Below are 72,089 nucleotides of genomic sequence, written 5' to 3'. Positions count from 1 at the left end.
GGCCCCTGACCCCTGCAAACAATCTCTACAACTTTGACCGAAGTGCTTTTCAAAATGCGCTCTTTTTATTGCTGAGTTAAAATCACTGCCGCAGCCCAGGCTGCAGATTTGGCCTTAGCGCTGTGAAAAGTGCTTTATTTGGAGCCCTAAAATCACTGCCGCAGCCAGCGCTTGTAAACGAGCTGTTGTGCTTTCCAAAAGCGCGCTGCATTTATTTGGAGCCCCAAGGATCACCGCTGCAGCCCCGGGAAAGCTGTTGGTTAAGGCGCGAGTGTTACGCGCTTACTATTGCCCCCAGGGCACGAAGAGAACCTTCCTGCTTTCATCCAGAGCAAGCGTGCTCCTATCGGCACCCCCGGGGTGAGGACCGCTCCATGGAGCACCCCCAGGGCACTGGCAGGCCCTGCCTTGGACCAGGACGTCATCGGGAGTCCGAGGGAGAGGAGGACGCCTCTCCCTTGCCTGTGGGAGTCCCGGAGGACTCTCCTGTGATTGCGGGCCAGGCGGTAGCCTCACCAGAGGCTCGCCCGGACCGCCGGCTCCCTGGCTGGCCCCCTCGTGGGCCAGTGGCATTTTCTTAGCATTTTCTCAGGAGTTTGCGGGTCCCTGGAGGGTCCCGTTTTGAAACCGGAGGGGGTGCGTGGCGCCCCCCTCCTTCCTCAGAGGATTTCCCCGACTCAGGCCCCCCTCATGAGGGCCGGTGGAGGCCTAGGGAGGCCCACAGTAATCTCCGTCCCCAGAGGGGCCCGTTAGCAGGATAGAGGAGGTGCGTGCCCCCCTCTTCTCCTCACCAGGAAATCCAAGGCCCCCGTTTTGCGCATAGGAGCACCGGGGGCCCCATTGTTTGCCTTCTAGGCACTGGAGGTGCCTTCATCCAACCAGGTACTGTTTAAAGGACCAATAATAGTTGCAATCCAAAGTTCTTTCTACCAACTTTTATTGATTCAAATATTACCTATCTGCTTTTGATGTTTTTACATATGTGCTAATGTTTCTTTTATGAGCATGACAAGCGGATATGTATTTATATGACCTGTGAGATATTCTCTAATGTTCCTTTTATGGGTATTTAGGAATTGTTCATGACAAGTGAATATAACTCTTATTGTAATTCCTGACTACTGCTTCTGTTGCAGAATCCTGAGTACTTACGTGTTCTAATGTGATGACTGCATATTCTTACAGAGTATTAGTAACTTGTGTAACATTCTGACAACTGCTAAGGTAGCAGGGTATTACTTACGTGTAATGTTGGTCTAACTATGTTTTGTGCAATGGAGATTATTTTTACATAGCTCAGTGTTTTGTTTATTCTGTGGTGTACATTTTGCGTCACGTGTGTTGTGTGTGTTGTGCAAATGCTTTACACATTGCCTCTGGGATAGGCCTGACTGCACGTGGCAAGCTATGAGGGGGGTGAGCAGGGGTTATCTTGGACTTGTAACTCCCTTGCCCTGACTAGAGTGGGTAGGTTCTGACTGGCTGAGGTGCATACCCTAGCCAACCAGAAACCCCATTTCTAAGACATAGGATATAATGGAAATTATAATACAGCGGGCGGGATGTCTTCCACGTTTGTGATGGAGAATCCCATCCGCCAAGATCGGGCCCTTAGGCCCATATTTATACTTTTTCATGAAACTTCACTAACCCAGTTTTTCGTGAAAAAGTTTACCGCCGGCTTGCGCCATTCCAAGAAGTCACCAGCCGGCGTCTTATTCATGGAATGGCACAATCTACTGCAAAGGGTGGGCTAACATCATAGAAAATGAGGCTAGCCAGGTGGGAGAAGGGGTTTTGCACCAAAAAATGATGTTAGGCTGGTCAGAGTAAAAAAAGATGACACTAACCAGCCTAGCATCATTTCTTGATGCTAAACCTACCATACCACATGTCTCCTGTCTTGTAAAGGACAGGAGTCATGGCCACCACCCTAATGGCCTGCACAAGGGACAAGGGTCCCCTGGGCATGGCCATTGCACCCATTGCCATGTAGGGGGGCGCATTAGCACTTTAAAAAAGATAATAAAATACTCACGTCCACTTACCTATACTTACCTGAGATGGGGTCCCCCATCCTCTGCTGTCTCTCTGGTGTTGTTGGGGCTGTCCCTGGGGCTGGGGAGGGCACCTCTGGACTTATTCCATGGTGTTCCACCATAGAAATAGGCCCACAGGTCCCCTAACGCCTGCCCTGACCCAGGCGTTAACTAATGGTGCTAAGCAAGATTAGCGCCAATATTTAGGCCCGCCTCCCTCCCGTACACCATTTTTGCACAGGAGGATAATTAAGGTGCCCGGGAACACCTACCTTGCATCTCATTGATTCAAGGTAGTTTTCTGCTAGCAAAAAATGACTTTAACTCCAAAACCTTGGCGCTAGATGGGTCTAGCGCCAAAGTATAAAATTGGAGTTAGGTTTGCACTGAAATAGCGTTAAAAAAAATGGCGCTAATTCAGCGCAAAAAAAGTGTAAATCTGGGGAATAGTGAAATCATAATGCCTACAAAGGGTGATGTCTTTATATACCTTTTCACCTACCACTATCATTCATACACCTTAATGGCATTCTAAAACTGTAATATGCATTCTATTATTTAATAAGCATAGATAAACTTTAGGTAAATATGTTTAGTGAATGTGATGCATAGTAATGGTAATTTCATATACTGTTCTATGTACTTATGTTTTTTTTACAGTACACATGACTGTTGTTCTCCCCCACAGTTTAATGATGAGTATCTAGACACACTTTATTTATAGTGTAAAAGTGTAGAAGCTGAGGACCATGAAGGAAGATAATATGAGATCATTAAATAATATGTATAATTGCTATATAATTATATACATTTCTTGTTTTATTACCACCAGTAGCTTTTTTTACTACAAATTATGTACCTTTAATACAGAAATTTATAATATGAATCTTTAAATACTGTTTATATTTTCTCTCTTTCTATACATGTTAAAGGAAGTCTTTTTGTGCAGTATTGTTGGTAACTAATGACATATTTCTCATCCATATACCAGATATAGATATACTTTATACACATAGATATTTAGAGTAAAACAACAGTACACATTAACTTAAACACACCCTGTCATACACATATTCATACACTAACACACCAGAGACGGGCATGCATACACTAGCACACCCCTACACATAATTATGCATACATTAACACACCCAGATACATACTAATGCATAGAATAACACACCCATGCATACACTCATTCACACACTGAGACTGAGACACCCAAGCACACACTGATACATAGACTGACACACCCAACCACACACTTATGTATACACTAACAAGCCCAGGTACACACTAATGCATACACAGAGACACCCAGGGGCACACTGATGCATACAGTGACACACCCAGGCACACACTGTTGCATGCACTGAAACACCAAGAAACACACTGATGCATACACTGACACACCCAGGCACACACTGGTGGATACACTGACACTCCCAGGCACACACTGATGCATACAATGACACACCCAGACACACGGATGCACACATAGACACATCCAGGCAGACTCTGGTGTACACACAGGCACATCCAGGCACACACTGATGCATACACTGACACACGCAGGCACACAGTGATCCCTGCATTGACACCCCAGGCACACACTGATGTACACATTGGCACACCCAAGCACACACTGACGTGCACATTGACATACCCAGACACTGATGCATACACTGACACATCCAGTTGCACATAGATATGCACAACAGCACACCCAGGCAGACACTGGTGCATACTCTGACACACCTAAAGGCACATTGATGCCAACACTAGTATACCCAGGCACACACTGATGCCACACTGACACACCCAGACAAACCCTGATGCATACACAGACACACCCAGGCCTATCTGATGCATACACTGACACAGCCAGGAAAAAAACACTGAATCACACACTGCCACAACCAAACACACACTGATGCACACACAGACACACTAAGAGACACCCTGATGCATATACTGACACACCCAGGTACACACTGATGCATAGACTGGCACGCCCAGGCACACACTGATGCATAAACAGACACATTCAAGCACATACTGATGCATACACTGACACACAGAGGAACACACTAATGCATACACAGAGACACCCAGGCAGACACTGATGCATACACATAAACACCCAGTCACACACTCATGCACTCATTGGCACACCCAGTCAATCACCAAAGCATACACTGACACACCTGGGCACAAAATGATGCCTGCACTGACACACCCAGGCACACACTGATGTACACAGTGACACACCCAAGCACACACTGATGCGCACAATGACACACCCAGGAAGACACTGATGCATACACTGACACACCCAGACACACACTGATGCATACAATGACACACCCAGGCACACACTGGTAGATACACTGACACTCCCAGGCACACACTGATGCATACACTGACACACCCAGACACACATTGATATACACATTGGCACATCCAGGCACACATTAGTGCATACACAGGAACATCCAGGCACACACTTATGCATACACTGACACACCCAGGCACACACTGATGCCTGCACTGACACTCCCAGGCACACACTGATGTACACACTGACACGCCCAAGCACACACTGATGTGCACATTGACATACCCAGTCAGACACTGATGCATACACTGACACATCCAGGTGCACACAGATATGCATACTGACATACCCAGGCAGACACTGATCCACATACTGACAAATCCAAGCATACACTGATGCATACACTGACACAGCCAGGAAAAAACACAGAATCACACACTGACACACCCAAGCACACACAGATGCATACACAGACACATTCAAGCACACACTGATGCATATACTGACACACCCAGGTACACACTAATGCATACACAGAGACACCCAGGCAGACACTGATGCATACAAAACAACACCCAGACACACAATGATATATACACTGATACACCAAGGCACTCACTGATGCATGCACTAGCACACCCTGCCACACACTGATGAATACAGTGACACACTCAGGCACACACTGATGCATTCACAAAGACTCACACTGACACACCCAGGGAAACACTGATGCATACACTGACACACCCAGACACACACTGATGCATACACTGGCACATCCAGGCACATACTGGTGGATACACCGACACTCTAAGGCACACACTGATGCATACACTGACACACCCAGACACACACTGATGCACAAATTGGCACACCCAGGCAGACACTGGTGTATACATAGGCACATCCAGGCACACACTGATGCATACACTGACACAGTCAGACACACAATGATACCTGCAATGACACACCCAGACACACTCTGATGTACACACTGACACACCCAAGCACACACTGATGTGCACACTGACATATCCAGTCAGACACTGATGCATACACTGACACATCCAGGAGCATATGGATGTGCACACCAACACACCAAGGCAGACACTGATCCATACACTGACACACACAAAGGCTCATTGATTCATACACTGGCTTACACAAGCACACGCCGAAGCATACATTGACACACCCAGGCTCACACTGAGGCCACACTGACCCACCCAGACAGACACTGATGCATACACAGACACACCCAGGCACACACTGATGCATACCCTGACATGCCCATGCACACACTGATGCATACACTGACACAGCCAGGAAAAAGTAGAATCACACACTGACACACCCAAGCACACACTGATGCATACACAGACACACTCAGGGATAGGGAGACTACCCCGGAAATCCTGGCAGTGTGATGGGTCGTAATATGGTCGGCGGAAACATGGTCCCTGGCGACCTAGAGATGTCTTCTGACAGCCGCGGTGGTCCACCCACACTGGCGTTACTGGCAGTGTTTTGGCTGTGTTCTGTTAGGAACACCACCATTGTCATAATATGACCATCTTCACCGCCAGTCCTGCGCCGGTGTAACCACCATTGCCACCATGGCGGTCCTCGGACCGCCAAAGTCGTAATGAGGGCCTAAATTCTGTTTCCAAAACTCGAGATTAGAACAGTGTTTACATGTTTGTAAGAACTGTTGGGTGATTTTGTGGTGTCATTTAAATGTTGATGAAGGATAAGTTAATGGAACCATGTAAAAAATGATAGATTTCATTTTGTATCCAAACAGAAATGAGGCTGAATACCTAGCAATTATGTTTGATGAACTTAAGGTTCTTGCTTGTAAAAGACTTGTGTGTTTGCAGAAAGCAGTTTCCAGTATCTAGCTAATTCTGTAATAATATATAAGTCTCAAGGTTTAAGTGTAGATACAGCATTTATTAACATTGGCAGCACCATATTCAAGGAATGTATGCCATATGTAGCATTGTCATGGGCTACAAATTTGTCCGGTTTATATCTGACAGAGTTTGATAACAGTAAAGTAAATTCTGATTCAAGTTGTGTGATAGAGTATAACTGTTAGAGAAGGCTGTATTCTCCTCATTTAGGACAGTACTCACTTTACAAAAAAACAAGAATCTTACAGAAATTTAAGATTTTAAAGGATCATTGTGACGTTCCTGAGAAGAAGAAGAAAAAAAAAGAGTAGAAAGAAATATTGGAGAAAACAAATATTACAAAATACTGGTGAGGTTGTTGGTTACCAGTTCCCAAACCTCTGCTATGCTAATGTAGTCCTCAATGCACTATTCTCTTTACCTCCTCTGGTTCATGCAGTTCAACAGAAAAAGTATAAAACATTGTGCTCTGCACTCTTTAGCTTGTTAGAAAGCTTGTGCACTGTTAGAACTAAAGCATATTCAGCTTCTTGTATTAGAGATCTTGCAGGATGTACACTCAATCTATACACTTCACTATAAATACTAAAAGATACACAAGAAGTTTTGATGGTCTTATTTGGAATCTTAGAAAAAGAGATGGTACGTATTAAAGAGCTATTTGGACTAAGGGGGTCATTATGACCTTGGCGGGCGGCATCAGCCGCCCGCCAAGATCTGACCGCCATGCGGCCGCCAATGCTTCCGCACCCCCGCCGCGGCAATTTAGAGATCCCCGCTGGGCCGGCGGGCGGAAACCTGGTTTCCGCCCGCCGGCCCAGCGGGGATCACGTCCGCAACATAGGAGCCGGCTCCAAATGGAGCTGGTGGTGTTGCGGCCGTTCGATGGGTGCAGTTGCACCCGTCGCACTTTTCACTGTCTGCACAGCAGACAGTGAAAAGCCGCATGGGCCCCCAGGGGCCCCACGACTCCCCGTACCGTCAGCCTTTTCCTGCAAGCAGCGCTGCCCTGGCGGATTACATCCGCCGGGGCCATTGTGGCGGTAAACCGCCGGCCCCGGCGGTGCGACTGCGGCGCAACCGCCGTGGTCATAATACGCCGGGAGGCACCGCCAGCCTGTTGGCTGTGCTCCCGTCGTTTTGGCCCTGCGGTTGTAATACCGCCAGGGTCATAATGACCACCTAAGTTACTCATGGCAGCATGATTGTGAAACTTGTTTGTTTTCTTCAAAAACAGAAATAGATTCAGAACGATTTATCTACCTTATCAGACTGTAAAACTGTCAGTTGTGAGCAATTGTTTAAAGATGCATCACAGAATAATACCTGCACAAAATGTAAGAATATTCTTCAGTCAACTTTGAACATAAGAAGGACTGGCAAGTATATAATCTTAATGCTGCAGTGATGCAATGAAGATGGAACTAAATTGGAAACTCAAATTACAAATTTTAAAGCTGAACACATCTATATTTCCAGTGAAAACAAATAGCTGTATAGCCATTATTTTTCATGAAGGAGCAAATGTTACATCTGGACACTACACTAGCTATTTACAAAATACAACTGGATGGACAGATGTAATGATAGCAACCTTTCATTCAAACAGGGATTACCCAAAAAACTACCAATTTCTTATCTACTCTTTCTTGAACCAAAATTCTAAGGAAGATCATTACTGAAAAATGGAATAGTACACTTCTGGGAATTCTAAAACAACAAGTTAAAACATCATACAGACTATCAAGGATTATGGCCCTCATTACAACCTTGGCGTTCGGTGGTAAAGCAGCGGTAAGACCGCCAACAGGCCGGCGGAAACAATGGAATCACGACCATGGCAGAAACCGCCAACATAGACAGACACTTTAACACTCCGACCCCCACGGCGGTACAAACAAACAGCATGGCGGTCAATGCCAACAGACAGGTGAAAGACAATGTACCACCCACGCCATTATGAGAGGCCAATCCGCCACCTTTTCCGGGGCGGATTCAACGCAAACAAAAACAGGGCGGAAACAGGACTTGGAAGGGAAAACGCTCACCTCTACACATCCCACGAGGAACCAGGACGCCATGGAGCCGAAACTCCAAATTCTACCAGCCATTCTGTTCCTGCTCCTCTACCAGGAGCATGACCGACGGAGCGACCACCACGGTGAGTACTGCACCTACAACACAGGGGAGGGGGGAGGGAAAAGAGAGTGACACACACACGCAACACCCCCACCCCCACCCTCATCCACAACAACATACACACAAGTACATGTTGAAACATTACATTTATACCCCCCTACTCCCCCTGGAAGAATGCAAGGACAAAAGGAAATGATTTGAACGATTGTAATTAGGAAAAATCCATTAGTCAAAAATATATATACACTATTAACAAATATGTACACCAAGATTTCAAGTCCATGTACTGCACCTACATAGTCCGTGGACCACTGGGTCCAAAATGCATGGGCGAGGCCCACAGTCAACACCCGATCCAAACGTAGAGAACACTGCAGGGGCATCAGATCGAAATTAAACAGGCACCTTGGGGGGGGCACTTCAGCCGGATGAGTGCATGATGCCAGCTCCACAAGGGGGCTCCATGCCCATTGATGTATCCTGGGACGTGCAAAGCCACAGTCTCTCAAGTCTCTCCAGTGGGTGGTTTGCCCACTGCTTTATCATGGGGAGTGCAAAGCCCCAGTCTCTCAAGTCTCTCAAGTGGGTGGTTTGCCCACTGCTTTATCCTGGGGAGTGCAAAGCCACAGTCTCTCAAGTTGATAACAGTCTCCACTGGTTCAGGAGGGGGCTCTGTGCCCAGAGTGCTTCATTCTGCCAATGACTGAGGTAGTGGATGCCTTTCTCCACTGGTTCTGGAGGGGGCTTTGTGCCCAGAGTGCTTCATCCTGACAAGGACTGAGGTAGTGGATGTATCTCTCCACTGGTTCTGGAGGGGGCTTTCTGCCCAGAGTGCTTCATCCTGCCAAGGACTGAGGTAGTGGATGCCTTTCTCCACTGGTTCTGGAGGGGGCTTTGTGCCCAGAGTGCTTCATCCTGCCAAGGACTGAGGTAGTGGATGTATCTCTCCACTGGTTCTGGAGGGGGCTTTGTGCCCAGAGTGCTTCATCCTGCAAAGGACTGAGGTAGTGGATGCCTTTCTCCACTGGTTCTGGAGGGGGCTTTGTGCCCAGAGTGCTTCTTCCTGCCAAGGACTGAGGTAGTGGATGTGATACTCCACTGACAGTGGGCCAAAATGGAAGCTGTCCAGGCCCCTGGAACTGACCACCAGCCACATACGACTGAACACTGGGGATGGCAGCCATGTCTGCGGTGTTGCCACTGGTACAGGATGTGGCGTGGCTGCTGGCGGTGCTGGCGGCAGCCTCAGTAGCAGCGGTGCTTGCGGCGCTCATTGGGCAGCGGTGCTGGTGGGTGGCTCAGTGAGCGTGCTGCTTGTGGCGGTGTCCTGGGCAGTGGTGCTGGTGGGTGGCTCAGTAAGCGTGCTGCTGGCGGTGGTATCCTGGGCAGCGGTGCCCGTAGCGGCGGTGCATGTGGCGTTGGCGGTCTTGTCAGCCGTGCAGGTTGGCGGCGACTTCCCTTTCTTTTTCTGGCCCTTCCCCACCTTGGATGGTGGTGCAGCTGTCTTGCCACTCACAACTGTAGTCCTGGGAGAGCCCTTGGTGGCAGGTGTTTTGGCCTTCTCACTCCGGGATGAGGCCAACTTCTTGAGTTTTTGAGGTGGGGGAATGTCCTTTGCCTGGCTCCTTGGCCCACTGGCTGCCCTGCTGCTTGGCGCACTCCAGAAGCCGGTTACTGCTGGCACCACTGTTCCCGGTGATGTGGTGGCTGAGGTGCTGAGTTGGGACCTGGAAAGGCAGGCCCTAGGGGACGGAAGGGGTGGGGGAGGTGTAGGGAAGAGGTCAAGGTTTGACAGGAATAGTTTTTTAGACACACTGGGATGGATAGATGGAGGGGGTTTGGAAGAGGAGGAAGAGGTAGTGGTTGTAGGAGGTGTTCGTTTGCTGACTTTGGGTGAAGGGGCATGGGCTGGAGGCTGTCGTGAGGTGGATGGCTGTTGGGTGGGTGTGTGACTGCGTTTGTGTAGTTTGGGAGGAGGGCTCACAGACACACTGGAAGAGGACACAGGGGATGTGTGAATGGTAGTGGAGGGGGTGAGTGCACGTGAGCGGTGTGTGTGCGATGGGCGTGCTGGTGATGGAAGTAGTGGCTGAAGATGTAATGCATGGAGGTGTGAGTGGAGACGTGACAGGGAGGGAGGAGGGAGACGTGGAGGAGGGGGACACAGTGGAGGCAGTGGCTGTTGGTATGTCTGCATGGGAATGATGCTTGTGTGATTGCCTGTGGGATGTGTGGTGCTTATGTTTGCCAGAGCTACCCTTGTGTGTTGTGGTGTGTGCATGCTGGTCTGATGGTGTGCTTGGGATAGGCTGAGGTACTGGGGATTGGGTCTGGGTGGAGGAAGTTGGAGGGGGAAGGCTGGGCACAGGGACAAAGGCTGCCATCAGTGCTGAAGCCAGAGTCTGAAAAGCTTTCTGTTTGGCTGCCTGACCAGAATGAATGCCCTCCAGGTATGCATTTGTCTGTTGCAACTGCCTCTCTACACCCTCGATGGCATTCAGAATGGTACACTGCCCAACAGTGAGGGATCTGAGGAGGCCAATGGCCTCCTCACTGAGGGCAGCAGGGGTGACAGGTGCAGGGGCTGAGGTGCCTGGGGCGAAGGAGATGCCCACCCTCCTGGATGAGCGGCCACAGGACACACGCTGAGGGGCTGCTGGTAGGGCGGTGCTGGTAGGGGGTGGCGGCTGTACCTGTAGATGCGGTGGGCACAGAGGGGCCCGCCACCGCAAGGGAGCTCCCATCAGAGGAGGAGTCGGTGTCGCTGGCCTCAGCTCCTGTCCCTGCCGTGGAGCTCCCCTCGCCCTCCATCCCACTGGTGAATTCGGAGTCCGTAGTCTCGCCCTCCAGGGCCATGTGGGATGCAGCTGCCTCCTGCTCCAGTGGCACTGCTCCTCCGCGTGATGATGCTAATGCACACAAGAACATGGAGACCACAAAAAGGGGGGGGAAAGAAAGTAGAAAGACATGTTCAGTGCATGCAATACCGCTACTGTTGGCGGACACTTCACACACCGCAGCCCTCTGCTCTACGCAATGCACTTAGAGTTCCCTAATTAATCACAGGGACGTGGGGTACAAGGCCTATGCCCGATTGGTGCACACATGGAAGTCACAGGAGCCTGACTAGGCTGTTAACACTGGTGGGGTGGGATGCCACATAGCCTGCCTCATGAAGGGACCTTGCCTGCAAAACTAGCCCTGGCCTAGGGTAACCCACTGCCCACCTCCCCCACCCAGACACCTCCCACGTGCGCTGAATCAGCTGAATGAGAGTGTACTCACCCCCTTGTGGCGGCTGTGATGCCCTCAAGCGCCCATCCAACTCTGGATACGTCACTGCCAGGATCCGGAACATCAGGGGGGTCATGGGGCGATAGGCACACCTCCCACGTTGGGAGGCCATCCCCAGCTGGGCCTTTGCCGTCTTCTTGCTCCAGCGGCAAATGTCCTCCCATCTTTTACGGCAGTGGGTGCTCCGTCTGTGGTGGACCCCCATGATCTGGACTTCCTTGGCGATGGCACGCCAAATATTCTTCTTCTGGTGGGTGCTGACCTACAGGAATAGTACAGGGGAAAATCAGAAAATATAACCGTCTGGACCCTCACAGTCATTGGCCCACATTCCTACCCTTGCCATGACGCACATACATTCACCGTCGTTTCATGCACGCCTCATTCCCCCTCCATCCACACCACTCCAAACAGGCATTGCCCATACAGCATGCTCACAGTGTACTCACCTGTTTGTCTGGAGGACCGTAGAGTAGCGTGTACTGGGGAGGACCCCATCCACTAGTTTGTCCAACTCCTCTGATGTGAAGGCAGGGACCCTTTCCCCAGACACTGTAGCCATTGACTTCCAGACTGAGGTCACAGCAGCACTTGCAGTGTAGTTGCTCTCCTGTCGGAGATGTGGTATCAAGAGAGTGAACAGACAGAAAATGGCGTTCACGTCCGTGGCGGTGCGTACTGTCACCGCCCGCGTACATCGTCATTGGCTCCTGGTACCCATAGGGTCCAATGTTAACCAATGCAGGATTGCGCCACGGTCTTCGACCGCCTACCGCGACGGTGTACAACGCCAGGGCACTTACCTCATATCCCACTGTCCCACCTTACAGGTCAGGCAGCCGCCATTTCAGGGGGCCACATGGCATTAATTTTAAATGCGTCACACATAGCTAGGCCTTGCATACACACTAAGACAGGCAGATAGCGGATTGACAAAAGCGTGCAATAAAGTTGTGTTTTTGTACCTCGGTGTTGGCTGACCCTCTGCTCGCTGTTCTCATCCATAGAACACGTCTGCTGGGGCCGGTGAGGAGATGGCGGCATCCTCCGGTGTAAAGACCACTGGTAGACCTGTCGACAATGGAAGAGCGACATGTAATAGTGACCTACAGAGTTGATTGTGCAACAATCCAGGAACAGTGTGCCCAGTTGGAGCCAGACCTGATGTCAGCTATCTGCCATCCCACAGGTATCTCCCCTCTAGTGCAGGTCCTGTCAGTACTCCATTTCCTGGCAAGTGGGTCTTTTCAAACTACAGTGGCCATAGCATCAGGGATGTCCCAGCCAGTGTTCTCAAACGTGTCGTCCATGGTCCCCCTACGCAGGAGTGAACAGGTGTACAGAAACCGGAAGAGTTACCATTCTATGATTGTGCAGATGGTGTGTTTGGCCGATCAGCACATCTCCCATGTGAATGCCAAGTTTCCTAGATCAGTGCATGACGCTTACATTCTGAGGAATAGCAGCATCCTTATGTGATGGGGCAACTCCAGAGGCACCGTTTGTGGCTATTAGGTGAGGACATGGACCCTATACAGTGTGAATAGTTGTCTGGGTCTAGGGTTGTCCCTAAGGGTTAGTGTATGTCTAACAGTTTTCCCTTGACATTTGCAGGTGACTCTGGCTACCCCAACCTGTCATGGCTACTGACCCCAGTGAGGAATCCCAGGACAGGGGCAGAGGAACGCTACAATGAGGCACATGGGCAAAGTAGGAGGGTTATAGAGAGGACCTTTGGCCTCCTGAAGGCCAGGTTCAGGGGCCTCCATATGACAGGTGGTTCCCTATACTACTCACCAAAGAAGGTGTGCCAGATCATCGTGGCCTGCTGTAGGCTGCCCAGCTTGGCTTTGCGACTACAGGTGCCTTTTCTGCAGGAGGATGGTCCTGAAGGAGGGGTTGTGGCAGCTGTGGAGCCTGTGGACAGTGAAGAAGAGGAGGCAGAAGAAAAGGACATAAACAACAGAAACACCGTGATCCATCAACAATTCCAGTGAGACACAGGTTCTAAGACATCACTGCCTCCTACATCTGAAACACTTGTTATACCTCTCATCTGTCTGTCACTTTCACCCAGTGTATGGACCCTGATTGTCACTTTCCCTTTCGATTTCACAGATGTGGGTCCCACTGTGTGACCTCTGCTATGTTTCCTCATGGACTAGAGCTGTGTGACATAGGTATGTTGACAATAGAAGGGACATTGCTATTTCCCTCAGTAATTGCAAATACACATTGGTGAAAGCACAGACTGACTCCAGATTGTTTTGTGATTTAAGGGTGTTTACTTAAGTGCTAAATAGTGGAAAGTGTTGTAAAATGGTCAGGGTTGATGGTGGAGGAATGTCCATGGCAGAGTCCAGTCTATTTGTCTCATAGGTGCATTGTCCAAAGGGGCATAGGAAGTGGAGCTGGGGCAGTTTAAGGATGGACAGGGTGACAAACTGGGACAGAAGGATGACAATCAGGGTGATCTCATCTCTTGGCGGGGGTCTTGGCATTGTTCTTTGTCTTTGTCCTGGATCTCAGGGACCGCTTGTGGGGTGGTTCTCCATCTGCAGGGGGTGGGGTGCTGATGTTGTGGTCTTGTGGTGGTGCCTCCTGTCCACTAGTGCCGGCAGAGGTGGTGGGCAGTTCATCGTCCAGGCTAGTGTCAGGGGCCCCTTGTTGTGCCACAGTGTCCCTCCTGGTGTTCACCAGTTCCTTCAGCACCACTACAATGGTGCCCAGGGTGGTATTGATGGATTTGAGTTCCTCCCTGAACCCCAAATACTGTTCCTCCTGCAGCCGCTGGGTCTCCTGAAACTTGGCCAGTACCGTTGACATCGTCTCCTGGGAATGATGGTTAGCTCCCATGATGTTGGAGAGGGCCTCGTGGAGAGTGGGTTCCCTGGTCCTGTCCTCCCCCTGTCGCACAGCAGCCCTCCCAGTTCCCCTGTTTTTCTGAGCCTCTGTCCCCTGAACCGTGTGCCCACTACCACTGCCCCCAGGTCCCTGCTGTTCTAGGGGTGGTGGGTTAGCCTGGGTTCCCTGTAGTGGTGGACCCAATGCTGCTTGACGTGTCCTGGGGACAGAGGTATGGGCCCGCTGGGTGGGTGCTGTGCTGGTGTTTCCTGAGGTTTCAGGGAAACCGACTGTCCCGAGGTCCCAGATGGGCCGGGCTGGTTATCTAGATCCAGTTGGACAGAGCTGCTGTCATCACTGTAGGCCTCTTCTGTGGGTGGAGTGGACATGTCTGGAACCTCCTGTCCGGTGTCGTTGGGTAGGGGTCCTGCAGGGGTATAAAGGCATGATTATTACATCTGTGTGTGCCATGGTGTTCAATGGGTGGTTGACCCTGTACCCCAGTGCTTCCATTCATGTGCAGGACCTAATTGTTTAGGGGTCTGTGTGGGTATGTGTAGTGGCCATGCTTTGGTGATGGGTGTCCATGCTTTGTTCTTGCATGCAGGGCCTGGTGTTGGGATGTGTGCTTTGTGATAGTGGAACATCTGTGAGGAGTTGGAGTGATGGGGGTGTGGGCGAGGGTGGGGGTATGTGATAGCATGCAGGTAGGGTGGGAGATGTAATAGTTAAGCTTTGAATTACCGGAGTCCATTCCTCCTGCTACTCCTGCAAGGCCCTCAGGATGCAGTATAGCCAAGAACTGCTCCTCCCATGTTGTTAGTTGTGGGGGAGGAGGTGGGGGTCCGCCACCAGTCCTCTGAACTGCGATGTGGTGTCTTGAGACCACAGAACGCACCTTCTCCCGTAGGTCGTTCCACCTCTTCCTGATGTCATCTCGTATTCTTGGATGCTCTCCCACTGCGTTGACCCTGTCCACGATTCTGTGCCATAGCTCCATCTTCCTAGCTATGGTGGTGTGCTGCACCTTTGATCCGAATAGCTGTGGCTCAACCCGGATGATTTCCTCCACCATGACCCTGAGCTCCTCCTCAGAAAACCTGGGGTGTCTTTGTGGTGCCATGGGGTGGTGTCGGTGATGTGTGAGGTGGTGTGTGTTGTGATGTGTGGGGTGATGTTTAGGGGTGTGTGGTGTTTTGTGCGTGGATGTGTATGTGTGATGGTGTTGTGTGCCTCTGTATGCTGGTGTTGTCTTTGCTGTGCTGTCTCTCTGGCCTTCGTCAAAATATTTGGTAGTAAGGGTTTGTGGTTAATGTGGGTGGGTATTTTATATTGTATTGGGTGTGTATGAGTGGTGTGTGTATGTGTATCAGGTGTGTGTATTTGGAATTGTCCACTGTGGTAGTGTTTTGTAGATGTGTGTGTATTTTGAGCGCGGCGGTGTGTACCACCAATTGAATACCGCGGTTGAAAGACCCCCACGTGGATTCGTGTGTCGTGATAGTGTGGGCTTATTCTTGTTGGCGTGACGGTGTCAGTTTTGTTATCGCCAGTTTATCACTGACCTTTGGTGTGGCAGACTTGTGTGCGTGTCTAGATTTTGGCAGATTCCGAGCTGTGGGTCGTAATACCTGTGGCGGAATTCCGCGGCTGTGGCGGTCTGTTGGCGGTCTTCTGCACGGCAGTAAGCGGCATTTACCGCCAATGTTGTAATGAGGGCCTATGTCTTCATAATGGATTCTAAATCTTGAAATGTACTTACTCTTGCAAGAAAACAACAGAGATAGCACTAAATTGGAAACACAGATCACAAACTACAAACCAGGACAAAGATCTACTGAAGAGAAAAATTTATATTGCTAAACTTATGTTTGAAGGCCAGCTGATAAAATATTAAAAGAATTACACCACTGATATACACTATTCCTATTTAATCGATTACCAGATTTAGGGCCTGATTACGACATTGGTGGATGGATACATCCATCACAAATGTGACGGTTATCCCGCCCACCATTTTACAAGTTCCATAGTGTTGGACCTAGTCCTGGCCCTTTTACAGCGTCATTCCAGAGACCTTTTGCTTTTTGTCTCCTTATTTTTCTGACCTTTGTAGGCTGATGTTTTGCCTCTGAGCACTTTTTCACTGCTAACCAGTGCTAAAGTGCATGTGCTTTCCCTTACAAAATTTGTATGATTGGATTATACCTAATTGGCATATTTAATTTACCTATAAGTCCCTTGTAAAGTGGTATCCCTATACCCAGGGCCTGTAAATTAAATGCTACTAGTGAGCCTGCAGCGCTGCTTGTGCCACCCACTGAAGTAGCCTGTCAAACCTATCTAAGGCCTGCTAGCGCAGAGCCTGTGTGCGCAGTTTTCTGCCACAGGGACCTGGCATCTAAATTTACTTGTCAGGCCCAGAACTACCCTCGTACCACATGTAAGTCACCCCTAAGGTACACCCTAGCTAGCCCTTTGGGCAGGGTGCCCTGTATGTAGAAGGAAGGACATGTGCCATGTTGCGTGGCCTGTCCTGGTAGTGACGAGCAGCCTAACTTGGTGTCTCACTGCTGTGAGCGCAGACTCCTCGCAGGATTGCATTGGAAACGCCCTGATGTAAGGGGTATTGTCTGATTTATGAGGGGTAGCGTAGGCATGTTTGGTATGGTTGTGATAGTGGTGAGAAATGCTGCTTACTGGTGTAGTTGTATTTTTTATTGCTATCACAGAAATGCCACTTCTAGAAAGTGCGCATTTATCTGTACTTATGACTTTTGGGGTTTTGCAGCTTGTCTCCAATCCACGTCTGGGGAGACTGACAGTTGGGGCTTTGTGCACACATCTCGGACAGCCTGAACACAGGTAGGGCGGAGGTGTCACAGAGGTGCATCTACATACTGTAAAGCCTTCATGGGCTGAGAGAAGGGAGAGAAGAGGCACACCTGCATTTGTAAAGGCTTTGCCCTGGCCTCACACAATAGGGTTGTTAACCCCCCACAGATGTTGGGAGCCTGTGCTGAAAGGAGAGATGGGGCACTCCCAGAACCAGTTGTAACTGCCTGGAACCTCCTCTCCTTACCATTGTGAAACACACTATAAACCCAGTATAAGTACAGGGGAATGTTCCCCACAATTGAACATTCTTGAAACTTGAAACTGGACACAGAACGCTGATGAATGGACTCAACAGGAAACCACCTTGGACTGCTGCTGCTGTGCTGACCTGTGACCTGCCTGGTCACTAGGAGGAACTGCCACCATCTGCACCCCTTGTGCTGGCCTGTAGCTGGGCCCACCAGCCCTGTGCTCCTTCTTGTCTGGCTTGCTCCCAGGGGCAGGGTGCTGTGGCCCCTGACCCCTGCAAACAATCTCTACAACTTTGACCGAAGTGCTTTTCAAAATGCGCTCTTTTTATTGCTGAGTTAAAATCACCGCCGCAGCCCAGGCTGCAGATGTGGCCTTAGCGCTGTGAATAGCGCTTTATTTGGAGCCCTAAAATCACCGCCGCAGCCAGCGCTTGTAAACGAGCTGTTGTGCTTTCCAAAAGCGCGCTGCCTTTATTTGGAGCCCCAAGGATCACCGCTGCAGCCCCGGGAAAGCTGTTGGTTAAGGCGCGAGTGTTACGCGCTTACTATTGCCCCCAGGGCATGAAGAGAACCTTCCTGCTTTCATCCAGAGCAAGCGTGCTCCTATCTGCACCCCCGGGGTGAGGACCGCTCCATGGAGCACCCCCAGGGCACCGGCAGGCCCTGCCTTGGGCCAGGACGTCATCGGGAATCCGAGGGAGAGAAGGACGCCTCTCCCTCGCCTGTGGGAGTCCCGGAGGACTCTCCTGTGATTGCGGGCCAGGCGGTAGCCTCACCAGAGGCTCGCCGGACCGCCGGCTCCCTGTTTGGCCCCCTCGTGGGCCAGTGGCATTTTCTTAGCATTTTCTCAGGAGTTCGTGGGTCCCTGGAGGGTCCCGTTTTGAAACCGCAGGGGGTGCGTGGTGCCCCCCTCCTTCCTCAGAGGATTTCCCCGACTCGGGCCCCCTTCATGAGGGCCGGTGGAGGCCTAGGGAGGCCCACAGTAATCTCCGTCCCCAGAGGGGCCCGTTAACAGGATAGAGGAGGTGCGTGCCCCCCTCTTCTCCTCACCAGGAAATCCAAGACCCCCGTTTTGCGCATAGGAGCACCGGGGGCCCCATTGTTTGCCTTCTAGGCACTGGAGGTGCCTTCATCCAACCAGGTACTGTTTAAAGGACCAATAATTGTTGCAATCCAAAGTTCTTTCTACCAACTTTTATTGATTCAAATATTACCTATCTGCGTTTGATGTTTTTACATATGTGCTAATGTTTCTTTTATGAGCATGACAAGCGGATATGTATTTATATGACTTGTGAGATATTCTCTAATGTTCCTTTTATGGGTATTTAGGAATTGTTCATGACAAGTGAATATAACTCTTATTGTAATTCCTGACTACTGCTTCTGTTGCAGAATCCTGAGTACTTACGTGTTCTAATGTGATGACTGCATATTCTTACAGAGTATTAGTAACTTGTGTAACATTCTGACAACTGCTAAGGTAGCAGGGTATTACTTACGTGTAATGTTGGTCTAACTATGTTTTGTGCAATGGAGATTATTTTTACATAGCTCAGTGTTGAGTTTATTCTGTGATGTACATTTTGCGTCACGTGTGTTGTGTGTGTTGTGCAAATGCTTTACACATTGCCTCTGGGATAGGCCTGACTGCACGTGCCAAGGTATGAGGGGGGTGAGCAGGGGTTATCTTGGACTTGTAACTCCCTTGCCCTGACTAGAGTGGGTAGGTTCTGACTGGCTGAGGTGCATACCCTAGCCAACCAGAAACCCCATTTCTAAGACATAGGATATAATGGAAATTATAATACAGCGGGCGGGATGTCTTCCACGTTTGTGATGGAGAATCCCATCCGCCAAGATCGTGCCTTTAGGCCCATATTTATACTTTTTCATGAAACTTCACTAACCCAGTTTTTCGTGAAAAAGTTTACCGCCGGCTTGCGCCATTCCAAGAAATCGCCAGCCGGCATCTTATTCATGGAATGGCACAATCTGCTGCAAAGGGTGGGCTAACATCATAGAAAATGAGGCTAGCCAGGTGGGGGTGGCGGTATGGGAGAAGGGGTTTTGCACCAAAAAATGATGTTAGGCTGGTCAGAGTTAAAAAAGATGACACTAACCAGCCTAGCATCATTTCTTGACGCTAAACCTACCATACCACATGTCTCCTGTCTTGTAAAGGACAGGAGTCATGGCCACCACCCTAATGGCCTGTACAGGGGACAAGGGTCCCCTGGGCATGGCCATTGCACCCATTGCCATGTAGGGGGGCCCATTAGCACTTTAAAAAAGATAATAAAATACTTACGTCCACTTACCTATACTTTCCTGAGATGGGGTCCCCCATCCTCTGCTGTCTCTCTGGTGTTGTTGGGGCTGTCCCTGGGGCTGGGGAGGGCACCTCTGGACTTATTCCATGGTGTTCCACCATAGAAATAGGCCCACAGGTCCCCTAACGCCTGCCCTGACCCAGGCGTTAACTAATGGTGCTAAGCAAGATTAGCGCCAATATTTAGGCCCGCCTCCCTCCCGTACACCATTTTTGCACAGGAGGATAATTAAGGTGCCCGGAAACACCTACCTTGCATCTCATTGATTCAAGGTAGTTTTCTGCTAGCAAAAAATTACTTTAACTCCAAAACTTTGGCGCTAGATGGGTCTAGCGCCAAAGTATAAAATTGGAGTTAGGTTTGCACTGAAATAGCGTTAAAAAAAAGGCGCTAATTCAGCGCAAAAAAAGTGTAAATCTGGGGCTTAGGGAAATCATAATGCCTCCAAAGGGTGATGTCTTTATATACCTTTTCACCTACCACTATCATTCATACACCTTAATGGCATTCTAAAACTGTACTATACATTCTATTATTTAACAAGCATAGGTAAAACTTTAGGTAAATATATTTAGTGAATGTGATGCATAGTAATGGTAATTTCAAATACTGTTCTATGTACTTATGTTTTTTTTACAGTACACATGACTGTTGTTCTCCCCCACAGTTCAATGATGAGTATCTAGACACACTTTATTTATAGTGTAAAAGTGTAGAAAGTGAGGACAGTGAAGGAAGATAATATGAGATCATTAAATAATATGTATAATTGCTATATAATTATATACATTTCTTGTTTTATTACCACCAGTAGCTTTTTTTTACTACAAATTATGTACCTTTAATACAGAAATTATAAAATGAATCTTTAAATACTGTTTATATTTTCTCTCTTTCTATACATGTTAAAGGAAGTCTTTTTGTGCAGTATTGTGGGTAACTAATGACATATTTCTCATCCATATTCCAGCCATATATATACTTTATACACATAGATATTTAGAGTAAAAAAACAGTACACATTAACTTAAACACACCCTGGCATACACATATTCATACACTAACACACCAGAGACGGGCATGCATACACTAGCACACCCCTACACACACTTATGCATACATTAACACACCCAGATACATACTAATGCATAGAATAACACACCCATGCATACACTCATTCACACACTGAGACTGAGACACCCAAGCACACACTGATACATAGACTGACACACCCAACCACACACTTATGTATACACTAACAAGCCCAGGTACACACTAATGCATACACAGAGACACCCAGGGGCACACTGATGCATACAGTGACACACCCAGGCACACACTGTTGCATGCACTGAAACACCAAGAAACACACTGATGCATACACTGACACACCCAGGCACACACTGGTGGATACACTGACACTCCCAGGCACACACTGATGCATACAATGACACACCCAAACACACGGATGCACACATAGGCACATCCAGGCAGACTCTGGTGTATACACAGGCACACTCAGGCACACAATGATGCATACACTGACACTCGCAGGCACACAGTGATGCCTACATTGACACCCCAGGCACACACTGATGTACACACTGGCACACCCAAGCACACACTGACGTGCACATTGACATACCCAGACACTGATGCATACACTGACACTTCCAGTTGCACATAGATATGCACAACAGCACACCCAGGCAGACACTGGTGCATACTCTGACACACCTAAAGGCACATTGATGCATACACTAGTATACCCAGGCACACACTGATGCATTCACTGACACACCCAGGCTCACACTGATGCCACACTGACACACCCAGACAAACCCTGATGCATACACAGACACACCCAGGCCTATCTGATGCATACACTGACACAGCCAGGAAAAAAACACTGAATCACACACTGACATAACCAAACACACACTGATGCACACACAGACACACTAAGGGACACCCTGATGCATATACTGACACACCCAGGTACACACTGATGCATAAACAGACACATTCAAGCACATACTGATGCATACACTGACACACAGAGGAACACACTAATGCATACACGGAGACACCCAGGCAGACACTGATGCATACACATAAACACCCAGTCACACACTCATGCACTCATTGGCACACCCAGTCAATCACCAAAGCATACACTGACACACCTGGGCACAAAATGATGCCTGCACTGACACACCCAGGCACACACTGATGTACACAGTGACACACCCAAGCACACACTGATGCGCACACTGACACACCCAGGAAGACACTGATGCATACACTGACACACCCAGACACACACTGATGTATACAATGACACACCCAGGCACACACTGGTAGATACACTGACACTCCCAGGCACACACTGATGCATACACTGACACACCCAGACACACATTGATATACACATTGGCACATCCAGGCACACACTAGTGTATACACAGGCACATCCAGGCACACACTTATGCATACACAGAGATACCCAGGCACACACTGATGCCTGCACTGACACTCCCAGGCACACACTGATGTACACACTAACACACCCAAGTACACACTGATGCGCACACTGACATACCCAGTCAGACACTGATGCATACACTGACACACCCAGACATGCACTGATGCACACATTGGCACACCCAGGCAGACACTGGTTCATACACAGGAACATCCAGGCACACACTGATGCATACACTGACACACCCAGGCACACACTGATGCCTGCACTGACACTCCCAGGCACACACTGATGTACACACTGACACGCCCAAGCACACACTGATGTGCACACAGACATACCCAGTCAGACACTGATGCATACACTGACACATCCAGGTGCACACAGATATGCATACTGACATACCCAGGCAGACACTGATCCACGTATTGACACACCCAAAGGCACACTGATTCATACACCGGCATACCCAGGCACACACTGATACATACACTGCCGCCATCCAAGCATACACTGATGCATACACTGACAAAGCCAGGAAAAAACACTGAATCACATACTGACACACCCAAGCACACACAGCTGCATACACAGACACATTCAAGCACACACTGATGCATACACTGACACACCCAGGTACACACTAATGCATACACATAGACACCCAGGCAGACACTGATGCATGCACATAAACACCCAGTCACACACTCATGCACTCACTTGCACACCCAGTCATTCACCAAAGCATACACTGCACTCCCGGGTGCACACCGATGTGCACACTGACACACCCAGGCCGACACTGATCCATAAATTGACATACCCAGGTACTCACTGATGCATACAAAACAACACCCAGACACACACTGATGTATACACTGATACACAGAGGCACTCACTGATGCATACACTAGCACACCCTGCCACACACTGATGCATACAGTGACACACTCAGGCACACACTGATGCATTCACAAAGACACACACTGACACACCCAGGGAAACACTGATGCATACACTGACACACCCAGACACACACTGATGCATACACTGGCACATCCAGGCACATACTGGTGGATACACTGACACTCTCAGGCACACACTGATGCATACACTGACACACCCAGACACACACTGATCCACAAATTGGCACACCCAGGCAGACACTGGTGTATACATAGGCACATCCAGGCACACCCTGATGCATACACTGACACAGGCAGACACACACTGATGCATACACTGACACAGGCAGGCACACACTGATGCATGCACTGAAACATCCAGGTGCACATGGATGTGCACACCAACACACCCAGGCAGACACTGATCCATACACTGACACACCCAAAGACACATCGATTCATACACTGGCTTACACAAGCACACACTGATGCATACATTGACACACCCAGGCTCACACTGAGGCCACACTGACCCACCCAGACAGACACTGATGCATACACAGACACACCCAGGCACACACTGATGCATGCCCTGACATGCCCAGGCACACACTGATGCATACACTGACACAACCAGGTACACCCTGATGCATAGACTGGCACACCAAGGCACACACTAATGCATACACAGACACATTCAAGCACACACTGATGAATACACTGACACACCCAGGTATATACTAATGCATACACAGAGACACCCAGGCAGACACTGATACATACGCATAAACAACCAGTCACACACTCATGTACTCACTGATACACCCAGTCAATCACTGAAGCATACACTGACACACCTGGTTGCACACCGATGTGCACACTGACACACCCATGCAGACACTGATCCATACACTAATACGCCCCGGTACTCACTGATGCATACAAAAAGACACCCAGACACACATGAATGCATACACTGATACACCCAGGCACTCACTGATGCATACACTAGCACACCGTGGCACACACTGATGTATACACTGACAAACCGAGGGAGACACTGGTGCATACAATGACACACCTAGGTACACACTGATACATACACAGAGACACTCAGGTGCACACTGCTGCATACAGTGGTACACCCAGGCACACACTGATGCATACACTCACAAGCACAGGCATACAGTGATGCACAAACTGACAAACCCAGGCACCCAGTGATACATATGCATACACTAACATACGCAGACACACACTAATGCCTACAGTAACACACTCAAACACACTGTAGTACACTCTGTCATATATGGTAACAAAAGGAAACAGACAAAGCTCTTCTTTGAGTGAATGGAATGGTTCTAAGAAGAACCCTTTGTGTCCTGAATGTTTTCTGAACAATTTTTTTTTAATATATATTTTTTTTTACAAAACACTGGCTCTAAAACAATTGAGGTGAACAAGAAACTAAAAAGCAACATTTTTCACTATGTAACAACAATTAACATTGTTTAAAAATTGTAAAAAAGAAAAAGCTAGCAACAGAGGTTGAGAATAGCAGCAAAAAACTCTGTAATTCAGGACAGATTCACAGGAAGGAGGACATGACCATATTTACAGTAAGTTACTGTGCCTTCCAATTCCTGACATACATTTGGTATGCTAATAGTGGATTGTGACTGTCCTTCAGGAGCACAGAATGTTTAAGGACTTTCTCCGGCTGCCCTGTATCTCATCTTTTAAAAAAAAATTGTGGGATCTACGGATCTGGATCTGCTGACCCATCCCGGTCACGTGATTGGAACAACATCCATCCAGTATGGCAGTCTACATTTGCGGCACAGCAGAGGATCCACAGATCCTGAAAATTGTGAAAAAAATAAATAATGCAGAACATATATTTCAGTTTCATAATCAATTTTTTCCTATTGTTTTATCAACCTTTCTTTCCTTTCCTTTTTAAATTTTTGCCTTCATTCCGACGGCTTCCTTGCTAGTTTTTCTCTCTACATTCTATATTATCTTTTTGATTTTCCCTCATTTTTATTGGTCTGCGCATTTGTTTGCCATATCTTAAGTTCCTCCACATTGCTTTCCATACTCTTTATTACTTGCTCCTTTTTGCCACAATTTACAACTATCCATTCGCTTCTTTTTATCATTTAATATGAAATTCAAATAAAGTAGGAGAGTAGCCACAGAGCCTTGCCACAGATCAGGCCCTGTAGACAGCCTACCTCTTCATTTAAAAAAAACATAGAAATTCACTGAAGAAAACAAAGGTTACATGGGCATTATGGTTAGGAAATAGAGTTAAAAAAGCCTTAGAATTTCACTGAAAAAAACAAAGGTTACCTGGGTGTTATAGTTGGGTACTGAATTTACTTGCACAAAAGCAGCCCTAACTATAACTTACACCCCGCAATGCACTGCTAATGACCTCATAAATTACATCCCTCATGACATGGACAGTGACATCACTGATGACATCACTGACGACATCATAAGTGATATATATAGCATAAACACTTGGAGGCGTCATGAGATGTTTCTAAGGAAACTCCTATGCCATCTATAAACTCACCAGCAGAGGGAGAGGACCAAGGAGATACTCAGAAGGCTCCAGATTAAAGTGTGATAGAAACCTTACAAACAACATTAGAGCTCTAGTGCCTGGCCATGGCCAGGTAAAAGTAGTGTCTGTCATATTAGAAGAAGATGTTGCACATGATATGGCTTGGGTGGGTGAGCATGGACAGGTCCAGAAGAGGACATGAGATCAATTGGAGAACACATGCGGTGCCAGGAGTGCTCCCCCCAATTTTGCAGCAGGTAAGGAGATAAAGGAAGAGACACCCAAGGAACAGTCTCTCAAAGGAAGAGGGAGGGGACATAGTGGCAACATGTGACCCAGGCTGCTCAACCCAATGGGGTGTGGAGTATGAACAGCACCACGTCATAGAAGACAAGGTGATTTTGAGGTAGTAGAGATGATGCTGGGCCAGCAGCAAAGTGTGCACCTAAAGTAGTCTGTGGAGGTGACTGGTGTTATCTCAAATGGCTCTGCTGGGGGGAGAGCCAAAAGAGAGAAGAACATAGTAGATCGAGCAGCAGGAGGCCAATAAGTAACTAGACAATGGTGATGACAATAGCCCAAATGAGGAAGGAAGGGGTCAAGAGGTGCACACCCAGGCACACACCGTTGCATACACTGAAACACCAAGACACACACTGATGCATTCACTGACACACCCAGGCACACACAGATGTATACACTGACATGCCCAGGAATACACTGATGCATACACTGACACAGCCAGGAAAAAAACACTTAATCACACACTGACAAAACCAAACACACTCTGATGCACACACAGACACACTGAGAGACACCCTGATGCATATACTGACACACCCAGGTACACACTGATGAATAGACTGGCACGCCCAGGCACACACTGATGCATACACAGACACATTCAAGCACATACTGATGCATACACTGACACACAGAGGAACACACTAATGCATACACGGAGACACCCAGGCAGACACTGATGCATACACATAAACACCCAGTCACACACTCATGCACTCATTGGCACACCCAGTCAATCACCGAAGCATACACTGACACACCTGGGCACACACTGATGTACATACTGACACACACAAGCACACACTGATGCGCAGACTGACACACCCAGGAAGACACTGATGCATACACTGACACACCCAGACACACACTGATGCATACAATGACACACCCAGGCACACACTGGTAGATACACTGACACTCCCAGGCACACACTGATGCATACACTGACACACCCAGACTCACATTGATACACACATTAGCACACCCAGGCACACACTAGTGTATACTGTACACAGGCACATCCAGGCACACACTTATGCATATACAGAGATACCCAGGCACACACTGATGCCTGCACTGACACTCCCAGGCACACACTGATGTACACAGTGACACACCCAAGCACACACTGATGCGCACACTGACATACCCAGTCAGACACTGATGCATTCACTGACACACCCAGACATGCATTGATGCAAACATTGGCACACCCAGGCAGACACTGGTGTATACACAGGAACATCCAGGCACACACTGATACATACACTGACACACCCAGGCAAACACTGATGCCTGCACTGACACTCCCAGGCACACACTGATGTACACACTGACACACCCAAGTGTTATAATTTAGCAGTGATTAGATTAAGCATTAGCAGAAGACATCTTGTATTTAGTAACTATTATTTACATTTTGTGGAATCCATTTTGTATTCATGGCAGCCATTTTCTTTGCTACATGCTGCCATGTGCTCACCATGTGCTCTGTCCTACCTTTCTGTTAACTGCTCTTGAAAACTGCCTAGTGACGAGTTATGTTTAGCGTCTCTTACTTTCGCACATGCTCAGTAAGGTCTGCAGCTGTTAGTCCTTGGAAACTGTTAGCTCCTCCTATCTGTCGACTGTGCATTTTCTACATGACCTTACATATATACAAGTCTTGTTTCCATAATTGTACCATCTCCTTTTGGCCCCTGCGTGGGTATAAAAGGACCATGTTCTCTCAGTTCAGTGTGCTACTTCAGATATTACCAAAGGGAGCTGTCTGAACTGTAGTACCACCTCATGAGGTTAATAAACTTATGTCTTTTATTCCAGTTTCCGTGCCAACTTCTTCCTACATGGTCTGAGGACTTTGTGCAGAGAAAGGTGAACCCCTTGCACTAGTAGGCCTTGCTGAGGCTTACTTCAACACAAGCACACACTGATGTGCACACTGACATACCCAGTCAGACACTGATGCATACACTGACACACCCAGACACGCACTGATGCACACATTGGCACACACAGGAACATCCAGGCACACACTGATGCATACACTGACACACCCAGGCACACACTGATGCCTGCACTGACACTCCCAGGCACACACTGATGTACACAGTGACATGCCCAAGCACACACTGATGTGCACACTGACATACCCAGTCATACACTGATGCATACACTGACACATCCAGGTGCACATAGATATGCATTCCAACATACCCAGGCAGAGACTGATCCACATACTGACACATCCAAAAGCACACTGATTCATACACCGGCATACCCAGGCACACACTGATACATACACTGCCACATCCAGACATACACTGATGCATACACTGACACAGCCAGGAAAAAACACTGAATCACACACTGACACACCGAAGCACACACAGATGCATACACAGACACATGCAACCACACACTGATGCATTCACTAACACACCCAGGTACACACTACTGCATACACAGAGACACCCAGGGAGACACTGATTCATACACATAAACACCCAGTCACACACTCATGCACTCACTGGCACACCCAGTCAATCACCAAAGCATACACTGCACTCCCGGGTGCACACCGATGTCCACAATGACACACCCAGGCCAACACTGATCCATACATTGACACCCAGGTACTCACTGATGCATACAAAACAACACCCTGACACACACGGATGTATACACTGATACACCCAGGCACTCACTGATGCATACACTAGCACACCCTGCCAAACACTTATGCATACAATGACACACTCAGGCACACACTGATGCATACACAAAGACACACACTCACACACCCAGGGAGACACTGATGCATACACTGACACACCCAGACACACACTGATGCATACACTGGCACATCCAGGCACACACTGGTGGATACACTGACACTCTCAGACACACACTGATGCATACACTGACACACCCAGACACACACTGATGCATACACTGGCACATCCAGGCACACACTGATGCATAGACTGGCACACCCAGGCACACACTGATGCATACACAGACACATTCAAGCACATACTGATGCATACACTGACACACAGAGGAACACACTAATGCATACACGGAGACACCCAGGCAGACACTGATGCATACACATAAACACCCAGTTACACACTCATGCACTCATTGGCACACCCAGTCAATCACCGAAGCATACACTGACACACCTGGGCACAAACTGATGCCTGCACTGACACACCCAGGCACACACTGATGTACACACTGACACACCCAAGCACACACTGATGCGCTCACTGACACACCCAGGAAGACACTGATGCATACACTGACACCCAGACACGCACTGATGCATACAATGACACACCCAGGCACACACTGGTAGATACACTGACACTCCCAGGCACACACTGATGCACACACTGACACACCCAAGCACACACTGATGTGCACACTGACATGTCAATTCAGACACTGATGCATACACTGACACATCCAGGAGCACATGGATGTGCACACCAACACACCAAGGCAGGCACTGATCCATACACTGATACACACAAAGGCACATTGATTCATACACTGGCTTACACAAGCACACACTGAAGCATACATTGACACATCCAGGCTCACACTGAGGCCACACTGACCCACCCAGACAGACACTGATGCATACACAGACACACCCAGGCACACACTGATGCATACCCTGACATGCCCATGCACACACTGATGCATACACTGACACAGCCAGGAAAAAGCACTGAATCACACACTGACACACCCAAGCACACACTGATGCATACACAGACACACTCAGGGACACACTGATGCATATACTGACACACCCAGGTACACACTGATGCATAGACTGGCACGCAAAAAAACACACACTAATACATACACAGACACATTCAAGCACACACTGATGAATACACTGACAAACCCAGGTATATACTAATGCATACACAGAGACACCCAGGCAGACACTGATACATACACATAAACAACCAGTCACACACTCATGCACTCACTGATACACCCAGTCAATCACTGAAGCATACACTGATACACCCGGTGGCACACCGATGTGCACACTGACACACCCATGCAGACACTGCTCCATACACTAACACGCCCAGGTACTCACTGATGCATACAAAAAGACACCCAGACACACATGGATGCATACACTGATACACCCAGGCACTCACTGATGCATATACTAGCACACCCTGGCACACACTGGTGTATACACTGACACACCCAGGGAGACACTGATGCATACAATGACACACCTAGGTAAACACTGATGCATACACAGAGACACCCAGGTGCACACTGCTGCATACAGTGGCACACCCAGGCACACACTGATGCATACACTCACAAGCACAGGCATACAGTGATGCACACACTGACAAACCTAGGCACCCAGTGATACATATACATACACTAACATACGCAGACACACACTAATGCCTACAGTAACACACTCAAACACACTGTAGCACACTCTGTCACATATGGTAACAAAAGGAAACAGACAAAGCTCTTCTTTAAGTGAATGGAATGGTTCTCACAAGAACCCTTTGTGTCCTGAATGTTTTCTGAACATTTTTTTTTTAATATTGTTTTTTTTTTTGCAAAACACTGGCTCTAAAACAATTGAGGTGAACAAGAAACAAAAAAAGCAAAATTTTTCACAATGTAACAACAATAAACATTGTTTAAAAATTGTAAAAAAGAAAAAGCTAGCACAGAGGTTGCGAATGGCAGCAAAAAAATATGTAATTGAGGACAGATTCACAGAAAGGAGGACATGACAATTTTTACAGTAAGTTACTGTGCCTTCCAATTCCTGGCATACATTTGGTATGCTAATAGTGGATTGTGACTGTCCTTCAGGAGCACTGGATGTTTAAGGACTTTCTCCGGCTGCCCTGTCTCTCATCATTTCAAAAAAGAATTGTGGGATCTACGGATCTGGATCTGCTGACCCATCCCGGTCACGTGATTGGAACAAAATCCATCCAGTATGGCAGTCTACATTTGCGGCACAGCAGTGGATCCACAGATCCTGAAAATTGTGAAAAATATAAATAATGCAGAACATATATTTCAGTTTACATAATCAATATTTTCCTATTGTTTCATCAACCTTTTTTTCCTTTCCTTTTTTAATTTTTGCCTTCATTCCGACGGCTTCCTTGCTAGTTTTTCTCTCTACATTCTATATTATCTTTTTGATTTTCCCTCATTTTTATTGGTCTGCGCATTTTTTTGCCATATCTTAAGTTCCTCCACATTGCTTTCCCTACTCTTTATTACTTGCTCCTTTTTTGCCACAATTTACAACTATCTATTCCCTTCTTTTTAACATTTAATATGAAATTCAAATAAAGTAGGAGAGTGGCCACAGAGCCTTGCCGCAGATCAGGCCCTGTGGACAGCCTACCTCTTCATTTTAAAAAAACATAGAAATTCACTGAAAAAAACAAAGGTGACATGGGCATTATGGTTAGGAAATAGAGTTAAAAAAGCCTTAGAATTTCACTGAAAAAAACAAAGGTTATCTGGGCGTTATAGTTAGGTACTGAATTTACTTGCACAAAAGCAGCCCCAACTATAACTTACACCCTGCAATGCAATGCTAATTACCTCATATATTACATCCCTCATGACATGCAGAGTGACATCACTGATGGCATCACTGACGACATCTGAAGTGATATATATATAGCATAAACACTTGGAGTCATCATGAGATGTTTCTATGGAAACTCCTATGCCATCTATAAACTCACCAGCAGAGGGAGAAGACCAAGGAGATGCCCAGAAGGCTCCAGATTCAAGTGTAATAGAAACCTTACAAACAACATTAGAGCTCTAGTGCCTGGCCATGTCCAGGTAAAAGTAGTGTCGGTCATATTAGAAGAAGATGTTGCACATGATATGGCTCGGGTGGGTGAGCATGGACAGGTGCAGAAGAAGACATGAGATCAATTGGAGAACACATGGGGTGCCAGGAGTGCTCCCCCCCAATTTTGCAGCACGTAAGGAGATAAAGGAAGAGACACCAAAGGAACAGTCTCTCAAAGGAAGAGGGAGGGGACATAGTGGCAACATGTGACCCAGGCTGCTCAACCCAATGGGGTGTGGAGTATGAACAGCACCACGTCATAGAAGACAACTTGATTTTGAGGTAGTAGAGATGATGCTGGGCCAGCAGCAAAGTGTTCACTTAAAGTAGTCTGTGGAGGTGACTGGTGTTATCTCAAATGGCTCTGCTGGGGGGAGAGCCATAAGAAAGAACATAGTAGATCGAGCAGCAGGAGGCCAACCAGTAACTAGACAATGGTGTGCACCGATGACAATAGCCCAAATGAGGAAGGAAGGGGTTAAGAGGTGCACACCCAGGCACACACCGTTGCATAGACTGAAACACCAAGACACACACTGATGCATTCACTGACACACCCAGGCTCACACTGATGCCACACTGACACACCCAGACAAACACTGATGCATACACAGACACACCCAGGCACACACTGATGTATACACTGACATGCCCAGGCATACACTGATGCATACACTGACACAGCCAGGACAAAAACACTTAATCACACACTGACACAACCAAATACACACTGATGCACACACTGACACACCAAGGGACACCCTGATGCATATACTGACACACCCAGGTACACACTGATGAATAGACTGGCACACCCAGGCACACACTGATGCATACACAGACACATTCAAGCACATACTGATGCATACACTGATACACAGAGGAACACACTAATGCATACACGGAGACACCCAGGCAGACACCGATGCATACTCATAAACACCCAGTCACACACTCATGCACTCATTGGCACATCCAGTCAATCACCGAAGCATACACTGACACACCTGGGCACAAAATGATGTCTGCACTGACACACCCAGGCACACACTGATGTGCACACTGACACACCCAAGCACACAATGATGCGCACACTGACACACCCAGGAAGACACTGATGCATACACTGACACACCCAGACACACACTGATGCATACAATGACACACCGAGGCACACACTGGTAGATACACTGACACTCCCAGGCACACACTGATGAATACACTGACACACCCAGACACACATTGATATACACATTGGCACATCCAGGTACACACTAGAGTATACACAGGCACATCCAGGCACACACTTATGCATAGACAGAGATACCCAGGCACACACTGATGCCTGCACTGACACTCCCAGGCACACACTGATGTACACACTGACACACCCAAGCACACACTGATGTGCACACTGACATACCCAGTCAGACACTGATGCATACACTGACACACCCAGACATGCACTGATGCACACATTGGCACACCCAGGCAGACAATGGTGCATACACAGGTACATCCAGGCACACACTGATGCATACACTGACACACCCAGGCACACACTGATGCCTGCACTGACACTCCCAGGCACACACTGATGTACACACTGACACGCCCAAGCACACACTGATGTGCACAATGACATACCCAGTCAGACACTGATGCATACACTGACACATCCAGGTGCACACAGATATGCATACTGACATACCCAGGCAGACACTGATCCACATATTGACACACCCAAAGGCACACTGATTAATACACCGGCATACCCAGGCACACACTGATACATACACTGACACATCCAAGCATACACTGATGCATACACTGACACAGCCATGAAAAAACAATGAATCACACACTGACACATCGAAGCACACACAGATGCATACACAGACACATGCAACCACACACTGATGCTTTCACTAACACACCCCGGTACACTCTAATGCATACACAGAGACACCCAGGGAGACACTGATTCATACACATAAACACCCAGTCACACACTCATGCACTCACTGGCACACCCAGTCAATCACCAAAGCATACACTGCACTCCCGGGTGCACACCGATGTGCACAATGACACACCCAGGCCAACACTGATCCATACATTGACACACCCAGGTACTCACTGATGCATAAAAAACAACACCCAGACACACACGCATGTATACACTGATACACCCAGGCACTCACTGATGCATACACTAGCACACCCTGCCAAACACTTATGCATACAATGACACACTCAGGCACACACTGATGCACACACAAAGACACACACTCACACACCCAGGGAGACACTGATGCATACACTGACACACCCAGACACACACTGATGCATAGACTGGCACACCCAGGCACACACTGATGCATACACAGACACATTCAAGCACATACTGATGCATACACTGACACACAGAGGAACACACTAATGCATACACGGAGACACCCAGGCAGACACTGATGCATACACATAAACACCCAGTTACACACTCATGCACTCATTGGCACACCCAGTCAATCACCGAAGCATACAATGACACACCGAGGCACACACTGGTAGATACACTGACACTCCCAGGCACACACTGATGAATACACTGACACACCCAGACACACATTGATATACACATTGGCACATCCAGGTACACACTAGAGTATACACAGGCACATCCAGGCACACACTTATGCATAGACAGAGATACCCAGGCACACACTGATGCCTGCACTGACACTCCCAGGCACACACTGATGTACACACTGACACACCCAAGCACACACTGATGTGCACACTGACATACCCAGTCAGACACTGATGCATACACTGACACACCCAGACATGCACTGATGCACACATTGGCACACCCAGGCAGACAATGGTGCATACACAGGTACATCCAGGCACACACTGATGCATACACTGACACACCCAGGCACACACTGATGCCTGCACTGACACTCCCAGGCACACACTGATGTACACACTGACACGCCCAAGCACACACTGATGTGCACAATGACATACCCAGTCAGACACTGATGCATACACTGACACATCCAGGTGCACACAGATATGCATACTGACATACCCAGGCAGACACTGATCCACATATTGACACACCCAAAGGCACACTGATTAATACACCGGCATACCCAGGCACGCACTAATACATACACTGACACATCCAAGCATACACTGATGCATACACTGACACAGCCATGAAAAAACACTGAATCACACACTGACACATCGAAGCACACACAGATGCATACACAGACACATGCAACCACACACTGATGCTTTCACTAACACACCCTGGTACACTCTAATGCATACACAGAGACACCCAGGGAGACACTGATTCATACACATAAACACCCAGTCACACACTCATGCACTCACTGGCACACCCAGTCAATCACCAAAGCATACACTGCACTCCCGGGTGCACACCGATGTGCACAATGACACACCCAGGCCAACACTGATCCATACATTGACACACCCAGGTACTCACTGATGCATAAAAAACAACACCCAGACACACACGCATGTATACACTGATACACCCAGGCACTCACTGATGCATACACTAGCACACCCTGCCAAACACTTATGCATACAATGACACACTCAGGCACACACTGATGCATACACAAAGACACACACTCACACACCCAGGGAGACACTGATGCATACACTAACACACCCAGACACACACTGATGCATAGACTGGCACACCCAGGCACACACTGATGCATACACAGACACATTCAAGCACATACTGATGCATACACTGACACACAGAGGAACACACTAATGCATACACGGAGACACCCAGGCAGACACTGATGCATACACATAAACACCCAGTTACACACTCATGCACTCATTGGCACACCCAGTCAATCACCGAAGCATACACTGACACACCTGGGCACAAACTGATGCCTGCACTGACACACCCAGGCACACACTGATGTACACACTGACACACCCAAGCACAAACTGATGCGCACACTGACACACCCAGGAAGACACTGATGCATACACTGACACACCCAGACACACACTGATGCATACAATGACACACCCAGGCACACACTGGTAGATACACTGACACTCCCAGGCACACACTGATGCACACACTGACACACCCAAGCACACACTGATGTGCACACTGACATATCAATTCAGACACTGATGCATACACTGACACATCCAGGAGCACATGGATGTGCACACCAACACACCAAGGCAGACACTGATCCATACACTGATACACACAAAGGCACATTGATTCATACACTGGCTTACACAAGCACACACTGAAGCATACATTGACACATCCAGGCTCACACTGAGGCCACACTGACCCACCCAGACAGACACTGATGCATACACAGACACACCCAGGCACACACTGATGCATACCCTGACATGCCCAGGCACACACTGATGCATACACTGACACAGCCAGGAAAAAGCACTGAATCACACACTGACACACCCAAGCACACACTGATGCATACACAGACACACTCAGGGACACACTGATGCATATACTGACACACCCAGGTACACACTGATACATAGACTGGCACGCCAAAACACACACTAATACATACACAGACACATTCAAGCACACACTGATGAATACACTGACAAACCCAGGTATATACTAATGCATACACAGAGACACCCAGGCAGACACTGATACATACGCATAAACAACCAGTCACACACTCATGCACTCACTGATACACCCAGTCAATCACTGAAGCATACACTGAAACACCCGGTGGCACACCGATGTGCACACTGACACACCCATGCAGACACTGCTCCATACACTAACACGCCCAGGTACTCACTGATGCATACAAAAAGACACCCAGACACACATGGATGCATACACTGATACACCCAGGCACTCACTGATGCATACACTAGCACACCCTGGCACACACTGGTGTATACACTGACACACCCAGGGAGACACTGATGCATACAATGACACACCTAGGTACACACTGATGCATACACAGAGACACCCAGGTGCACACTGCTGCATACAGTGGCACACCCAGGCACACACTGATGCATACACTCACAAGCACAGGCATACAGTGATGCACACACTGACAAACCTAGGCACCCAGTGATACATATACATACACTAACATACACAGACACACATTAATGCCTACAGTAACACACTCAAACACACTGTACCACGCTCTGTCACATATGGTAACAAAAGGAAACAGACAAAGCTCTTCTTTGAGTGAATGGAATGGTTCTCTCAAGAACCCTTTGTGTTCTGAATGTTTTCTGAACAATTTTTTTTAAAAATATTTTTTGTTTTTTTTGCAATACACTGGCTCTAAAACAATTGAGGTGAACAAGAAACAAAAAAGCAACATTTTTCACAATGTAACAACAATAAACATTGTTTAAAAATTTTAAAAAAGAAAAAGCTAGCACAGAGGTTGCGAATAGCAGCAAAAAAATCTGTAATTGAGGACAGATTCACAGAAAGGAGGACATGACAATTTTTACAGTAAGTTACTGTGCCTTCCAATTCCTGGCATACATTTGGTATGCTAATAGTGGATTGTGACTGTCCTTCAGGAGCACTGGATGTTTAAGGACTTTCTCCGGCTGCCCTGTCCCTCATCATTTCAAAAAAGAATTGTGGGATCTACGGATCTGGATCTGCTGACACATCCCGGTCACGTGATTGGAACAAAATCCATCCAGTATGGCAGTCTACATTTGCAGCACAGCAGTGGATCCACAGATCCTGAAAATTTTGAAAAATATAAATAATGCAGAACATATATTTCAGTTTACATAATCAATTTTTTCCTATTGTTTTATCAACCTTTTTTTCCTTTCCTTTTTAAATTTTGCCTTCATTCCGACGGCTTCCTTGCTAGTTTTTCTCTCTACATTCTATATTATCTTTTTGATGTTCCCTCATTTTTATTGGTCTGCGCATATTTTTGCCATATCTTAAGTTCCTCCACATTGCTTTCCCTACTCTTTATTACTTGCTCCTTTTTTGCCACAATTTACAACTATCTATTCCCTTCTTCTTAACATTTAATATGAAATTCAAATAAAGTAGGAGAGTGGCCACAGAGCCTGGCCGCAGATCAGGCCCTGTGGACAGCCTACCTCTTCATTTAAAAAAACATAGAACTTCACTGAAAAAACAAAGGTTACATTGGCATTATAGTTACGAAATAGAGTTAAAAAAGCCTTAGAATTTCACTGAAAAAAACAAAGTTTACCTGGGCGTTATATTTAGGTACTCAATTTACTTGCACAAAATCAGCCCTAACAATAACTTACACCGAATGCACTGCTAATGACCTCATATATTACATCCTTCATGACAAGGACAGTGACATCACTGATGACATCACTGACGACATGTCAAGTGATATATATAGCATAAACACTTGGAGACGTCATGAGATGTTTCTAAGGAAACTCCTATGTCATCTATAAACTCACCAGCAGAGGGAGACGACCAAGGAGATACTCAGAAGGCTCCAGATTCAAGTGTAATAGAAACCTTACAAATAACATTAGAGCTCTAGTGCCTGTCCATTGCCAGGTAAAAGTAGTGTCAGTCATATTAGAAGAAGATGTTGCACATGATATGGCTCGGGTGGGTGAGCATGGACAGGTCCAGAAGAGGACATGGGATCAATTGGAGAACACATGGGGTGCCAGGAGTGCTCCCCCCAATTTTGCAGCAGGTAAGGAGATAAAGGAAGAGACAACCAAGGAACAGTCTCTCAAAGGAAGAGGGAGGGGACATAGTGGCAACATGTGACCCAGGCTGCTCAACCCAATGGGGTGTGGAATATGAACAGCACCACGTCATAGAATACAAGGTGATTTTGAGGTAGTAGAGATGATGCTGGGCAAGCAGCAAAGTGTGCACTTAAAGTAGTCTGTGGAGGTGACTGGTGTTATCTCAAATGGCTCTGCTGGGGGGGAGAGCCATAAGAGAGAAGAACATAGTAGATCGAGCAGCAGGAGGCCAATCAGTAACTAGACAATGGTGTGCAGCGATGACAATAGCCCAAATGAGAAAGGAAGGGGTCAAGAGGTGCACACCCAGGCACACACTATTGCATACACTGAAACACCAAGACATACACTGATGCCTTCACTGACACACCCAGGCTCACACTGATACCACACTGACACACCCAGACAAACACTGATGCATACACAGACACACCCAGGCACACACTGATGCATACATTGACATGCCCAGGCATACACTGATGCATACACTGACACAGCCAGGAACAAAACACTGAATCACACACTGACACAACCAAATACACACTGATGCGCACACAGACACACTAAGGGACACCCTGATGCATATGCTGACACACCCAGGTACACACTGATGCATAGAATGGCACGCCCAAGCACACACTGATGCATACACAGACACATTCAAGCACATACTGATGCATACAATGACACACAGAGAAACACACTAATGCATACACGGAGACACCCAGGCAGACACTGATGCATACACATAAACACCCAGTCACACACTCATGCACTCATTGGCACACCCAGTCAATCACCGAAACATACACTGACACACCTGGGCACAAACTGATGCCTGCACTGACACACCCAGGCACACACTGATGTGCACACTGACACACCAAGGAAGACACTGATGCATACACTGACACACCCAGACACACACTGATGCAAACAATGACACACCCAGGCACACCCTGGTAGATACTCTGACACTCCCAGGCACACACTGATGCATACACTGACACACCCAGACACACATTGATATACACATTGACACACACTAGTGTATACACAGGCACATCCAGGCACACACCTATGCCTGAACTGACACTCCCAGGCACACACTGATGTACACACTGACACACCCAAGCACACACTGATGCGCACACTGACATACCCAGTCAAACACTGATGCATACACTGACACACCCAGACACGCACTGATGCACACATTGGCACACCCAGACAGACACTGGGGTATACACAGGAACATCCAGGCACACACTGATGCATACACTGACACACCCAGGCACACACTGATGCCTGCACTGACACTCCCAGGCACTCACTGATGTACACACTGACACGCCCCAAGCACACACTGATGTGCACACAGAGATACCAAGTCAGACACAGATGCATACACTGACACATCCAGGCATACACTGATGCATACACTGACACAGCCAGGAAAAAACACTGAATCACACACTGACACACCCAAGCACACACTGATGCATACACAGACACATTCAAGCACACACTGACGCATACACTGACACACCCAGGTACACACTAATGCATACACAGAGACACCAAGGCAGACACTGATGCATACACATAAACACCCAGTCACACACTCATGCACTCACTGGCACACCCAGTCAATCACCAAAGCATACACTGCACTCCCGGGTGCACACCGATATGCGCATTGACACACCCAGGCCAACACTGATCCATACATTGACACACCCAGGTAATCACTGATACATACAAAACAACACCCAGACACACACGGATGTATACACTAATGCACCCAGGCACTCAGTGATGCATACACTAGCACACCCTGCCACACACTAATGCATACAGTGACACACTCAGGCACACACTGATGCATACACTAACATACCCAGACACACACTGATGCATACACTGGCCCATACAGGCACACACTGGTGGATACACTGACACTCTCAGGCACACACTGATGCATACACTGACACACCCAGACACACACTGATGCACAAATTGGCACACCCAGGCAGACACTGGTGTATACATCGACACATCCAGGCACACACTGATGCATACACTGACACACCCAGACACACACTGATGCACAAATTGGCACACCCAGGCAGACACTGGTGTATACACTGACACACCCAGGCACACTCTGATACTTGCACTGACACACCCAGACACACACCTACACACCCAAGCACACACTGATGTGCACACTGACATATCCTGTCAGACACTGATGCATACACTGACACATCCAGGTGCACATGGATGTGCACACCAACACACCCAGGCAGACACTGATCCATACACTGACACACCCAAAGGCAAATAGATTCATACACTGGCAAACACAAGCACATACTGATGCATACATTGACACACCCAGGTTCACACTGAGGCCATACTCACCCACCCAGACAGACACTGATGCATACACAGAAACACCCAGGCACACACTGATGCATACCCTGACATGCCTAGGCACACACTGATGCATACACTGACACTGCCAGGAAAAAGCATTGAATCACACACTGACACACCCAAGCACACACTGATGCATACACAGACACACTCAGGGACACACTGATGCATACACTGACACACCCAGGTACACACTGATGCATAGACTGGCACGCCCAGGCACACACTGATGCATGCACAGACACATTCTAGCATACACTGATGAATACATTGACACACCCAGGTGCATACTAATGCATACACAGAGACACCCAGGCAGACACTGATACATACGCATAAACAACCAGTCACACACTCATGCACTCACTGATACACCCAGTCAATCACTGAAGCATACACTGACACACCCGGTTGCACACCGATGTGCACACTGACACACCCAGGCAGACACTGATCCATACACTAACACGCCCAGGTACTCACTGATGCATACAAAAAGACACCCAGACACACATGGATGCATACACTGATACACCCAGGCACTCACTGATGCATACACTAGCACACCCTGGCACACACTGATGTATACACTGACACACGCAGGGAGACACTGATGCATACAATGACACACCTAGGTACACACTGATGCATACACAGAGACACCCAGGTGCACACTGCCTCATGAAGTGGCAGACCCAGGCACACTCTGATGCATACACTGACAAGCACAGGCATACAATGATGCACAAACTGACAAACCCAGGCACCCAGTGATACATATACATACACTAACATACGCAGACACACACTAATGCCTACAGTAACACACTCAAAAACACTGAAGTACACTCTGTCACATATGGTAACAAAAGAAAACAGACAAAGCTGTTATTTGAGTGAATGGAATGGTTCTAACAAGAACCTTTTGTGTCCTGAAAGTTTTTTGAACAATTTTTTTTGCAAAACACTGGCTCTAAAACAAATGAGGTGAACAAGAAACAAAAAAGCAACATTTTTCACTATGTAACAACATTAAACATTGTTTAAAAATTGTAAAAAAGAAAAAGCTAGCAACAGAGGTTGTGAATAGCAGCAGAAAACTCTGTAATAGGGGAGAGATTCACAGAAAGGAGGGCATGACAATTTTTACAGTAAGTTACTGTGCCTTCCAATTCCTGGCATACATTTGGTATGCTAATAGTGGATGGTGACTGTCCTTCAGGAGCACTGGATGTTTAAGGACTTTCTCCGGCTGCCCTGTCTCTCATCATTTCTAAAAAAAATTGTGGGATCTACGGATCTGGATCTGCTGACCCATCCCGGTCACGTGATTGGAACAAAATCCATACAGTATGGCAGTCTGCATTTGCGGCACAGCAGAGGATCCACAGATCCTGAAAATTGTGAAGAAAATAAATAATGCAGAACATATATTTCAGTTTACATAATCAATATTTTCCTATTGTTTTATCAAACTTTTTTTCCTTTCCTTTTTTAATTTTTGCCTTCATTCCGACGGCTTCATTGCTAATTTTTCTCTCTACATTCTACATTATCTTTTTGATTTTCCCTCATTTTTATTAGTCTGCACATTTTTTTGACATATCTTAAGTTCCTCCGCATTACTTTCCCTACTCTTTATTACTTGCTCCTTTTTTGCCACAATTTACAACTATCTATTCCCTTCTTTTTAACATTTAATATGAAATTCAAATAAAGTAGGAGAGTGGCCACAGAGCCTGGCCGCAGATCAGGCCCTGTGGACATCCTACCCCTTCATTTATAAAAACATAGACATTCACTGAAAAAAACAAAGGTTACATGGGCATTATTGTTAGGAAATAGAGTTTAAAAAGCCTTAGAATTTCACTGAAAAAAACAAAGGTTACCTGGGCGTTATAGTTAGGTACTGAATTTACTTGCACAAAAGCAGCTCTAACTATAACTTACACCCCGCAATGCACTGCTAATGACCTCATATATTACATCCCTCATGACATGGACAGTGACTTCACTGATGACATCACTGACGACATCTCAAGTGATATATATAGCATAAACACTTGGAGGCGTCATGAGATGTTTCTAAGGAAACTCCTATGTCATCTATAAACTCACCAGCAGAGGGAGAGGAACAAGGAGATACTCAGAAGGCTCCAGATTCAAGTGTAATAGAAACCTTACAAACAACATTAGAGCTCTAGTGCCTTGCCATTGCCAGGTAAACGTAGTGTCTGTCATATTAGAAGAAGATGTTGCACATGATATGGCTCGGGTGGGTGAGAATGGACAGGTGCAGAAGAGGACATGAAATCAATTGGAGGACACATGGGGTGCCAGGAGTGCTCCCCCCAATTTTGCAGCAAGTAAGGAGATAAAGGAAGAGACACCAAAGGAACAGTCTCTCAAAGGAAGAGGGAGGGGACATAGTGGCAACATGTGACCCAGGCTGCCCAACACAATCGGGTGTGGAGTATGAACAGCACCACATCATAGAAGACAAGGTGATTTTGAGGTAGTAGAGATGATGCTGGGTCAGCAGCAAAGTGTGCACTTAAAGTAGTCTGTGGTGGTAACGTGTTATCTCAAATGGCTCTGCTGGGGGGAGAGCCATAAGAGAGAAGAGCATAGTAGATCGAGCAGCAGGAGTCCAATCAATAACTAGACAATGGTGTGCAGCGATGACAATAGCCCAAATGAGGAAGGAAGGGGTCAAGAGGTGCACACCCAGGCACACACTGTTGCATACACTGAAACACCAAGACACACTGATGCATTCACTGACACACCCAGGCTCACACTGATGCCCCACTGACACACCCAGACACACACTGATGCATACACAGACACACCCAGGCATACACTGATGCATACACTGACATGCCCAGGCATACACTGATGCATACACTGACACAACCAAACACACACTGATGCACACACAGACACACTAAGGGACACCCTGTTGCATATACTGACACACCCAGGTACACACTGATGCATAGACTGGCATGACCAGGCACACACCCATGCATACACAGACACATTCAAGCACATACCGATGCATACACTGACACACAGAGGAACACACTAATGCATACACAGAGACACCCAGGCAGACACTGATGCATACACATAAACACCCAGTCACATACTCATGCACTCATTGGCACACCCAGTCAATCACCGAAGCATACACTGACAGACCTGGGCACAAACTGATGCCTGCACTGACACACCCAGGCACACACTGATGTGCACACTGACACACCCAGGAAGACACTTGTGCATACACTGACACACCCAGGAACACACTGATGCATACACTGACACACCCAGACACACATTGATATACACATTGGCACACCCAAGCACACACTAGTGTATACACAGGCACATCCAGGCACACTTATGCATACACAGAGATACCCAGGCATACACCGATGCCTGCACTGACACTCCCAGGCACACACTGATATACACACTGACACACCCAAGCACACACTGATGCGCACACTTACATACCAAGTCAGACACTGATGCATACACTTACACACCCAGACATGCACTAATGCACACATTGGCACACCCAGGCACACACTGATGCATACACAGACACATCCAAGCATGCACTGATGCATACACTGACACACCCAGGTACACACTGATGCATACACAGAGACACCTAGTGAATCCTAGTTCATTTTAATGGGATAGCATGAGTTAGCTTAGCCGCTGGCTTGTAGACTCGTGCCCCCGTCACAGAGTGACTTTTAACCTACTTAGCTTGCTCTGTCTTAGCCCATTTAATTATTTATTTCTTCTAAGATGGCTGCCTTGTTTATAGTTAGGCCACTTGTTATAAGTTGCATTATCAGTGTCACCGTGCCACGGTGTCAAGATCAAGCACCAAAGACAAACAAACAGTAGGTGTTCACACATAGGGATTTTGCCTCTCTATACTTTCGAGGGATTGTTGATATTAAATGCCGTCCCAAGCATGCCTGTTATCTATTGTTTTGGAATACACCTACGTCAGGGGACCTTGTAGATCTGTATAAATACATCACACTTTAGACAGATAATCAGAGGGATTCCGACCAGAGGGCATCGCCACCATCGCTGATACCGATGCGGCAGTCGTCTTGACGCTGACCCAGTCTTCGTGTCCCTACGGAGTCTGAGATAGAGACCTCATTCCAAGGTAACAAGGGTTGGGGGCTCCTCTCATGGACACGGCTTTGGCAGATTAGGGTTAGCAAACCCAACTCTCCTTTAGGTAGGAGGTTAGGCCTATTCTCATTAGGGTATTAGGGCATATTCAATCTTATATATACATATATATATTTCTTTCATATATTGCAAAATGGTGGGGGTCTTCATAACAATGACTCTCTTCTTCACAATACTGTTACTTGCTATATCCATTATCCTAATCATTGCAGTCCATGCAACTTATCGCAAATTGCAGTTATGTCAAATAAAAAGCTATTATAACTTTACTGCATCTGTGTCATTGCCTGTTTGTGTATGAAACATAATATATCTGTGAGAAAAGGGTAATCTCCGTTCAACCACGACATACCCTGGGATATCTTACTTTGAGTCCATGCGTAAGCGACTGCCATAAATCACCTTTTACTATTGTGTTTCTGGTGAGGTGCTGCTAGTGAGCCGGTAAGGTTGGGACAACAGTTGCGACTTGTTGTAGGAAAGACTCAGTCGCCTACAAACAAAAGTACTGTTATCCTTAAACCAGCAGTCTTGCTCAGAGCAAGAGTCCAAACTATGACACACCCAGTCACACACTCATGCACTCACTGGCACACCCAGTCAATCACCAAAGCATACACTGCACTCCCGGGTGCACACCGATGTCCACACTGACACACCCATGCCGACACTGTTCCATACATTGACACAACCAGGTACTCACTGATGCATACAAAACAACACCCAGACACACACAGATGTATACACTGACACACCCAGACACTCACTGATGCATACACTAGCACACCCTGCCACACACTGATGCATACAGTGACACACTCGGGCACACACTGATGCATACACAAAGACACACAGTGACACACCCAGGGAGACACTGATGCATACACTGACACACCCAGACACACACTGATGCATACACTGGCACATCCAGGCACACACTGGTGGATACACTGACACTCTCAGGCACACACTGATGCATACACTGACACACCCAGACACACACTGATGCACAAATTGGCACACCCAGGCAGACACTGGTGGATACATAGGCACATCCAGGCACACACTGATGCATACACTGACACACCCAGACACACACTGACACACCCAAGCACACACTGATGTGCACACTGTCATATCCAGTCTGACACTGATGCATACACTGACACATCCAGGTGCACATGGATGTGCACATCAACACACCCAGGCAGACACTGATCCATACACTGACACACCCAAAGGTACATCGAATCATACACTGGCATACACAAGCACACACTGATGCATACATTGACACACCCAGACTCACACTGAGGCCACACTGACCCACCCAGACAGACACTGATGCATACACAGACACACCCAGGCACACACTGATGCATACCCTGACATGCCCAGGCACACACTGATGCATACACTGACACAGCCAGGGACACACTGATGCATACACTGACACACCCAGGTACACACTGATGCATAGACTGGCACGCCCAGGCACACACTGATGCATACACAGACACATTCAAGCACACATTGATGAATACACTGACACACCCAGGTACATACTAATGCATACACAGAGACACCCAGGCAGACACTGATACATATGCATAAACAACCAGTCACACACTCATGCACTCACTGATACACCCAGTCAATCACTGAAGCATACACTGACACACCCGGGTGCACACCGATGTGCACACTGACACACCCAGGCAGACACTGATCCATACATTAACACACCCAGGTACTCACTGATGCATACAAAAAGACACCCAGACACACATGGATGCATACACTGATATACCCAGGCACTCACTGATGCATACACTAGCACACCCTGAAACACACTGATGTATACACTAACACACCCAGAGAGACACTGATGCATACAATGACACACCTAGGTACACACTGATGCATACACAGAGACACCCAGGTGCACACTGCTGCATACAGTGGCACACCCAGGCACGCACTGATGCATACACTGACAAGCACAGACATACAATGATGCACACACTGACAAACCCAGACACACAGTGATACATATACATACACTAACATACACAGACACACACTAATGCCTACAGTAACACACTCAAACACACTGTAGTACACTCTGTCACATGTGGTAACAAAAGGAACAGACAAAAGTCGTCTTTGAGTGAATGTGTCCTGAATGTTTTTTGAACAATTTTTTTTTAATATTGTTGTTTTTTTGGAAAACACTAGCTCTAAAACAAATGAGGTGAACAAGAAACAAAAAAGCAAAATATTTCACTATGTAACAACAATAAACATTGTTTAAAAATTGTAAAAAAGAAAAAGCTAGCAACAGAGGTTGCGAATAGCAGCAAAAAACACTGTAATAGAGGACAGATTCACAGAAAGTAGGACACTACAATTTTTACAGTAAGTTACTGTGCCTTCCAATTCCTGGCATACTTTTGGTATGCTAATAGTGGATGGTGACTGTCCTTCAGGAGCACTGGATGTATGAGGACTTTCTCTGGCTGCCCTGTCTCTCATCATTTCTAAAAAACATTGTGTGATCTACAGATCTGGATCTGCTGACTCATCCCGGTCACGTGATTGGAACAAAATCAATACAGTATGGCAGTCTACATTTGCGGCACAGCAGAGTATCCACAGATCCTGAAAATTGAGACAAAAATAAATAATGCAGACCATATATTTCAGTTTACATAAGCAATATCTTCCTATTGTTTTATCAAACTTTTTTTCCTTTCCTTTTTTAATTTTGCTTTCATTCCGACAGCTTCCTTGCTAGTTTTTCTCTCTACATTCTATATTATCTTTTTGATTTTCCCTCATTTTAATTGGTCTGTGCATTTTTTTGCGATATCTTAAGTCCCTCCACATTGCTTTCCCTACTCTTAATTACTTGCTCTTTTTTTTACACAATTTACAACTATTTATTCCCTTCTTTTTAACATTGAGGGGGTCATTCCGACCCTGGCGGTCCATGACCACCACGGCCGGGGACCGCGGAAGCACCGCCAACAGGCTGGCGGTGCTTCCTGGGCCATTCTGACCGTGGCGGTAAAGCCGCGGTCAGAATGGGCAACCGGCGGTTTCCCGCTGGTTTACCCCTGGCCCAGGGAATCCTCCATGGCGGCGCTGCTTGCAGCGCCGCCATGGGGATTCCGACCCCCTTCCCGCCATCATGTTCCTGGCAGTTTTAACCGCCAGGAACAGGATGCCGGGAATGGGTGTCGTGGGGCCCCTGGGGGCCCCTGCACTGCCCATGCCACTGGCATGGGCAGTGCAGGGGCCCCCTAACAGGGCCCCATAATGATTTTCAGTGTCTGCTTTGCAGATACTGAAAATCGCGACGGGTGCCACTGCACCCGTCGCACCCCTACAACTCCGCCGGCTCCATTTGGAGCCGGCTTCATTGTTGAGGGGGGCTTCCCGCTGGGCCGGCGGGCGGCCTTCTGGCGGTCGCCCGCCGGCCGAGCGGGAAAGCCAGAATGGCTGCCGCGGTCATTTGACCGCAGTGCGGTAATTCGGCGGTTCCCTCCAGGCGGGCGGCTCCCGCCGCCCGCCGGGGTCAGAATGACCCCCGTAATATGAAATTCAAAAAAAGTAGGAGACTGGCCACAGAGCCTGGCCGCAGATCAGGCCCTGTGGACAGCCTACCTCTTCATTTAAAAAAAAACATAGAAATTCACTGAAAAAAAAAAGGTTACATGGGCATTATTGTTAGGAAATAGTGTTAAAAAAGCCTTAGAATTTCACTGAAAAAAACAAAGGTTAGCTGGGCGTTATAGTTAGGTACTGAATTAGCCCTAACTATAACTTACACCCCGCAATGCACTGCTAATGACCTCATGTTAGAAATGGGGTCTTTGGTTGGCAGTAAGTTTACCCCCTGTCCAAGCAAGGACCCTCACTCTAGTCAGGGTAAGACACACACAATCCAAATTATCCTGTGCCCACCCTCTGGTAGCTTGACACTGAGCAGTCAGGCTTAACTTAGAAGGCAATGTTTTAAGTATTTGTGCAATAAATCATGTAATAAAACCATATAGCACCACAAAAATACACCACACAGTGTTTAGAAAAATATATTATATTTTTCTAGATATTTGCAGGTCAAAACGATAAAAGATGCAATATGAAATTGTAGAGATATCACTGAAAAGTGATATAAAGGGGGTCATTACGAGCTTGGCGGGCGGCTACCGCCACCCTCCAAGCGGTAACCTCCGTGCGGCCGCCAATGCGGCCGCACTCCCGTGGACCCCATTACGACATCCCCGCTGGGCCAGCGGACGCAAACCAAGTTTACGCCCGCCGGGCCAGCGGGGATGAGGCCGCAACATAGGAGCCGGCTCCTAATGGAGCCGGCGGTGTTGCGGCCATGCGACGGGTGCAGTAGCACCCGTCGCGCTTTTCACTGTCTGCTATGCAGACAGTGAAAAGTTGGCCGGGGCCCTGTTAGGGGGCCCCAGGACACCCCTTACCGCCAGCCTCTTCCTGGCGGTGCAAACCGCCAGAAACAGGCTGGCGGTAGGGGGGTCATAATCTCCAGGGCAGCGCTGCTTGCCAGGGTCGTAATGACCACCAAAGTGTCTTAAGTCTTTAAAAAGCAAACAAAAGTCTCTTTCAAGCACAAAGTACCTAGTTTAGAGGGGAAAATCTCTGCAGAGGGCTGCAGAGGAGGAGATGCGTGGAAAACTCGTGTGTGTGTCGGTTTCCCCCTTCACACACGGACTTGCGTTGTTTTTTTTCACACGGGGAAGATGTGTGTCAATTTCTGGTGCGCGGACAGGTCTCCTCTGTGGGTCGAAGAATTTTCTTCCTCACAGCAGGCGTCACGCTGATTTCCTCTCTGGAAGTCCGGTGGCGTTGTCCAGGCGGGCCGTGCGTCGAAGTTCCGGTTGCACTGCAGGCGTCGCATCGATCTTATCTTTGCGTGGTCGAGCAGCGTCTTTCCGGATCGGCGTCCGGTGAATTTTTCACAACCAGTGCTGCAGGCCCACCAGTAGCATTTAATCTACAGGCCCTAGGCACATATAGTGCACATTACTAGGGACTTATAATGTAAATTAAATAGTCCAATCAGGTATGATCCAAGGTTACCATGTTGAAAAGGAGAGAGCATATGCACTTTAGCACTGGTTAGCAGTGGTAAAGTGCACAGAGTCTAAAAGCCAGCAAAAACAGTGTCCAAAAAGTGGAGGGAAGCAGGCAAAAAGTTAGTGGTGACCACCCTAAGGCATGTCAGGTCCAACATGTGTCCCCCCCAGCTGAAAGTGGGGAGAGCTACCCGACCTCCTTGGAGCTCTCATCGCTAAGGCAGAAGTATCTGGAGGGACCATCAGCATTGGCGTGGTTAACCCCTGGGCGATGCTCCACCGTAAAGTCCATCCCCTGTAGGGAAATGGACCACCTCAAGAGTTTTGGATTCTCACCCCTCATCTGCATAAGCCATCTGAGGGGCCTGTGGCGTGTCTGAACCCCGGAAGTGAGTCCCAAACAGGTAGGGTCTTAGCTTCTTCAGTGCCCAGACCACAGCAAATGCTTCTCTCTCAATAGCACTCCACCTCTGTTCCCGTGGTAATAGTCTTCTGCCTATAAAGACTACTGGTTGGTCTGAGCCCTCCTCATTTAGCTATTTAGCTGTGCTAGAACAGCCCCTATGCCATGCTCTGAAGCGTCTGTCTGCACAATAAATTCCTGGGAGTAGTCAGGGGCCTTGAGCACGGGGGCCGTGCACATGGCTTCCTTCAGAAAATCAAAGGCTTTCTGACAAGCCTCGGTCCAATTCACCAACCTAGGTTGTTTCTTGGAAGTGAGTTCTGTCAAGGGTGACACAATGGCACCATAGCCCTTGACGAATCTGTGGTAGTATCCAGTGAGGCCTAAAAAGGCTCTCACCTCAGTCTGTGTTCTAGGTGGTTGCCAGGCCTTGATAGTTTCAATCTTGGCCTGGAGTGGCTGCACCTTGCCACCACCTACTAGGTGTCCCAAGTACACCACAGAACCCTGCCCAATCTGGCATTTACTAGCCTTGATGGTCAGGCCCGCCTGTTGCAGAGCCTGAAGCACCTCCTTGAGGTGGAGCAGGTGTTCCTACCAGCTGGAACTGTAGACAGCTATGTCGTCCAGGTAAGCTTCACAGTAGGCATCTTTACCAGCTAGGACCCTGTTAACCAACCGTTGGTAGGTAGCGGGGGCATTTTTCAACCCAAATGGCATCACCCGGAATTGGTAATGGCCATCAGGGGTGGAGAATGCTAATCTTTCTTTAGCCCCCTCAGTCAGTCCGATCTGCCAGTACCCTGAAGTAAGATCAAATGTACTCAGGAACTTGGCAGCGCCTAGTCTGTCAACGAGCTCATCTGCTCGGGGGATGGGGTGAACATCAGTCCGGGTGACTGAGTTGAGACCCTGGTAGTCCACACAGATCCTGAGTTCTGGCTTCGCACCTGGGGCAGTAGCCTTAGGAACCAATACCACAGGGCTGGCCCAGGGACCACTGGACTTCTCAATAACCCCTAAAGTCAACATCTTGGAGACCTCCTCCTTGATGCTGGCCTTCACCTTATCCGATAACCTGTAAATGTTGTTTTTCACAGGGGGACTATCACCTGTGTCAATGTCATGAACACAGAGGTGGGTGAGTCCAGGAGTAAGAGAGAACAGGGGGGAGAACTGCTCTAACAGCTCATAGCTGTCTCCTCTCTGGGTTAGAGTCAGGGAGTCAGAGAGAATTACGCCCTCCACTGACCCAACCCCTTCTTTAACAGAGAGGAGGTCGGGGAGAGGTTCACTCTCCTCTTCCAGGCCTTCATCTGTGACCAGGAGCATACTGACCTCAGACCTCTCAAAGTGAGGTTTGAACCAGTTGTGATGGAGGACCCTTAGGGGGTGCCTAGGGGTCTTGAGGTCCACTAGGTAAGTGGCCTCCCCTTTACGCTCCTTAATCTCAAAGGGGCCAGTCCAGCCGTCCTGGAGAGCCCTGGGCTCTACTGGCTCCATCACCCAAACTTCGTCTCCAGGTTAGAACTCAACCAGAGTGGTCTTACGGTCATACCACTCCTTCATCACCTCTTGACTGGCCTCGAGGTTACACTTGGCCTGCTTCCAGAAGCGTTGGGTTTGGTTGCGGAGGGCCAGCATGTAGCTGGGGAGGTGACCTGGGAGCTTTCTCCCAGCCCTCTTTAACAATGGTTAGGGGTCCCCGGACAGGGTGATCATAGAGAAGCTCAAAGGGGCTGAACCCCACCCGTTTCTGGGGCACCTCTCTGTAAGCAAACAACAGGCATAGTAAGAGAACATCCCACTTACACCTCATGGCATCAGTCAGGCCACTAATCATGCCCTTCAGGGTCTTGTTGAACCTCTCAACAAGCCCATTGGATTGAGGATGATAAGGGGTGGTAAATCGGTAGGTCACCCCACACTCATCCCACATGGACTTCATGTATGCAGAAATGAAGTTTGTGTCCCTGTCAGACACAACCGCCTTAGGGAATCCCACACGGGTAAAGATCCCCAACAGGGCTCTGGTCACCATCGGTGCAGTCACTGTTCTCAGAGGGATTGCCTCTGGATAGCGGGTTGCATGGTCCACCAAAACCAGGATAAACCTGTTGCCCAAGGCAGTTTTGGGGTCCAAGGCACCAATAATGTCGATACCCACCCTTTCGAAGGGGGTGCCAACGTCTGGGAGTGGGAGCAGGGGAGCTTTAAGCTGTTTCCCTATCTTCCCACTAGCCTGGCAGGTGGGGCAAGCTCTGCAGAAGTTATCTGAGGCTAACCTCATTCTGGGCCAATGGAAGTGGGTGACAAGCCTGTTAAAGGTCTTGTCTTGGCCCAAGTGTCCTGCCAGGGGGATGTCGTGAGCCAGACCCAGTAGGAAGTTTCGGTAACACTGGGGGACCACCAGCACACGGGCTGCCCCAGGACCTGGAACCTTAAGCTCACTGTAAAGGAAATCATTCTCCCAGTAAATATGGTGATTGCCAGAGGCGTCACTTGCTGCTTGGGCTGTGGCCTGTTGCCTCAGACCCTCAAGGGTGGGGCATTCCTTCTGCGCCTTGCAGAATTCCACCCTAGTCGGCCCACCCTCTACTTGCCAGCCAGCAAGTTCAGGTAGGTTACCCAGGTCAGCTATGTCCTCCCCAGTTGGCTCAGGGGCCTCCTCCGGGGCCCCATCCGCCACCGTGGGAGTATTTGAGGCGGGTTTCCCGCGCCTCTTGCCCTTCTTCTTTGCAGCTGTCTGGGCCATTGTTCCAGGCTCCAGACGCCCTTGACTCCCTTCCCGGGCAGCCATGGACCGTGTGGTCATGCAGACCCACTCAGACAAACCTAACATCTCCAAGTGGGATCTGAGCTCTACCTCTTTCCAAGCAGTATGCTCAAGATCATTGCCTAACAGACAATCTACAGGCATGGCAGGACTCACAGCTACTTTCAGAGTACCAGAGACCCCCCCCCCACTCAAAGGGAACCAGAGCCACCGGTAGGTGGCTCTCACGATTGTCAGCGACTATGACCTGGTGGAATGTATTAGGGACTATCTGCTCTGTTGACACCAGCTGACTCTTGACAGTAGTCATACTGGCTCCTGTGTCACGCAGGGCCTCCACCTTTTGCCCATCAATGGTGACCCACTGCCTGTACTTAGAAGTATTTTGGGGCATGTTGTCACGAACTGCGCTGGACTCCTCACCTCTGGATTTCGGATTGGCAAATACACCAAGTCTTCTACAGGTCCTGGGTACTCCCAGGTAAGGGCGACCCCTTCTAGTAGCCATGGTGCCGCTTGACAGGCTACGCCAAAGCAGACCGTACCCTCCAGAAGGAGTCCCAGAGGGAAAAAAAAACAACACTGGGGAAAAAACCTCTAACAGGAACTCCTGAAGGAAAACTAGTAAAAACAGGACTTGACAACAGGAAACAAAAATAGGCAATATCCAGGGTACAAGGCAAGGAAAAAGGAACAGGCAAAAATATCCCAAGGCAAAAGCAGGAACAAAGAACAGGCAAAAATCTCCCAAGGCAAAAGCAGGAACAAAGAACAGGCAAAAATCTCCCAAGGCAAAAAGCAGGAACAAAGAACAGGAGCGAACAGCACAACCAGAAGAAAGTGTTTGCAACACAAGGAGGAACAAGACTGACTGACTTATATACTGAGAAAAGGGAAGGGACATCACAGGGGTCGAGCAGCATCTTTCCGGATTGGCGTCCGGTGAATTTTTTGGCGCACAAGGAGCCCAGTTGAAAGATGGAAGTCTTTTTGGTCCTGAGACTTCAGGGAACAGGAGGCAAGCTCTATCCAAGCCCTTGGAGAGCACATCTGCAGCAAGGCAAGAGTTCAGCAAGGCAACAGGCCAACAGCCAGGCAGCAGTCCTCTGTAGAAAGCAGTCAGGTGAGTCCTTTGAGCAGCCAGGCAGTTCTTCTTGGCAGGATGCAGGTTCTGGTTCAGGTTTCTTCTCCAGCAAGTGTCTGAGGTGGTAGGGGAGAGGCCCTGTTTTATACCCAAATGGGCCTTTGAAGTGGGGGAGACTTCAAAGAGTGGCTAAGAAGTGCACCAGGTCCCCTTTCAGTTCAATCCTGTCTGCCAGGGTCCCAGTACGGGGTGTGGCAGTCATTTGTGTGAGAGCAGGCCCTCCACCCTCCCAGCCCAGGAAGACCCATTCAAAATGCAGATGTAGGCAAGTGAGGCTGAGTACCCTGTGTTTGGGATGTGTCTGAGTGAATGCACAAGGAGCTGTCAACTAAACCCAGCCAGACATGGATTGTAAGGCACAGGAAGATTTAAGTGCAAAGAAATGCTCACTTTCTAAACGTGGCATTTCTACAATAGTAATATTAAATCCAACTTCACCAGTCAGCAGGATTTTTTATTACCATTCTGGCCATACTAAATATGACCTTCCTACTCCTTTCAGATCAGCAGCTACCACTTCAATACTGTTTGAAGGTAGCCCCAATGTTAGCCTATGAAGGGAGCAGGCCTCACAGTAGTGTAAAAACTAATTCAGGAGTTTTACACTACCAGGACATGTAAACTACACAGGTACATGTCCTGCCTTTCACCCACACAGCACCCTGCTCTAGGGGTTACCTAGGGCACACAGTAGAGGTGACTTATATGTAGAGAAAGAGGAGGTTTAGGCTTGACAAGTACTGTTAAATGCCAAGTCGAGGTGAAACTGCACACACAGGCCTTTTAATGGCAGGCCTGAGACACAGTAAAGGGGCTACATAAGTGGGTGGCACAACCAGTGCTGCAGGCCTACTAGTAGCATTTAATCTACAGGCCCTAGGCACATATAGTGCACATTACTAGGGACTTGTAATGTAAATTAAATAATCCAATCAGGTATGATCCAAGGTTACCATGTTTAAAGTGAGAGAGCATATGCACTTTAGCACTGGTTAGCAGTGGTAAAGAGCGCAGAGTCTAAAAGCCAGCAAAAACAGTGTCCAAAAAGTGGAGGGAGGCAGCAAAAAGTTAGGGGTGACCACCCTAAGGCATGTCAGGTCTAACACCTCATATATTACATCCCTCATGACATGGACAGTGACCTCACTGATGACATCACTGACGACATCACTGGCGTCATGAGATGTTTCTAAGGAAATTCCTATACCATCTATAAACTCACCAGCAGAGGGGGAGGACCAAGGAGATACTCAGAAGGCTCCAGATTCAAAGTTATAGAAACAAACAACATTAGAGCTCTAGTGCCTGGCCATGGCCAGGTAAAAGTAATGTCTGTCATATTAGAAGAAGATGTTGAACATGATATGGCTCGGGTAGGTGAGCATGGACAGGTGCAGAAGAGGACATGAGATCAATTGGAGAACACATGGGGTGCCAGGAGTGCTCTCCCCCAATTTTGCGCAAGGTAAGGAGATAAAGGAAGAGACACCAAAGGAACAGTCTCTCAAAGGAAGAGGGAGGGGACATAGTGGCAACATGTGACCCAGGCTGCTCAACCCAATGGGGTGTGGAGTATGAACAGCACCACGTCATAGAAGACAAGGTGATTTTAAGATAGTAGCGATGATGCTGGGCCAGCAGCAAAGTGTGCACTTAAAGTAGTCTGTGGAGGTGACTGGTGTTATCTCAAATGGCTCTGCTGGAGGAAGAGCCGTAAGAGAGAAGAACATAGTAGATCGAGCAGCAGGAGGCCAATCAATAACTAGACAATGGTGTGCAGCGATGACAATAGCCCAAATGAGGAAGGAAGGGGTCAAGAGGTGCAAATATAAGAGACTTAAGTGTAGAGAGGCCCTAACAAAATCTGGGGTAGCAATATAAATGCCCTCAGTGGGTGAAGACCCCAGTGCTCTGGGGAGGCCCTGTTGGGGGTAGAACAACTTAGCATCCATAAAGATTAAAGAAACTCCACAATTATGGGGACAAGAGGGTCTCCCCCATGCTAATTGCTGGTGCAGGAACAATGGTGGGTCTTTCCCAGTAGGAACCAGGAGGGATATGTGGGATTTCGTGACATAGAGTCAATCATTCATAATGCTAAGGAAGGCACAGAATCACACACCAGGTTAAATTAAATACCTCCTGACATTAGATGAATGAGGAGTGGAAGAAGAAAAGAAGACTCAGAATCAGAGAGCTCTGGTCCCTGTCAAATGCAAAAAACACATTAGAGAAATAGAACTAAAGGCTGATAAGAGACCTGTAGCGAATGCAAAGTGGAAGTGACTGAGTAAGGGGAGGGGGTCACACAAGACTTCTTGGAGCCCTTTTTAAAAGAAATCAAATAGTAGGTTAGGACAATCCACACAGAACTGACTACTTGCCACAAGGAATTACAGGGAGATGTGTCTGAGCCAGGAGGAAGGGTCAATGGATTAGAATGTGTAGTGTATGCCAGGTCAGAAGAACAATATTAACTGTGGTGAAGGCTTGAGGCACTGAAGGAACAGAACACTGAATTGCAGGAAAACCCTGAAGACCTAGAAAATCACTCCTGACAAAAATAAGGATCATGAGAGTACCAAGGGATGTGTAGGGAGATAATATCTAGGAGTTTGCAACAAATTTAATTTAGGACATCCATGTCATCACAGGGGGTCCACCAGTCAAAGTAGCGTGCACATATGGTTAGGTTCATGGGAACCCACAGTGACATGCCGCTGGATATCCTGATGAGAGCACACTGCTCCAAAGATAAAGAATTAGTAATGCTATGCCCAAAACAAAATAAGTGATACAACTGAATGTGGCACAAAATCCAGCTTTTTTCAGGACCTTTCTATGATGGTGCTGCAGATACAGAGAGACTTTAGCCACATAACTGAATGCCATGAACTGCATTCCACTGGGGAAGCCATTTCTGCATACTTTTCATGCGCAACGGGCAGCAGAAACTAACCTATTCCTTCACAGAAGCAAAATCATTTTTTGCATAGAGGAAGACAAATGGCAGTATGATGGAGCAGACATGCCTGGTAAGAAAGACCTCAGACCCATTTGGCAAACAGTTCAGCAAAGTGGAAACCTACCAGTGCAGCCCAGAAAAGTGAACAATGATGTGCAACAACGCTCAAAGACAATGGGATTTCCTGAAAGAGAGTGGCTGAACAGGAGATGGTCAATGTCACTGCCATCAAGGGAGGAAACTACAAATTCCTGGTTCTGGCAATGTGCGGTCAAATATTGGACCCATACAGAGGGCTAGGAGCAACTTGCAGACAGGCAGGGTCAAGATAAAGGCTCCTCTGGCCCCGCAACCTGACTGTTCATAAAGCACTATTTCCCATTTCTGATAAGGGTGTAAGTTTGAAGCTGATACCCATGTGGAGGATAGCCAGGCTAGTTAATATAAAGATGATTGGGACTGATTTGCACTGGTTGCGAGCTATTTGAGGAGAGGAGCCAGGCTCTAAGCTACTGACTTGAGGGCTCCATAGCCTGATCTCTTTGACAATTTTTTTAATTGCATCAGGCTGAACAACCTATATTTGGAAGTCAGATGTGTATCTATACTTAAGCTGTAAATGCCCCTGGAATATTGTTCTCCCTATAGGTAAATAGATCTATTAAACACAGATTCAAACATGTTCACAAAAATGTTAGCAGGTAGAGTAGATGGGCTACTCCTGGGCCAGGTATGTCTGGATCCAATTGAAATAATTCAAAATAGACAGGACAATACCAATATCAGAACAAAAGTGTAATCCCCCAGCAACCCTGGAGTCTCAGGATTGGAAACGGCATGAAGATGGGTGAGTTTGGGTTTACCTAAAGGCAGCCTTAGATGAAATTTGGGTTGGAAGCAATATGGAAAATTGGATTCTAGCAAGTTATAAATATGTCACAGTCCCAATCAAGATCAACAGAGAGAGGTCCTGGGGTTTCAACCTTTGGTGAGGTACAAAGGCAGGGCTGCCTGCTGCCTTTTCTCACCATTCCTCTTTGCCCTGGCATAAGAGAGAGATGGCTGTAAAATCAAATCCCAGAAGCATCCTTCACTAAAGTATGTCACATTTGGCAATTCAGATATTTTGGAAAGACGTACTTAGCTATAGGATGAGGGTGTAGGGGTTTCAGGTGCTGACAGACTTGCAATTACAACCTGTGCCTGCATCCTTATACTTTTGAGGAAAGGCCCTTGCTTGAATGGGTATTGATTGTCCCACATGATGGGAGAAGTGAAACAGCTAGTGATCCTATACTGGTAGAGAAGAGGGTACTGAATATTGCACTTTGGTTCACTAGGCCTTGATATGAGCAGGCATAGGAGGAAATGACAAGCAACATTAACTACTCTGAATGTAAATTCTCCACCCAACTGGCTCTACTGATATGATACTTTACCATGCTGGAATACCTATGATGTTCCTATCCGAGACTAAAAACGCTTCACTTGTTTAATTAAACACAGAGTGGGAAGCTGGGGTCAAATGATATAGGAAGATCAGGACTGAGGACTAATGGGTTGTGTACTGAACCCAGGTAAGCCAGGAAAGGATGACTCAGGAGGCTAAAATAAGATCAGGACATGTTGCAACTGCTGTTTTTCCTTCTTTGGTATAGCTTTCTACCTTCAAAACCTAGTACCTATGATTGGGTGAGGGAAATATGTATTGTTTTTTTTATTTTACCTAATATTCTACAACCATGTGAATTTGAATTGTAAAATATATTGTAACTGAAAATGAATAAAGATAATTTAGTAAAAGAAACACGTTATGACAATAGAGTGCCTCCTCCCCCAAAAAATGCTGCACCTGTGGCAAAGAGTCACAGCTGCCCTCGCCTTGAGGCAGCCTTGGGAAGATTTCAGTCTGACAGACAATCATCAAATGGAAATTCCTACACCATTAAAATTGTATTCTCATCTGGATTTAGGAATTCTTGCTAGTGAGAAGATTTTCCCTTGCCTCCAAATTCCTACTGAAGACTAATCTGACTCCTGTTTGCATCATGAAGTGACAAGGTTCTACCAGACAATATTTTGGTCATGATATCTAGGTCCCACGCCTCATCACGGCCAGGTTAGCCATTCAGAGGGAATGGGTGGATTACAGATGAAGGAGCATCATTGTGGCAAGTGCTACCTTAGGACAGCAACAAAACTAGTAAGGTATGTTAACTCAAACAGGAGCAAGTCCCAGGCAATGTGACAAGTGAGTTTCACTTTTTGATCACTTTTTGATCAACTCAACAGATTCTCCAGCAAACCAGTGAGGATCAAGTGAGAGGGATTCATGCTACAAGGCATTTTGGGGGTCTGATGGGATGCATATTAGCTGCATATCAAAATTGTATTGCTCTCATGTTTGTTGTTTAATCTAGTTTTGTGGAAATCACTGCTATTGAGTTAGATTTTAAAGAGATAGAACAATGCACTTTCTGTCTATGACAATATAATCTACCATTATACCTGAGATGAACCAAAGTCCTCCTGTCCTTTTGGAAATGGTGGGCTGTTTGGAGATTCTGTGGGTAGGAGCTCAAGTGGGAATGCAGTTAAACACCTCGAGTTCTTATGAACGGAACCACACACTTCAGAGTCCAACATTAATGCATTTTAACTCTCCAAATCCTGTGTTTTAGCCATACATTTCAGGACCTGATAGAGGTATATCTACACACAGATTTGGACTGTGAATGTCTAGTATGATACCTTTCCTTGCATCAACGCTCCTGGTTAATAACATACAGCTCAAATCTTTTTTTTTACCACAACTCAGATAATCAACTTCTTAGGATTCATGCAGCTCTCCTTCTGGTCTCACCAAGAGACCTTGGCTGAGGTGTAAATTCATCTTTTCATTATTTGCTACAAGAATGGGCACACTTGTGCATCTCTCTGTACTGCTCTTCAAGGGTTAAAGACATTTGGACCCTAACAGTAGACCGCCATATGATTCCAAATACAAAACAGAACATCACTCTATTCCTTGAAGCTGAATCCGGGGCCAGGCATTCATTTGCTGGATGTAATCTTCAAGCCTGCAGGGATTCTATAAACGAAGGCCCTCATTTTAACATTGGCGGTAAAAGCCACCTACTGCTGCGGCGACGGCCGCCAAAAGACCGTCGCCGCACTACCATCCATTCGCCAAATTATGACCACAGACAGATTTATGCCACAAGAAGGGTGGAAATCCAGCTGTGGCCATATTGGTGGATGGTGGTAAGGTGGTGCTGCTACCACCTGCAGTGTCATGCCAGTAGACCGCCGTCAGTCGTATAATGATACATGATACGGCCTGATGGTGTTCTGCTGGCAGGCGCTGCTGGCGGTAGCAGCACCCCGTCCCATTGCCTGCCGGAAGACCCCCTGGATGCAAGGAAATTGGGCTTCTGATAGGGGAGGGGTGTGGGGTGTGTTGTGTGTGTGTGTGGGGGGGGTTTGTGCATGTATGTGTGAATGTGTGCGTGAATGCGACTGTGAGTGTAGTGTTGTGTGCATGGGTCTATGCATGTGTGAGAATGCATGTACAAATGGAAATGTGAATGCATGTCTGCATGTCAGTGTGAATGTGTGTACGGATGTGTGTGAGAATGAATTAATACATGCATGAATGAATGTGTGTATGTCAGTGTGAGTGAGTGTGTGTATGCGTGGTGCGTGTCTGCTAGTGTGTATGAATGGGGGGCTGGGGTATTGGAAGGGGGGATGGAGAAGGGTGTGGGGGCGTCTAGGGAGTGTTTGGGGGGTGTGTGAGCCTCCTACCAGTGACAGGGAAGGAATTCACTGTCACTGGTAGGGCCTACCACCATGGTTTTTGTGGCGTTGTGAACGCCATGAAAACCATGGCAGTAGGCAGGCTCAAAATGCCGCCGGCGGTACAATAGTGGCCATCAGGCTGGAGATTGTTTTCTCCGGCCCGGTGGCTGTTACAGCCAAGGCGGTAGGAACCGTAAATTGGCTGCAGCCAACCCGCCAATGTCATAATGTGGTGGTATGTACTGCCAGCCTGTTGGCGGTACTACTGCCACATTGTCACCTGCCGCCGGGGTCATAATGACCCCCTAAGTGTGCCATTTATAAACAAGGGGTTTTATGCCAAAATGAAATACCCTAATCCTTCTTTATTTATGTAAATTGTATTAATCTATTAATATTTTCTAATTTTCAACTCAATTGCGTACCTCCTGAGTCAGTTTCATGGATTCCCAGGGGTCTCTTAAGAGACTCTGACCCATGTGATAGTGCTGGTTTGATCCCTGAAAGTTCTGGGGTGCAATGCTTGCCTGAATCATAGTGGGAAAGCAAAGCGAGGCCTTTTCTAGGGAGCTTCTCTTCCCAAGAACAATTTGAAAAGAGTTCATACATTTTAAAGCACAATTTTCACATCATTTTTCTAGGATGCCATAGTGGGAAAAGGGCACTCATTAAATATTCAAATCCTTTCATGATGCGTCAAACGTATGAAACTTGACTGTTTTCATGAGTTGACTCCATTTGTTTTCAAAATATAGTATGAGTGTCACACATTACCTCCAGTATGTCAGGGCCAGCAATCTTTCATAGTTGCCAACCTCCCAGATGCCAGGCTATCTACTTTAGGCCAAGAATTGCTTCCATTGTGCTAGTACTAGGCATTCTGCCACTGACATCCCCGTGCCAAAATTTTTGTCAAATGTGCCAGTATTTTTCTACGTGTGTCCTACACTCAAATGAATAACTTCTAGTAAGCAAGAATCAATATTTTACCATTGGTACCCTTCATGCAAAGAATTACCGCCAGTGCCAGTGTTTTATCACAGATCTCCGTCACGCTAAAGATTACTGCAAGTATGGCAGCAGCACTATTTTGCCCCTGGTGTCTTCACAAGACAAGAATTACTTTCAGTGTGACAAGGCCAACGACAAACTCACAACAATTACATCACGTTCATGCTCACATTCACTCACTCACTCACACTCATTCTCCAACTCACACTCACTTTCACTCATTCATCATCCACACAAGCTTTATTTGGTCAACATAACCATCAAAGCATCATCATATACAGTCAAGATACAGTAAAAAGTCCAAGGAAATATAAAAAAAAATAACATTATATAACCATCTTCTAAAATATAATCACAAACATAATTTTTTTTAAAAAGATCCTGTATATTAAAAATGATTCATAAAAACTACTACTTTAAAAAATGACTACGTATGTGCCATGCAGCCACAAGGAACATGCTAACTGCCTCAATCAAGGGCTTAGAGGTATTGCTCCTTAAAAATCCTCATTGCTATGCAACACTGATTCAGGCCCAAAACTCGTCAGATAGTACAAATCCACTTTGGGCGTGGAATAGAATAAGCAGGGCAGAAAAACATAAAATGATCCACCATTTCTGAGTTATCATAACATACGGGTCATAAATCGGATAATGGAGTAGACCCCCAACAGCTTGAAAATGATAACAGTGGAAGATTCCCAAACCAAAAGCATGCATACAACCCCTTCCTCCGCAGATCAGGTATAAAATCAAAATATGGTTCAAACTGGCGAACCCACTTGAAATCCATAAAAGAGTTAGTGAGACATCCATTGGAGTTACTACGGATTAACTCCGTTCTTACATAGGACCAATAAGTTGATTTCAAAACTGAACTGTGAGTTTTTTCCAAGCTTTGGGGATTTTCCCAAAAACTGGTCAATCCCAGTATGTGACACATGTTTGACCCATGGGATGGAAGTCACATTTGGTCTCTTTAAAAGATCGCAAAAGGAATACCTGTATATAGCAAGTTCGGGGACATTCCAAATCCTTATCCAGTAGAGTAGAGGTCTTAAAATTATCACATCCCTTATACGTTTGAACCAAAGATCCAAAAACTGTGGTATTAAAGAGATACTACACGGGCAAGCAGTTACAGCCCTGGCAAAATTATTTTCTCCCACTGATAGTGGCTGCTCTATGCTGAAGAAGCCCTACACTCATGCCGATTTGGTCCTCCCAATCCAAATTACTTGATATCCTCACACTTAAGTAATCTATTGAGTGAACCTGAGTCAATAAAGACCCATCCAAGTCAATGGTGCATCTCCCACGGGAACCCGGGCCAAGCACCATTAACTTAATTTTGTTAGTATTCAAATCCAAACCATAATCCAAACAAAAAGATTTAAACTTATCGACAAGAATTTTAAGACCCATCGGAGTCTTAGAGATTAGGAGTGAATCATCGGCAAAGAGTAAAATAGGGATCTTTTGAGCATTCAATATAGGGGCATAATTCTGACAAGAGAGCAATTTTGGTACCACCTCATTGATAAATAAAGTAAATAAAAACGGGGCCATAACACAACCCTGGCGCACGCTCCACTGAATGGGAATTGTTTCTGTCAACTCTCCTTGGTCTCCCCACCTCACTTGTGCATAAGTGTTCTCTTATGTATTCGCCGTAGAAGATCAACTATGTTAAATGGAACTTTTAGCCTAAGTAGTACTTCCCATAACTTCTCTCTCAAGACCAGATAAAGGCTGATCGTAAGTCCACAAAAACAACATAGAAAGGTTGCTTGGCAAGAACTACGTACTTCCAATATAGAAGCAAAAATCTAAATACCTGGTCTATTGTGCTGGTTTTGGGGAGGAACCCCGCCTGCAACTGAGTAAAAACCTGGTGATCTTGTGCCCAATTTGTGAGTCTCTGCAAAAGCTGTTTTGAAAACGTTTTCTGGAGATTATCAATGAGACTAATGGGTCTATAGCGAACAGGCAAGTTAGCATTTCCTTTTTTATAAATTGGAATTATTTCAACATCTTTCCAGGTACTCGGGATAGCACCACCGTTGGCAATCTTATTTGAGAGCAGATTTATATACCAGGGGCAAAGAGTTAGTTCTGATTTAGATAAATCTCCAGGTATTTTGTCTGGTCCAGGCGCCTGGCCTGATTTTAAAGAATTAATCGCATCTAATGCTTCCTCAAAAGAGAAAAAGACAACTGGAGTATAAGTATCCTGGCCGGATAGGTCAAGGCTATCACTGGAAGTAAGTGGTAATGAGAGGGCTGAATCACAAAAACTGCTGTTAGATAGATTCAGGGGAGCAGCATAAAGTTGGGAAAAGTGAGTTACTCAAGTCTCTGGTTGAATATGATTCCTAATGCTGCACTTATTCCCTCTTTGTCTTTTAGATAGTAACTCCCAAAATAACATGTTCTTGTTTAATTTAATTGCAACAAGCAGATCCTGCCAGACTGAATCTGCCCATAGCTTTTTGGTGTGGATTGTGGCCTTTTTTATGTATATCTAGTCGATCAAACCTCCCCCAGGGAGCCTTTTATGATTGCAGTTTTTAGTGCCAACTTTGCCTTAGCACAATCCTCATTAAACCATACATTGGTAACCATCATATTAGGAGCTAAAGATTTAGAAGAGATGTTTTTATAGAAGAAACTCTGCAGTTTCTTCAACAATGATTTATGAATGCTAAGGATGGGAATGCTGCTATATTCATATTCTTCATAATCTGCCATCACATCGATAAAAGCTTTATAAATCCCAGTTATTAAATAGGGGTTGGACATTACATTCGGCCAACAAATTCTTCTATGATTACTGCTTGGCAATGGAGTAGGAACCACTGTACATTGAGTGTGTGAGGATCTCCTGAATACATCTCCACATAGGGTAAGAAGCAAGGGGTTATGGTCGCTTTCGCAGTGGGATTCCACCTTCATATCTTTCAATAGAGGTCACAACCTAACATCCACTAAGAAGTAGTCAATAGTACTGGAAGAGATACCTCGTTTGAATGTGGGCGCCATATGTAAATCTGAGGGTGTGCGTCCATTGCATGCCCTAAGCTCATATTTTAGACAAAGTGTAGCCAACTGAGTGGCCACACAGGAATGAGTACATTGGCTGATGTGCATTAATTGCGGGATTCCCCACAATTCATCTTTCTCATCAGTTAACCCATTATTAATCATCGAGGGCTCAAAAGTGCAGTTCAAATCTCCTCTTATTACTAACAAAAGCGAGGGGTGCAAATAATCCAAAAATTCAAACAACTGACATAGGAGGTCATTACAACCCTGGCGGACGGTGTTAAAGCTGCGGAAATACCGCAAACAGGCCGGTGGACAAAAAAAGGGAATTATGACCCTGGCGGAAACCACCAACAAAGACAGCCACTTTAACACACCGCCCGCCACGGCGGTACAGACAAGCAGCACGGCGGTTACCGCCAACAGACAGGCGGGAGACAATGTACCGCCCACAGTATTACAACCCGCCAATACGCCACCTTTTCCGGGGCGGATTCACCGTGGATAAAAATACGGCAGAAACAGCTTTTGCTGTGGGAAAACGCTCACCTGAACACATCCCACGAGGAAGGAGGCCACCATGGAGCCCGAATTACAAATACTCCCTGCCCTTGTCTTTCTGCTCCTCTACGACCAACAGCTATGTAGGCGCCGAAGACACCGGTGAGTACTGCTCCTACGACACAGGGGAGGGGGGAGGCAAAAGTTAGGGGGACACCCACCAAACACCCCCACCCTCGCATATTACAACATACACACCAATGCATTCACAAAAAATCACAGTAACAACCCAAAATCCCCCCGGAAGAATGAATAGACAATGCAAAATTCGATCAAACATTATAATGTGCCAATATACATGTCATACAAAAATATACAGATATATATTTCAAAATCACTCATAATTATATATACAATACAATACGAGAAGTAGTGCAGATATGTACACAACAATGTCCGTGCACCAACAGTCCAAAAATGCATGGGCGAGGCCCACAAACGATACCTGACCAATATCGGAGAGAACACTGCCGGGGCATCAGATCAAAATACTACAGGCACCTCAGGGGGAAGGGAAGGGGGGGCACCTCAGCCAGATGAATGCGAAGCCAGATCCACGACGGGGCTCCATGCCCAATGATGTATCCTGGGGAGTGCAAAGCCACAGTCTCCCAAGTCACTACAGTGGGTGGGTTGCCCACTGTGCCATCCTGGGGAGTGCAAAGCCACAGTCTCACAAGTCTCTACAGTGGGTGGGTTGCCCACTGTGCCATCCTGGGGAGTGCAAAGCCACAGTCTCTCAAGTAGATGCAGTTCTCCACTGGTACTGGGTGGGACTGGTGCCCAGACTGGATGAGTCTCCCCGTGAATGTTCATGTCCTGTCACTGTCCCAGCTGCACATGGGATAATGATGCCTGATGTGGCGGCCTTTTCATTCCTATACAGTGCTTGCCCTGTTCAGCGGTCTTCACCATGGGGGTCTTTGCCCTGTTCAGCGGTCTTCACCATGGCGGTCTTTGCCCTGTTCAGCGGTGCTTTGCCATGGCGGTTCAGGACTGTTCAGTGGTCTTCACCATGGCGGTCTTTGCCCTGTTCAGCGGTCTTCACCATGGCGGTCTTTGCCCTGTTCAGCGGTGCTTTGCCATGGCGGTCTTTGCCCTGTTCAGCGGTCTTCACCACGGCGGTCTTTGCCCTGTTCAGCGGTGCTTTGCCATGGGGGTTCTGATACGGACATTGGTGTGTGGCATGACGATCTCTACACTGGGCATTGGTGTGTGGCATGATGTTCTCTACACTGGGCATTGGTGTGTGGCATGATGTTCTCTACACTGGGCATTGGTGTGTGGCATGACGTTCCATCATTGCCCAGCAGGGCTGTGGCAGCCGGGGCCCTCCTGGGCTGTGACTCTGGCGGTGGTCTCTGGACCAGTGATGATACTTGTGCCCTCCTGGGCTGTGACTCTGGCAGTGGTCTCCTGACCAGTGACGATACTTGTGCCCTCCTGGGCTGTGACTCTGGTGGTGGTCTCCTGACCAGTGACGATACTTGTGCCCTCCTGGGCTGTGACTCCGGCGGTGGTCTCTGGACCAGTGACGATACTTGTGCCCTCCTGGGCTGTGACTCCGGCGGTGGTCTCCTGACCAGTGACGATACTTGTGCCCTCCTGGGCTGTGACTCTGGCGGTGGTCTCTGGACCAGTGACAATACTTGTGCCCTCCTGGGCTGTGACTCCGGCGGTGGTCTCCTGACCAGTGACGACGGTGCTGGCGGTTGTGTCTGGACCGCCGGAAAAGATGGCGCACTTCTCCGCCGTGACACTCACAAGAGGCTGGGCAGACTTCCTCTGGACCTTCCCCACCTTTGTTGGAGTCACAGCTGACTCACCAATCCCCTTCAAACCCATGTCAGTTGTTGTCCCACCAGGAGTCTTAACACGTCCCGACGTCCACTCTCCAATTTTAGAGCCTTTACAGGGGGTGGGCTGCCAGTGCCTTGGCTCCGGGTCCTACTGCCTGCCCTAGTGGCCGATGCACTCCACAAGCCTTGAACATGCACCACTGGTATTGGATACTTTTTGGCTGAGGCGCTACGACGGGACTGATGAATTGGAGAGGGGGTGGGGGCAAAAAGGTAAATTTTACAGAGGGACAGTTTCTGACGAACACTGGGATGGGTAGCTGGAGGCGGTCTGGGAGTGGAGGAAGAGGAGGTGGTTGTCGGAGGTGTCACTTTAGCTGTTTTGGGTGCAGGTGCCGGTACTGGAGGCTGTCGTGAGGTGGATGGATGTTGGGTGAGTGATTGCCGGCGTTTGCGTACTTTGGGAGGGGGCGCCACAGACACACTGGGAGAGGACCCAGGGGACGTGTAAATGGCAGTGGAGGTGGTGAGTGCAGGTGAGCGGCATGGGGTGCTGGGTCTCCTTGTGCGACTCATGGTGCCTGTAGATGTGGTGCATGCAGGTGTGTGTGTAGACGAGACTGGGAGAGAGGAGGGAGAAGAGGAAGAGGGGGACACAGTGGAGACAGTGGATGTTGCTGTGTCTGTATGGGTGTGATGCTTGTGTGAGTGCCTGTTGGATGTGTGGTGCCTATGTTTGCTTGAGCTACTTTTGTTTGTTGACTTGTGTGCATGCTGGTCTGTAGGTGTGCTTGGGATGGGCTGGGGTACAGGGGATTGGGTCTGGGTGGAGGAAGTTGGAGGGGGGAGGCTAGACACAGGGACAATGGCTGCCATCAGTGCTGAGGCCAGAGATTGCAGGGTTCGCTGAAGGACAGTCTGACCAGAATGAATGCCCTCCAGGAATGCATTACCGTGTTGCAACTCTCGTTCTACACCCTGGATGGCATTCACTATGGTAGACTGCCCAACAGTGAGTGACCTGAGGAGGTCAATGGCCTCCTCACTGAGGGCAGCAGGGGTGACTGGGGCAGGTCCTGAGGTGCCTGGGGCGAAGGTGATGCCCACCTTCCTGGGTGAGCGGGCACGGGGCGAACGCTGAGGGGCTGCTGGGAGGGCGGTGCTGGTAAGGGAGGTGGCGGCTGTACCTGTTGAAGTGGGGGGCACAGATGGTGCCGCCACCACAGGGGAGCTCCCATCGGCAGACAAATCCGTGTCACTGGTTGGTGATTCGGTGGCCGACGTGACGCTCCCCTCGCCCTCCGTCCCACTGGTGCATTCAGAGTCCGTGGTGTGGCCCTCCATGGCCATGTGGGATGCAGCTTCCTCGTGCTCCGGTGCCACTGTACCTCCGCCTGTTGATGCTGATGTACAAAAGGACAGAAGAGCAGGAAAAGGGGGGGAGACAGAAGAAAGAGAGTTTTAGTGCATGGCATTCCGCTACCGTTGGCGGACAAGACAGACGCAGCAGCCCCCTGCATAACGCCGTGCTCCTGCACTCTGCACATGCAATTTCTGTGTTATGGCCTACATGGCAATGGTGGACATCTGCGCACATGGATGCCACAGGGGCAGCTATACCTCGACTTGGCACTCTGCTGAGGTGGGGTTGAGTGCCACATGGCCTACATTACGGAGGGGCCTTGCCTACCTAACTCGCCCTGGCCTAGGGACACCCACAGCCCACCTCCCCCACCCACACCCCTCCACTGCACGCAAAGTCAGCAGAATGAGGTTGTACTCACCCCCTGGTGTCTGCTGTGATGTCCTCAAGCGCCCATCCAACTCCGGGTAGACCACCGCCAGGATCCGGAACATCAGGGGGGTCATGGTGCGACGGGCACCCCTCCCACGTTGGGAGGCCATCCCCAGCTGAGCCTCTGCCGTCTTCTTGCTGCAGCGGCGAATGTCCTCCCATCTCTTCCGGCAGTGGGTGCCCCATCTCTGGTGGGCCCCCAGAGTCCGGACCTCCTTGGCGATGGCACGCCAAATGTCCCTCTTCTGGTGGGCGCTGACCTACATGACATGCACAAGGGAAGGGGAACAGTCATTACCAACTGCACCGTCAATGTGAGTGGCCCCCTCCCTACTCTGGCCATGTGGCCCATTCATTCCCATGCATTAATGTTCTATGAACTCTGCCCCCTTCCCTCTTCCACCCAGCCCTCTCCACCCAGGCCTAGCCCATACAACGTGCTCCCTGTGTACTAACCTGTTGGTCTGGAGGACCGTAGAGTAGCGTGTACTGGGGAAGGACCCCATCCACAAGTTTCTCCAACTCCTGTGCAGTGAAGGCAGGGGCCCTCTCCCCAGACGCAGCAGCCATCGTCGCTTCCAGACCGAGGTCACAGCAGCACTAGCAGTGTAGGTCCTCTCCTGTCGAAGGTCAGGTATCCAGTGAGTGAACAGATAGAAAATGGCCGTGATGTCCGCGGCGGTGACGTCCGCGGCGGTGCGCATCATCACCGCCGGTGCACCTGTTCATTGGCTCCTGGGACCCATAGGGTCCAATGTTAACCAATGCAGCATTGCGCTGCGGTCTACGACCGCCTACAGCGACGGTGTGCAACGCCAGCGCAGTTACCCCACAATCCCATTGTCCCAGTTTAGAGGTCAGGCAGCCGCCATTTCAGGGGCCCACATGGCTTCATTTACGACTGCGTCACATATAGCTAGGCCTACACTCAACACACATACAGGAAGGGTTTTGTGTCTGGTGTAGTCTTGTGTGTAACTGTGGGTACATACCTGGAGGAATAGTGACTGGTTCTTCTCTGTTGTCCTTCGTAGGCACCGTCAGCCGGGACATATGAGAAGATGGCGGAATCCTCCGGTGTATCGACCGCTGGTGGACCTGTTGACAATGGAAGAAAGACATGTCATCGTCACCTACCGGTTTGACCGTGCCACTATCCAGGAACTATGGGGGTTATTACAACTTTGGAGGAGGTGTTCATCCGTCCCAAAAGTGACGGTAAAGTGACGGATATACCACCAGCCGTATTACGAGTCCATTATATCCTATGGAACTCGTAATATGGCTGGTGGTATATCCGTCACTTTACCGTCACTTTTGGGACGGATTAACACCTCCTCCAAAGTTGTAATAACCCCCTATGTACCCAGTTGGAGCCAGACCTGATGTCACCAATCCGCCATCCGACTGGAATCCCCCCTGACGTGCAGGTGCTGTCAGTGTTCCATTTCCTTGCAAGTGGGTCATTTCAGACTACTGTGGCCATGGCATCAGGGATGTCCCAGCCTATGTTTTCCAACATCTTGTCCAGAGTGTTGTCTGCCCTGCTGAAATACGTAAGGAGATACATCATTTTCCCTCAGGTGGAGGATTTGCCTACAGTAAAAGGTGACTTTTATGCCCTTGGACATATCCCCAACGTCATAGGTGCCATTGATGGGACCCATGTAGCTCTGGTCCCCCCACCAAAGGAGTGAACAGGTGTACAGGAACAGTAAGAGTTACCATTCGATGAATGTACAGATGGTCTGTTTGGGGGACCAGTACATCTCGCAGGTAAATGCTATGTTCCCTGGCTCTGTGCATGACGCCTACATCCTGCGGAATAGCAGCATACCTGAAATGATGGGTCAACTCCAGAGGCACCGTGTATGGCTATTGGGGGACTCTGGTTACCCCAACCTTTCCTGGCTATTGACCCCAGTGAGGAATCCCAGGACCAGGGCAGAGGAACGCTACAATGAGGCCCATGGGTGGACTAGGAGGGTGATCGAACGCACC

Source organism: Pleurodeles waltl, chromosome 10 (genome assembly GCF_031143425.1).
Source record: "Pleurodeles waltl isolate 20211129_DDA chromosome 10, aPleWal1.hap1.20221129, whole genome shotgun sequence".
Taxonomy (NCBI): Eukaryota; Metazoa; Chordata; class Amphibia; order Caudata; family Salamandridae; genus Pleurodeles; species Pleurodeles waltl.
This window is presented reverse-complemented; position numbering follows the sequence as displayed.